The sequence below is a fragment of the Trachemys scripta genome, chromosome 4 (genome assembly GCF_013100865.1).
Source record: "Trachemys scripta elegans isolate TJP31775 chromosome 4, CAS_Tse_1.0, whole genome shotgun sequence".
Taxonomy (NCBI): Eukaryota; Metazoa; Chordata; order Testudines; family Emydidae; genus Trachemys; species Trachemys scripta.
Window position 1 is genome coordinate 134,292,180 of NC_048301.1, and position 71,136 is coordinate 134,363,315.

Genomic DNA, 71,136 nt, shown 5'->3' on the forward strand with positions numbered 1-71,136 from the left:
CCAATTTGCCAGGGCAATGAAAGACCTGGTGATAGCAAGGGTAGTGACTCTGGGCAACGTGCAGTCAATAGTGGATGGTTTTCCTGAAATGGGATTCCCAAACTGTGGCGGGGCCATAGACGGAACCCATATCCCTATCTTGTCACCGGAGCACCAAGCCACCGACTACGTAAACCGCAAGGGGTACTTTTCAATGCTGCTGCAAGCCCTGGTGGATCACAAGGGACGTTTCACCAACATCAACGTGGGATGGCCGGGAAAGGTACATGATGCTCGCGTCTTCAGGAACTCTGGTCTGTTTCGAAAGCTGGAGGAAGGGACTTTCTTCCCGGACCAGAAAGTAACCGTTGGGGATGTTGAAATGCCTATCGTGATCCTTGGGGACCCAGCCTACCCCTTAATGCCATGGCTCATGAAGCCGTACAGAGGCAGCCTGGACAGGAGTCAGGACCTGTTCAACTACAGGCTGAGCAAGTGCCGAATGGTGGTGGAATGTGCATTTGGCCGTTTAAAAGCGCGCTGGCGCAGCTTATTGACTCGCTCAGACCTCAGCGAAAAGAATATCCCCATTGTTATTGCTGCTTGCTGTGCGCTCCACAATATCTGTGAGAGTAAGGGGGAGACCTTTATGGCGGGGTGGGAGATTGAGGCAACTCGCCTGGCCGCTGATTACGCGCAGTCAGACACCAGGGCGGTTAGAGGAGCACAGCAGGGCGCGGTGCGCATCAGAGAAGCTTTGAAAAGGAGTTTTGTGACTGGCCAGGCTACTGTGTGAAACTTCTGTTTGTTTCTCCTTGATGAACCCTCCAAACCCCCCCAGCTTTTTGTTCACTCTACTTCCCTGTAAACCAACCACCCCACCCCACCCTCCCCTCCCCAATTTGAGCACCGCTTGCAGAGGCAATAAAGTCATTGTTTTTTCACATTCATGCATTCTTTATTAGTTCCTCACAGAAGTAGGGGGATAATTGCCAAGGTAGCCTGGGATGGGTGGGGGAGGAGGGATGAAAAAGGACACACTGCATTTTAAAACTTTAACTCTTATTGAAGGCCAGCCTTCTGATGCTTGGGCGATCATCTGGGGTGGAGTGACTGGGTGGACGGAGGCCCCCCCACCGTGTTCTTGGGCGTCTTGGTGAGGAGGCTATGGAACTTGGGGAGGAGGGCTGTTGGTTAAACAGGGGTTGTAGCGGCGGTCTCTGCTCCTGCTGCCTTTCCTGCAGCTCAACCATACGCTCGAGCATATCAGTTTGATGCTCCAGCAGACGGAGCATTGACTCTTGCCGTCTGTCTGCAAGCTGACGCCACCTATCGTCTTCAGCCCGCCACTTGCTCTTTTCATCCCGCCATTCAGCCCGCCACCTCTTCTCTCGTTCATATTGTGCTTTTCTCATCTCTGACATTGACTGCCTCCACGCATTCTGCTGTGCTCTATCAGCGTGGGAGGACATCTGCAGCTCCGTGAACATATCGTCCCTCGTCCTACGTTTTCTCTTTCTAATGTTCACTAGCCTCGGCGAAGGAGAAACATTTGCAGCTGGTGGAGGAGAAGGGAGAGGTGGTTAAAAAAGACACATTTTAGAGAACAATGGGTACACTCTTTCATTACAAGGTCGCATATTTCGGCTTGCAGGCAGCCATGGTAGGCCACAGTGTTTTGGCTTTTTTAACCTTCTTAACATGAGGGAAAGGTTTCAAACAGCAGCGCATTTCCCATATCAAGGATGAATTGGGTTGTCCATTTAAAATGGGTTTTCAATGTAAAAGGAGGGGCTGCGGTTTCCCGGTTAACATGCGGCACAAAACCAAGTAAACCACCCCCCCCACACACACACACACGATTCTCTGGGATGATCACTTCACCCCTCCCCTCCACCAAGTAGGTTAACAGCGGGGAACATTTCTGTTCAGAAGAGCAGGAACGGGCGCCTCTGAATGTCCCCTTAATAAAATCACCCCATTTCAACCAGGTGATCGTGAATGATATCACTCTCCTGAGGATAACAAAGAGAGATAAGGAATGGATATTGTCTGCATGCCAGCAAACACCGGGACCATACGCTGCCATGCTTTGTTATGCAATGATTCCAGACTACGTGCTACTGGCCTGGCGTGGTAAAGTGTCCTACCATGGCCGACGGGATAAGGCAGCCCTCCCCAGAAAGCTTTTGCAAAGGCTTTGGGAGTACATAAAGGAGAGCTTTCTGGAGATGTCCCTGGAGGATTTCCGCTCCATCCCCATACACGTTAACAGACTTTTCCAGTAGATGTACTGGCCGCGATTGCCAGGGCAAATTAATCATTAAACACGCTTGCTTTTAAACCATGTGTAATGTTTACAAATATTTACAAAGGTACACTCACCAGAGGTCTCCTGTGTGCCCTGAGGGTCTTGGGTGAGTTCGGGGGTTACTGGTTCCATGTCCAGGGTAACAAACAGATCCTGGCTGTTGGGGAAACCGGTTTCTCCGCTTCCTTGCTGCTGTGAGCTACCTACAGTACCTCCATCCTCATCTTCCTTGTTCCCCGAACCGTCTTCCCTGTGTGTTTCTCCAGTGAGAGAGTCATAGCACACGGTTGGGGTAGTGGTGGCTGTACCCCCTAGAATGGCATGCAGCTCCGCGTAGAAGCGGCAAGTTTGCGGCTCTGCCCCGGACCTTCCGTTTGCTTCTCTGGCTTTGTGGTAAGCTTGCCGTAGCTCCTTAATTTTCACGCGGCACTGCTGTGTGTCCCTGTTATGGCCTCGGTCCTTCATGGCCTTGGAGACCTTTTCTAATACTTTGCCATTTCTTTTACTGCTACGGAGTTCAGCTAGCACTGATTCATCTCCCCATATGGCGAGCAGATCCCGTACCTCCCGTTCGGTCCATGCTGGAGCTCTTTTGCGATCCTGGGACTCCATCACGGTTACCTGTGCTGATGAGCTCTGCGTGGTCACCTGTGCTCTCCACGCTGAGCAAACAGGAAATGAAATTCAAACATTCACGGGTCTTTTCCTGTCTACCTGGTCAGTGCATCTGAGTTGAGAGTGCTGTCCAGAGCGGTCACAATGAAGCACTGTGGGATAGCTCCCGGAGGCCAATAACGTCGAATTCCGTCCACACTACCCCAATTCTGACCTGCAAAGGCCGGTTTTATCGCTAATCCCCTCATCGGAGGTGGTGTAAAGAAACCGATTTAAAGGACCCTTTAAGTCGAAAGAAAGGGCTTCGTCGTGTGGACGTGTCCAGGCTTTAGCAGCGTTAAATTGAATTAAGCCTGCACCCGTCCAAACAAAGCCATTTCTTTCAAAATAAAGGGCTCTTAAAATCGATTTCTGTACTCCTCCCCGATGAGCGGAGTAGCGCCAAAATCGATATTGTCATTTCGAATTAGGGTTAGTGTGGCCGCAATTCGATGGTATTGGCCTCCGGGAGCTATCCCACAGTGCACCATTGTGAGCGCTCTGGACAGCAATCTGAACTCAGATGCACTGGTCAGGTAGACAGGAAAAGCCCTGCGAACATTTGAATTTCATTTCCTGTTTGCCCAGCACAGGAGAACAGAGGTGATCACAGAGAGCTCATTAGCACAGGTAACCATGCAGGCCGATAATCTTAAAAGAGCACCAGAATGGACCATACGGGAGGTACTGGATCTGATCGCTATATGGGGAGAGGATTCAGTGCTAGCAGAACTTCGTTCAAAAAGACGAAATGCCAAAACTTTTGAAAAAAATCTCCAAGGGCATGATGGAGAGAGGCCACAATAGGGACTCAGAGCAGTGCCGCATGAAAGTCAAGGAGATCAGACAAGCCTATTAAAAAACAAAGGAGGCAAACGGTCGCTCCGGGACAGAGCCACAGACATGCTGCTTCTACGCTGAGCTGCATGCAATTCTAGGGGGGGGGCTGCCACCACTACCCCACCCCTGACCATGGATTCCGAGGAGGGGGTACTCTCAGCCATGCCTGAGGATTTTGCGGACGGGGAAGATGAGGAGGACGAGCTTGCGGAGAGCACGCAGCACTCCGTTCTCCCCAACAGCCAGGATCTTTTTCTCAGCCTGACTGAAGTACCCTCCCAAGCCAGTACCCAAGACCATGACCCCATGGAAGGGACCTCAGGTGAGTTTACCTTTTAAAATATAAAACATGGTTTAAAAGCAAGCATTTTTTAATGACTAATTTGCCTTGAGGACTTGGGATGCATTCGCGGCCAGTACAGCGACTGGAAAAGTCTGTTAACGTGTCTGGGGATGGAGCGGAAATCCTCCAGGGACATCTCCATGAAGCTCTCCTGGAGGTACTCCAAAAACCTTTGCAGAAGGTTTCTGGGCAGTGCAGCCTTATTCCGTCCTCCATGGTAGGACACTTGACCACGCCATGCTAATAGCAAATAATCTGGTATCATTGCATGACAAAGCCTGGCAGCGTATGGTCCCGGTGTTTCCTGGCATTCAAGCAACATCCATTCATTATCTCACTGTGTAATCCTCAGGAGAGTGATATTGCTCATGGTAAGCTGGTTGAAATACGGGAATTTAATTAAGGGGACAGAGTAGCCCTTCCTACAGGCTGTTTGCCTGTGGCTGAAAATAAATCCTTTCCTGTAGTAAGCCAAGTGTGGGGGGTGGGAGGGAGGGGATTGGCGCTGAGCTTTTCATGTGTGGCAAGCAGGGATCTTCCCTGATACCAGCCACGTGGTAGGGGGAGGGATAAAGCGATCATCCCAGAGAATTGGATGGGGGCAGAGGGGGGGTTACTTTGTTTTCTTCTGCTGAAGGTTAACAGGAAAACCGCAGCACTCAACGAGCTTTGCTTGGTATGTGGGAAAGGAGGGCGCAGAAGCCGAAAGACAATGGCTTACCATGGCCGCATGCAAGCCGAATTCTGTTGTCTGGACCTGCGTCTGTGATCTCTAGCAGCAAAGCCACAGGCACTCAATATTAAGAGGCAAAATACGACCTTGCACAGAAATCACATGTGCTATGTAACGTGAATAGTGTTGTTCACCGTGAAAGAGTATAAGCATTGTTCTGTAAAATGTATCTTTTTAAAAAATTCTTTTTTCCCCTCCCTCCAGCAGCTGCAAATTTTTCAAGCCTCCCTCCTCCGTCCCAAAGGCTATCTCAGATAAGGCGTCGGAAAAAGAGGACGCGAGACAAGATGTTCGTGGAAATCATGGAATCCACCCGCAATGAAAGAGCTCATCTGAATGAGTGGAAGGACACGGTTTCAAAGTATAGGAAAGATGCCAGTGAACGTGAGGACAGGAGGGACCAATGTGAGGAGAGGAGAGACGCTTGAGATGAGAGGTGGTGGCAGGAAGATCAGAGGAGGCAGGATGCAACGCTGGGACTGCCTCGTGAGCAAACAGACATGCTCCAGCATCTGGTGGAGCTTCAGGAACGGCAGCAGGATCACAGAGTGCCGCTGCAGCCCCTGTATAACCACCCTCCCCCCTCACCATGTTCCATAGCCTCCTCACCCAGACGTGTAAGAACATGGGGGAGGCTCCGTGCACTCTCCCATTCCACCCCAGTGGACAACCCAAGCAAAAGGCTGTTATTATTTTAACCTTTTTTTAGTGGCCTTTTCCTTCCCTCCTCCCAAACCCCACCTGGGCTACCTTCTCAGTTCTCTCCCTTTTTTTATACTCAATTAATAAAGAATACGTGATTTTTAAACGATAGTGACTTTATTTCCTTTGAAAGCAAGCTGTGATTGAAGGGTAGGGTGGGTTGCCTACAGAGAATGAGTCAATAAAGGGGGCGGGTTTTCATCAAGGAGAAACAAACAGAACTTTCACATGGTAGCCTGGCCAGTCATGAAACTGGTTTTCAAAGCTTCTCTGATGCGCCGCGCTTCCTGGTGTGCTCTTCCAATAGCCCTGGTGTCTGGCTGCGCATAATCAGCAGCCAGGCGATTTGCCTCAGCTCGCACCACACCATAAAGGTCTCCCCCTTACTCTCACAAAGATTGTGGAGCACACAGCAAGCAGCAATAACAATGGGGATATTGGTTTGGCTGAGGTCTCAGCAAGTCAGTAAAGTGCGCCAGCGACCTTTTAAATGGCCAAATGCACATTCTACCACCATTCTGCACTTGCTCAGCCTGTAGTTGAACAGCTCCTGACTCCTGTCCAGGCTGCCTGTGTATGGCTTCATGAGCCATGGCATTAAAGAGTAGGCTTGGTCTCCAAGGATAACTATAGGCATTTCAACATCCCCAACGGTTATTTTCTGGTCCAGGAAGTAAGTCCCTTGCTGCAGCCGTTTAAACAGAGTAGTGTTCCTGAAGACACGAGCGTCATGAACCCTTCCCGGCCAGCCCACGTTGATGTTGGTGAAACGTCCCCTGTGATCCACCAGTGCTTGCAGCACCATTGAAAAGTAACCCTTGCGGTTTATGTACTGGGTACCTTGGTGCTCCGGTGCCAAGATAGGGATATGGGTTCCATCAATCACCCCACCACAGTAAGGAAATCCCATTGCAGCAAAGCCATCTACTATGACCTGTACATTTCCCAGAGTCACTACCTTTCATAGCAGCAGCTCAGCTATTGCTTTGGCTACTTGCATCACAGCAGTCCCCACAGTAGATTTGCCCACTCCAAATTGATTCCCGACTGACCGGTAGCTGTCTGGCGTTGCAAGCTTCCACAAGGCTATCGCCACTCGCTTCTCAACTGTGAGGGCTGCTCTCATCCTGGTATTCTGGCACTTCAGGGCAGGGGAAAGCAAGTCACAAAGTTCCATGAAAGTGCCCTTACGCATGCAAAAGTTTCTCAGCCACTGGGAATCGTCCCATGCCTGCAACACTATGCGGTCCCACCAGTCTGTGCTTGTTTCCTGGGCCCAGAATCGGCGTTCCACGGATAGAACCTGCCCCATCAACAACATGATCTCCAAAGCACCGGGACCCGTGGTTTGAGAGAAGTCTGTGTCCATGTCCATGTACTCATCACCACCTCCTCCTTGCCTCGTTTTTCTGGTCTTGGTTCAGCATAAACTGCACGATAATGCACGAGGTGTTTACAATGTTCATGACTGCTGTCTTGAGCTGAGCGGGCTCCATGCTTGCCATGGTATGGCATCTGCTGTGTTCACCCAGGAAAAAAGGCGTGAAACAGTTGTCTGCCGTTGTTTTCATGGAGGCAGGGGTGAGGCTTTACCCAGAACAACCTGCGACAATGTTTTTTGCCCCATCAGGCACTGGGATCTCAATCCAGAATTCCAATGGGCGGGGGAGACTGCAGGGACTATGGGATAACTACCCACAGTGCAAAGCTGTGGAAATCGATGCTAGCCCCGGTACATGGACGCACACCGTCAAATTAATGTGCTTAGTGTGGCCGCATACATTAGACTTTATACAATCTGTTTTCAAAATTCGAATTCTGTAAATTCGGATTAATCTCGTAGTGTAGACATACCCTAAGGTTAAAGGCCACCATAGATGATCAGCATCAAGAGAAGATTGCATCAGAGTCTCTTCACTGGCAAAATGTTCTGAAAAGGTTCATTGCCATTGTGAGAATGCTTGCTACCCAAAACTTAGCACTGTGTGGCATTTCAGATCAGCTGCATATGCCAAACAATGCAAACTTCCTTAAAATTGTGGAGCTGATGGCGGAGTTTAATGCTGTACTCCAGGAGCATCTAAGAAGAGTCACCACCCAAGAGTTGGACATACCCCACGACCTTGGGAAAACAATTCAAAATGAGATCATACAGTTACTGGCAACAAAAGTCAAACAGAAGATTGTGGCAAATCTGAAGTCAGCAAGACATTACTCTGTTATTCTGGACTGCACACCTGACATCAGCCATATGGAACAAATGACTTTAATGGTGCATTTTGTAACAACAACAGAAACTAGTGAAAATGTCCCTGCAATGGTGACCGTCAGAGAGAATTTTCTAGAATGTATTGTCAGGTTTCAGAGTAGCAGCCATGTTAGTCTGTATCCGCAAAAAGAACAGGAGTACTTGTGGCACCTGACTAACACGAGAGACTAACAAATTTATTTGAGCATAAGCTTTCGTGGCCTACAGCCCACTTCATCGGATGCATAGAATGGAACACACAGAAAGAAGATATTTATACATACAGAGACCATGAAAAGGAGGGAGTAGCCATACCAACTGTAAGAGGCCAATCAATTGAGATGAGCTATCAGCAGGAGAAAAAAAAAAAAAAAAAAAAAAAAAAATNTTATACATACAGAGACCATGAAAAGGTGGAATTAGGCATACCAACTGTAAGAGGCCAATCAATTGAGATGCGCTATCATCAGCAGGAGAAAAAAAACGACTTTGAAGTGATAATCGAGATGACCCATAGAAGGTGTGAGGATACTTAACATGGGGAAATAGATTCAATTAGTGTAATGATCCAACCGTTCCCAGTCTCTGTTCAAACCTAAGTTAATTGTATCTAATTTGCATATTAATTCAAGTTCAGCAGTCTCTCTTTGGAGTCTGTTTTTGAAATTTTTTTGTTGCAAAATTGCCACCTTCAAGTCTGTCACTGAGTGGTTAGAGAGGCTGAAGTGTTCTCCCACTGGTTTTTTAATGTTATAATTCCTGATGTCAGATTTGTGTCCATTTATTCTTTTGCGGAGAGACTGTCCGGTTTGGCCAATGTATATGGCAGAGGGGCATTGCTGGCACATGCTGCATATATCACGTTGATAGATGTGTAGGTGAATGAGCCCCTGATGGCATGGCTGATGTGATTAGGTCCTATGATGGTGTCACTTGAATCGATATGTGGACAGAGTTGGCATCGGCTTTGTTACAAGGATAGGTTCCTGGGTTAGTGTTTATGTTGTATGGCGTGCAGTTGCTGGTGAGTATTTGCTTCAGGTTGGGGGGCTGTCTGTAAGCGAGGACTGGGCTGTCTCCCAAGATCTGTGAGAGTGAGGGATCATCTTTCAGGATAGGTTGTAGATCTTTGATGATGTGCTGGAGAGGTTTTAGTTGGGGGCTGAAGGTGACGGCTAGTGGCATTCTGTTATTTTCTTTGTTGGGCCTGTCCTGTAGTAGGTGACTTCTGGGTACTCTTCTGGCTCTGTCAATCTGTTTTTTTCACTTCAGCAGGTGGGTATTGTAGTTTTAAGAATGCTTGATAGAGGTTTTGTAGGTGTTTGTCTCTGTCTGAGGGATTGGAGCAAATGTGGTTGTATCTTAGAGCTTGGCTGTAGACAATGGATCGTGTGGTGTGTCCTGAATGGAAGCTGGAGGGATGTAGGTAAGTATAGCGGTCAGTAGGTTTCCAGTATAGGGTGGTGTTTATGTGACCATTGCTTATTAGCACAGTAGTGTCTAGGAAATGGATCACTTGTGTGGATTCGTCTAGGCTGAGGTTGATGGTGGGATGGAAATTGTTGAAATCATGGTGGAATTCCTTGAGGGCTTCTGTTCCAGGGTCCAGATGATGAAGGTGTCATCAATGTAGCGCAAGTAGAGTAGGGGCGTTAGGGGACGAGAGCTAAGGAAGCGTTGTTCTAAGTCAGCCATAAAAATGTTGGCGTACTGTGGGGCCATGAGGGTACCCATAGCAGTGCCGCTGACTTGAAGGTATATAATGTCTTCAAATGTGAAATAGTTGTGAGTGAGGACAAAGTCACAAAGTTCAGCCATCAGGTTTGCTGTGATATTATCGGGGATACTATTCCTGATGGCTTGTAGTCCATCTTTTTGTGGAATGTTGGTGTAGAGGGCTTCTACATCCATAGTGGCCAGGATGGTGTTTTCTGGAAGATCACCAATGGATTGTAGTTTCCTCAGGAAGTGAGTGGTGTCTCGAAGATAGCTGGGAGTGCTGGTAGCGCAGAGCCTGAGGAGAGAGTCCACATAGCCAGACAATCCTGCTGTTAGGGTGCCAATGCTTGAGATGATGGGGCATCCAAGATTTCCAGGTTTATGGATCTTGGGTAGCAAATAGAATACACCTGGTTGGGGTTCTAGTCATGTGTCTGTACAGATCTGTTCCTGTGCTTTTTCAGGGAGTTTCTTGAGCAGATGGTGTAGTTTCTTTTGGTAATCATCAGTGGGATCAGAGGATAATGGCCTGTAGAATGTGGAGTTAGAATGTGCCAGCAATGCCCCTCTGCCATATACATTAGCCAAACCGGACAGTCTCTATGCAAAAGAATAAATGGATACAAATCTGACATCAGGAATTATAACATTCAAAAACCAGTGGGAGAACACTTCAACCTCTCTAACCATTCAGAGAGGGACTTGAAGGTGGCAATTTTGCAACAAAAAAACTTCAAAAACAGACTCCAAAGAGAGACTGCTGAATTGAATTAATATGCAAATTAGATACAATTAACTTAGGTTTGAACAGAGACTGGAAATGGTTGGATCATTACACTAATTGAATCTATTTCCCCATGTTAAGTATCCTCACACCTTCTATGGGTCATCTCGATTATCACTTCAAAAGTTTTTTTTTTTTTCTCTTACTTAATTGGCCTCTCAGAGTTGGTAAGACAACTCCCACCTGTTCATGCTCTCTGTATGTGTATATCTCCTCAATATATGTTTCACTCTATATGCATCCGAAGAAGTGGGTTGTAGCCCACGAAAGCTTATGCTCTAATAAATTTGTTAGTCTCTAAGGTGCCACAAGTACTCCTGTTCACTTAAAAACAAAGTTCCCACTGCCAAATAGCTGGAAGTCCCTTCACAATCACTGCTAAATGAAACAACATTGTGCAGAACCAAGAGCAGCCTTCTGTACCGTTAGGAAGGCCTGCAGGATAATCAGCAAATCAATCTATGATTCTCTGCTTATACGTAGTAGTTACCAAGTGTGATCACTGAATGGGTGGGCGGGTAGCTCCCTTTTCTGGACACCCAGCCGGCCAGTAGCTATAAAATCCCTCTGAGAAGCTGCTCTCTAATTGCTCTACCTGTAAAGAGTTAAAAGTCTCACTGCTATGCATAGCTGAAAGGAAGTGAGTGGACATCTGGCCAAAAGAGCCATAGGGAAGGCTAGAACTGTTTAAAATGGAGAAAAGACTCCTTTTGTCAGTGAGCGAATGGGGGGATGAGGGACTAGTGTGGTAACAGCAGCAGTGTGGCTGTGTGGCTCGGCCGGTGGCTGGGGCCAGTCGTCTGAGCATGAACCCAGCCAATCCCATGAGATGGACCCAGGTCACCAGCCCAACCCACCATGCGGCTGCTGCTGCTGCCCTGTTAGTGCGCGAGCTCCAACAGATCACGCTGGGGAGACCCCACAGCTGCAGGGTAGATGCCCCTGAGCACATGGCAGGACACAGCAGGCAGCTGGAAAGCGGAGCCCAGGGACAGCGTGGTGCAGAGAGAAGGGAGGTCAGCCAGAGACCTGCCTCATCTGCGACGCTCCCACTGGGCTGCTTTGGGCCCTGCATGGTGCCTGGATCCCCAAGTAACCACGACAGCAAAAGCCTCATCGCCTCGGCCCGAAGTCTGCACTGATCAGAAGCAGGCCTCACCCAGAGTGTATCCTGCCCACCCCCCCACCTCTCAGAGATCTACGGCTCATTACTTCAGCTAGGGATGGACCGACATGCCCTGAACAGCTCTAGCTGGTTCAACATGCCGCACAGGTCACCCCAATACCTGCTCTCTGCTCCAGCTCCCCTCTCACAGAGTCCAGGGCTAGGGCTCCAGCTGCTGTTCACACCTTTTCCACCAGGGAGATTGTCCCTGACCTCTCCTGACAGCTGCATTCCAGCAGCTCACCTGGACAGGGAGGCTTTTCAATACAGGAAGCAGAGCTCTCCCTGTTAAATTCGACCTAAACTCATAGTGTAGACCAGGCCTAAGAACAGGTGGGGCAAACACCTGTCAGGGATGGTTTAGGTTTACTGAGTCCTGCCTCAGCGCAGGGGACTGGACTGGATAACCTCTCGAGGTCCCTTCCAGCCATACGTTTCTCTGATTCTGTCATGGCCCTGCCCTGCCTCCCAGGGGTACAATGAGGATAAATACAATAAAGATGGTGCCTCACTTTGAGATCTCTGCCTGAAAAGCGATAGCGATGCATTATACCAATAAAAAAGCCCAGATAGGGCATAAGCACAGACAATTTTGGTGTCATTCTTATATGGAAACCCTAACTTGTACAGAAACCGAGACAAGAAAGGTAGTACAGAGCCAAGGTTGTCCAGCAAAGGACCGCCACCCCTCTCCCTTTCATCTGTTAAGGCAAACCCAGGCCCCCTCTGCTGATCTGGCACTGCTCCCTCTCCAGGGCTTTAACCAATAGCCTCATCACACTATTTACAATGCTCTTACTCTGCTTGTCATGCTGGGTCTATTCCTGGCACCCTGCTGGCTGCAGGTGTCTCTTTGACAGGAGGCTCCCAGCAAAGCCACCTGAATGGATTTATTGCTTTCACAGCTGGAATCCACCTTGGAGTGTGTTGCCTGATTTTAGGAGGTTAATATTACTAATTTGGATAGTATGGCTTATAGACTCGCCAGTTAATCTGATCAGAAGATAATAAAAGGTTCTTGTCCCAGAATCAGGCTACACAGAGTTTGCAAGGACCCTTGGGATGTATGACAGGACACTCACACAGACACATGTAACCTTAACGACTTTTATTGAGATAAATAGAATAGTAATCATATAGTAAAATAATCAGAGTTACAAAGGCAATAATATTGTTCTAGAGATACATGTGTTATTATATACTAGAGAGCTTTTGAGTAATATACTCACCCCCTTCCTTGATAACCTGGTTGTAAGACACAAAGGACCAGCCTCACCTCTGGCATGCCAAGGGAGTTCAGGTCCAGGTTCCTCAATTCTTGAGTGGGAAGTGCAGAGCTTAGGAGAAGCTGAAGAGCTATCGAAGCTAACTTAGTTTTACTTCACTGACTTAAAATTTACAATTAAGAACTAACAGACTAACAACCAAAGAAGCATGGAAACTTGAAGCTTAGAAACCCAGAAGCTTCCTTGGCATGGTGGGTCACCCAGAGATTGAGTACCTGAGCCCTCCTATGTCCAAACTTAGTTTCCTCACCCACAATCTGTTGGGGTACACTTACTCCATAGGCTGGTATGTTTGTATGTATTGATGACATATACATACATATTAATGACATTGGCTCATTGTCACATTTGTTATTTCAGTCCTACCTGGTTATTTCGGTTCTTTCCCTGCGGTTTACCTGTTAAGTTTAAAAGGGTATGAACTTAAGAAGCCCCCTATGGGAACCTGCTTCCACATATCCTTTATCTATCTATGTTAAAGGTTGCAGCCATATATGGACCTTATGCTTTAGCTCATCACCACCTATCTAGGTGAAAGATTCCCAGACATATGTATACTAACTTTACCTTAGCTCAACATACAGGATGTGGCCTGTAGGTCCCTTGTGTTACAGCCAAAATACTTCTATATTAACCTATAAATATATTATAATAAAAAATAATCAAACCCATAAGAAAATAAGAAATTCATAAGAAAAGATATATTGGCAAGCAAACAGGCTAGCCCTATAGGCTAAAAGTGGGACCCACCTCCACCCCTCTTCTTCCAGCCCCAAAACTCCCCTCTCCCTGCCTGATACCAGAATTCCCCTTCTTGTTCCTGTCTGCACACCTGCTCCACAATCAACATGTTTTATTTTAAATTTTAGCCACTTTTAAACATTTTGGATTGATTTCATTACAAAAGCAAAGGACACAGACAAAGTCATTTTGAACCAAAACGCCAAATCATTTTGATTTTTTCAGAATGTATTTTAGGTTTTTGTTGTTTTCCCCTCCCCTGACTGACACCATTTACCAAAACCAACACTAATTCCCAAAATGTTTTGGGGGTTGCCAAATCGGCATTTTTCACTGAAAAAAGTTTCAGGCACAAAATGTCACCCTGTTCTAAATCGCACTTGAGAATCAGCCTGAGCCCACTGGGGAAGAGGATGTTCTGATCAGAGACGGAGGGACTGATGCTGGTTTCTGGGTGAACTCCTGCTTCCTCTAAAGCTGTAGGTTGTGCTTCTCCAGTGCAACACAAGGGTGGAGGGCTTGGACCTAATTACCAGAGAAGGGAGTGTCCATCACTAGAGACTGAGAGGAGAGTTCAAGGCTTGGTCCATCCTGGACCTTTCTGCTGACATTACCCAATGAGGGGGACCATGGAGCTCACCCCCCTGGATAGGTTGACAATAGCATGACCCTCACGGTGGATGGATCTTGCTAATGTATGGCGCAGAGCAACCAGGGATCGGGAATGTAACATTTCAAATGGGAGGAAGGGGGGTTATTGTAAAGCAACAGACCAAAACAATATACTGCCAAGAGCAAAAACTGAGCCAGATTCCAGCCATCTGCTCTGGTCTCAGTGGACAACATATACATTGTTTCCCCATAAGGAACCAAATATGCAACAGCAACACTGCTGGGGACCTCTCTGCCTGACTATCCAACCCTATTCTCCAGCCAGGCTTTTTATAGCCACTGGAGAGATCCCATGAGCACTTGCTCTTAAAGTGACAGTCTTTTATACACAGATTGTCTTCTTAACTAAGTAGCACTTGATACCCACATGATTTCCAAATACCATTGGAGCCTTCTTTTTGAGTCAGCAGAGCAGAGTCCTGTTTGAGTCAAACCAGGATCGATACCTAGGAGCAATCAGTAGAGTGATGCTCTTGCTAGCCGGATCAGTGGAGAGTACAGAGAGAGAGAGAGAGAGAGAGAGAGAGAGAGAGAGAGAGAGGGAGGGAAGAAGGGAGGGAGGAAAATGAATGGATGGGTGCTGAGGGGGGATGGGAGCATACAACTTGATCTTTCCCATGCTGGGGAAGGGCAGACAGGGATGTGCCCAGATCTGTAAGGCACTCACTCATAGGTCCATAAAACCAGAGATAAGAGTCTAATTACATCTTATTAATTTGGTTCTGGAACTTCTATTTGGCACCAGGCACTAGATCTGAACAGAGGCATCTCAGGAAGGGCTGGTGACATTTTCTGTCTGAAACTTTTTTAGGTCAGAAATGGAGATGGAGTGACCCTGAAATGCTTCATGAATTCGTGCCGGTTTTGCTGAGCTGGTTTGGCAAAACAAACAAACAACCTCCCAACCCTAAAAATATTCTGAAAAACTCAAGGTGTTTCCTTGACATTTTTGAAATGTCAAGTTTTTTTTTTGCTTTGAAATGTCTTTTCTTTTAGAAATTTACTTTTTTTTTTAATTTTAAAATTCCCAAAATCAAAATCTAACATTTTGTTTGACCCCAGACAATTTTTTTTTAAACTTCTTGATTTGCCAAACATTTTATTTTAGGTTCGACCCAATTATTTCCTCCCTCCCCCCAGTGGTATGGAATTACCAGGGAACTGAAAAATCGGTTATTCACCAAGCTCTAATCCCAGTGGTAGATATTTCATGTGGAAACTGCTCATGGATAATACTTTTCCTAGGTCTGTGCAAAAAAGCATCGTAGGAAAGCTGAAATGTGAAAAGTGCGTTGGATTGGGGAGGGAGGCTGTATCTCAAGAACCCCAAGATCAGATGACCTCAAATTTGTGCCACAATCTCTATCCTGGCTCCTGAGTTGGCATGCCAATTTACAAGTCAATCTGACGTAGAAGGTGGATTTTAGAAAGGTTTGCAGAGATTGGATGATAAACAGAAACTCTGGTGCGGTCTTGGCAGTGGTGGCCTGTGATGAGTGGGTGGATAGGTACAGGGAGCTGGAACAGATGGAGAGTTTATTCTGTGGGGAAAGTTTCTGTAAATGTAAAACCAACAGGTAAATCCAGGATTGATTCCTCCCTTTTGGACAGTTCATCGCTTCTGGATCCCTCTTTGTTGCAGCTGAAAAGAAACTCAAAAGGGGCTGAGTGAGTTACAGCATTTTCTCCTCTTTTGTGTTTCAGAGAGATATAAAGCCACTGGGAAGGAGCATGTGTGCACGTGCAAAAGTGCCCTTACCCCAATCCCGAGGTCACTGTTATTGGACAGTCCCTGTCCAGGCTGCTCCAGGCTTAAGGGATATTCTGGCAGCTGTGGATTGCTGGATACAGACATGAGCCCCAGCTGATCATTCTTTCTTGGCCCACACCCCCTATGCTAGCAAATGAGGGGGCATAGCAGTGGCTATAGGATATATAATTATTTCTCTATATGGGTGTGATGGTGTCCATTCACCACAGCAGCATCTCCTGCTGGCTGTCATGGGGATTAGCTATGCCAGCTGGTGCACCCTCTCCTGGTGGTGCCACTCCCATTATCTTCTCCGCCTGCAGATCTCCCTCAGTCCAAGTACCATTGCATCCTCTTTATGACTTGGCTGTGTCACAATTTGTATTTCCCCCTTCTGGAGTTAGGTATCACTGTCCACCAGTCAAGCCACCGTGGCAAATGGGGGTGGGGGACTCAGGCCAGCCCACTACGCCGGGTCCCAGCACAGGGACCTTGTAGATAGAAGCCTCCTGCTGCATCTCTAACTTCATTCAAAGCTGCTTCAATTCTCTGAGCCACTTCCCTGCAGCCCCAGCACCTTCTTCACCCTCTTATCAGGGCTTTCAGTAAGTAAGGGCTGGTCCACACTAACCCCCCACTTCGAACTAAGATAGTTCGACTTCAGCTACCTGAATAACATAGCTGAAGTCGAACTATCTTAGTTCGAACTCACCGCGGGTCCACACGCGGCAGGCAGGTCCCCTGTCAACTCCGCGTACTCCTCTCGCGGAGCAGGAGTACCGGCGTTGACGGTGAGCACTTCTGGGATCGATCCGGGATCGATTTATCGCGTCTAGACAAGACGCGATAAATTGATCCCAGAAGATCGATTGCTTACTGCCGGACCCAGAGGTAAGTATAGACGTACCCTAAGTCCCAGCAGCCAGCCAGGAGCTCCCTCTTGCTCCCCCAGTCCCTGCCAGCAATGGCTCTGTCCAAGGTGCTACCTTTGCTGCAGCCTGCTAGGAACACCGTCCTCACTCCTTGGTCTCCCCATGGCAACTGCCCCTATTCTGCCCTGCAGCTGCTTTTTTTACTAGACCTCTGGGCCCTGATTGGCTGCTCTGTGCTGCTTCTCTTCCATTGGCTGCTTTCTGCACAGCCTCTCTAGGCTGCTTAGAGGACTCACCTCCACTGCTCTTTTCTGGGATGGGATGTGGCAGGCCACAAGGCCTCCACTATCCCCTTTCACTCCTGTGTGGGGGGTGAATACTCATCACAGTATGGAAAAATCTTTGCAGAGCTGGATCTGCAGGGTTTAGAGCTACTTGTGCTGGTAGAACTTAGGGGCCTTATAACTTATTTCTGCTCTGCTCAGAATGTTCCCCAGGGAGAGAGCAGTTTGGGGAGAGAAGCAGAGACCCTATCTGTTACAGCCTAACTGGACCCTGGATGTTGCTCCTGCTCTGATAGAAAGGGACCCCTGCTGAGTAAACCTGGGATTCATCTCATGGATACTGTTGGGTGGTGTTACAGGGTGGTGCTTATAGGAGATATGGTGTGTAGAGGTAGGACCAAAGCCTGAACACACAAACCCCAGCAGACTCTGGGGGAAACTCGATACAGAGCTTTCAGTTACTCCCTCTCTGCACTGGGGGTAGGAACCAATTGGGGGGAGGCCCCTGTATTCTGGAGCTGTGCCTAGGCCTACTTGGCTCTTGTTACAAGTTAGAGCTGCCTCAGGGCTGCTCAAACTTAGCCTTTGTTTTCCATTGGGCCCCTGGGGGGTTTGAGAAGCAGAGAATAGCCAGAATGCAGTGTACTCTGGTCATGCAACCGATTCTACCTTTTATGCCAGGGGCTGAGATCAGGACTGGTGCAGAGTATTTATGCCCATACTACACCAGCTGGGGATGCCCCCTGTGCAGCTGGTGTCCTGAGGGGACATTCCCACCCCTTTCATGCTACCAGAGGCTTAAGGGTTCTTAAACTCAGACTCATACTTTAAGGCCAGAAAGGACCATCATGATCATCTAGTCTGACCTCCTGCATGTAGCAGGCTACAGAACCTCATCCACTCACTCCTGCAATAGACCCCTAACCTCTGGCTGAGTTACTGAACTCCTCAAATCATGATTTAAAATCTTCAAGTTACAGAAAATCCACCATTTACACTAGTTTGAACCTACAAGGGACCCATGCCCCATGCTGCAGAGGAAGGTGACCCTTTCCCCCCATGGTCTCTGCCAATCTAACTCAGGGGAAAATCTTTGGTGCAACAGCTAACGAAACCTTTGCTCTGAATCTGAACTTCACGACTCAGCCTGGTCAGAGCCTCACCTCTAAAGAAGCCCAGAAGGTACAGTCATGCTGCACAGCTGGAGCTCACAGCCCTTTTTAGCTCTAAAGACAGGAAAAGATTGTAAGGTGGGTGGGAGGATGAGGATACGAACAGGAGTGACACTGAAGGGGTGTGTCTGAATGCAGGAAAATCCTCTTTCCTAAGCATAGCTCTGCCAAAATGAGTAATTAATCCCAGTTGCTCTGGGCATCCTTGAGCTATGATTTATATACTCAGAGAAATATTGGGCTGGAAGGAACCTCGAGAGGCCATCTAGTCCATCTCCCTGCACTGAGGCAGGACCAAGTATACTAGCCCATTCCTGACAGGCGTTTGGCTGCCCATTTTAATGATATGGTCACCTCTGATGGCTCTGATTCACTGTACAAGCTTTGCAGGGACTGAACCAAGAAACCTCATCTAACATGTCTCGTCAAGACTTTCCCCTATGCAGCAAAGTTAGCCACATGCAACACAACCTTCCTCAGCTGCACCCTTCTTCAGCACAGCAAGAAATCAGGTGTAAAAAACTACACCTATGTACTTTTCACAACAGCATAATACTGAACCCTTGGGCATATCATCATGAACAAGGATCAAACCTACAGCCTCTGAAACTTAAGTTCTACTAGCTGAGCTGGAAGTCCCAACTTTACTAACTAAAGCTGCCAATTGCTAGCTGTGGCCTAGCCCACACGAGAGAGGGGCAGAGAGTCACACTGAAAATGGGTTACAATAGCCATACTAGTTTTTCCCTACAAACGTAGAGGCACACGGGTAGCCCATGTAGTGGGGGTACAATACTTCCACATCTGAATGAGCGCATTTTATACAGGTGCAGATGACACGAGTAACATTTCTGCTTGATGTTTTCAGCAGCATCAGAGGCTGGTTCAAATATCTAGGTGCGTCTCTAAAAACACACACCACTAGCTCAAGCCCTCACCCAGAATTTCTGGGATCATTAAATACCTTTCCTGAATGCCTTTAACAGACAGTACTGCCCCAGTCACAAGCAACTGAGTCTCTACATGAAGCAAGGAGAACTTAATTCAGGGAAATGGAACCTGGCATCGACTTAGGAAAACACAACATTATAGCTACATGAATGTTCAATAAAAGACTCCCCCCGCCCCCCGCCCATGATAACTTTGGCTGTAGGCCATTAACTCAGTTCTCCACCCACAGGTGTGAATATCCAACAGGTAAATGTCCTGTACCACAGTCCTTCCCCATTTCCTACCAGCTGAACCCCACTCAAGGTTTGGAGTCAGCTGTTAGCGTAGTCCCGCAGTCCAGGCATGCACTCAGACAGTCCTGTCCCCAATCTCTTGGGGGAATGCTGTTTGATCCTCTCCTGAGACTCCACTCCCAACCCAGCTGTAATGACTTCAGCTTTATTTATTGGTTGGACAGAAAGAATCTCACCTCTCTTTCTGCAGCTTCCTTCATTAGGTTCAGCAATGAGCATTCTCTGTGTTGTCCTCCGAACACATACCTGCTGCTACATCCCCTCCAATAAAAAATAAATACATCCTCTCAACAACTAAGAATGTTCAGTTGGAGAAAAATTAGTAGCACATAGGATCCTTGAGCAAAATCCTCCATGGGATACATTCCTTGCCAAAAACCTTTCCTTTTTGCACTCAGTTCCATTATGCAACCAATTCTGAGTTTTTGTACAGGTGACTCCTGGACAGGGCCAGATTAATCTGTTGTGGGCCTGGCACCAAACATATTTGTGGGCTCCCATGGGACACTACAGCAGGAGCACTGGAACCTCCCCTCACACCGCATCTCCCCCTTCCCCCCCAAGGCCTTGCCCCGCCTCTTGCTGCTTTTGCTCCTCCCCCTTCCCCATCGCTCAATGCTCTCCATCACCATCCCCCCACAGGGGTTTAAGCAAAGTGAATGAAGTCACTCTATGCTTTGCTTTATATGTCCATATACTTCCTTTCTGACAAACAAAAACATCATGTAAATCAACTAGCCACTTCCAAGAAATCCAGGCATAAACATGCATGACATTTTCCTCCATATATGAGCCTAGTTTGGTCCTTCATAACCCCATACAATTTTTGGCCACTCAGTGCATGGCACTTTCTAAAGCCAGACCTTAATTACATTTATGACTAAATAATGTCTTAATGTGATAAACAACAGTAGTGTTTAATGTCTTTGGCATCCAAAAATCATGGACATGGTAACAAATTCTTTATAATAGTAAAATTATAAAACAAAGCTATATATTATATATATACACACCAGAGCAGGATTAGAATTAAAATCCTTGAGATTTCAATATCTGCACAGAGGATAAAATGCACAATTTCCAGTAACAACAATAGAAAAGTTGTGTCTAATACTCTTCTCACCATGCTGCCTTCATCTATAACTATTCCTTAATTTCTGGGGGAGAGCCCAGAGCTGGGCTGGTAGGGAGCTGTGGGTCAGGACTGAGAGGCACTGGCAGAGATGTGCAGGGAGCCCAGGGCTGGGCTAGCAGGGGGCTGCCCAGTTTGGTCCCCGGAGAGAGGCAGTGGTCCAAAGCAAACACAGTGAGGTGGGGAGGAGGCAGACAGTATCCCCCTCCCCTGGGGTGGCGTGGAGCCAGTACATACCTCTCTCCACCGAAGCCAGGTCCTTGGGAGCCAGTTCTCTCTCTTCAGCTGAGCTGCAGCTCCTCCAGACAGCAGCAGCTGCTCTTCAAGCCCTCCTGGCAGGGACACTGACTGTGGTTACTCCCGTAACCCAACTTTCAGTGTCCGGTCAGCAGTGCTTACCAGCACTGTCAGGTCTGCTTTTTGACTGGACTTTCCAGTAAAAACTGTACACCTGGCAGAGGACACCAGACCAGGGGACTATGGCCCCATCACTTTTAAAAGGGCAAGCGATGGGATTCGGAGGGGACGGAGAGGAGAGAGCAGAGAGGAGCGAGCGGCGGATGGAGCCTTGGTGGGGGCACCAATGGTGCATCTTCCCCAGCGCCATTGGTGCCATTGTAAACCTGGTACTGCTCCTGGAGTGTCTGACTGAATTCTGGGTAGAAATCTTATGCAAATGAGCCAGCCCATTGGCCATCCTTTTCCCTGTTCACCAACAGATGGGAGTAGAGAGCTTCATACTCTCTAGAACTTTAGGCCACTGGGCTTTTGCAAAGAAGCAGGGAATTGGACTCTAAATACATAGCAGGGAAACATGTTTAGTTGTGAGAATTTGCTGACATATATAGGCCACCCAAGATTGCAGGTTACTTGGCTTCACAGTGGCGTGATTATTTCCTGGGATTGCCTATAAGGAAGGCTGAGCTTCTGGTTGAAAAGAAAGGGCCAGTACTCACCTGGTAGAAATTGGCATTGCTTCTTTAACTTCAATAGAACTATGCTGATTTTTGCAAGCTGAGGATCTTTCCCATTATGGGGCTGATAATTCTTAAAGCAGAGACTTAAGAGAAAATGGTAGCCAGTAAGGATCAAATGAATCATTATGGCTACCACTGTTCAAAATTTTGTCAAAAAAGTTTTCCCCATCAGAAAAAGCTGGTGTGACTACATTGGCATTTGGGTTTTGTTGTTGTTTATTTGTTTGGTTATTTTTGGCAAAACCTTGTCTATTTTGATTAACTTTCCTAAGAAAATTATTTTCTACACAATTCTTTCATGTTGGAAAAGATTTATTTCCGGAAAACTTGAAATTTCAGTTTGGAAAGAAACTGTTTTGAAATATTTCAGAGTGGTAGCCGTGTTAATCTGTATCAGCAAAAACAACAAGGAGTCCTTGTGGCACCTTAGAGACCACACCCTGCTACAAACCCTAGAGCCAACTCTGTCCACATATCTATTCAAGGGACACCATCATAGGACCTAATCACATCAGCCACACCACCTGGGGCTTGCTCACCTGCATATCTACCAATGTAATATATGCCATCATGTGCCAGCAATGCCCCTCTGCCATGTACATTGGCCAAACCGGACAGTCTCCACGCAAAAGAATAAATGGACACAAATCTGACATCAGAAATCATAACATTCAAAAACCAGTAGGAAAACACTTCAATATCTCTGGTCACTCAATAACAGACCTCAAAGTGACAAAACATGCTCCCAGTATTTCTGTTAGTCTCAAAGGTGCCACAGGACCCTCTGTTGCTTTTTAAAGTGACAATTCTTCAACAAAAAACCTTCAAAAACAGACTCCAATGTGAAGCTGCAGAACTGGAATTAATTTGCAAACTGGACACCATCAGATTAGGCCTGAATAAAGACTGGGAGTGGTTGGGTCATTACAAAACCTAAACTTAATTTCCCCAATACTAAATTTCTCCCTACTGTTACTCACACCTTCTTGTCAACTGTCTGTAATGGGCCACTCTTACCACTTGAAAAGTTATTTTTCCTCCCTTGGTATCCTGCTGTTAATTGATTTATCTTGTTAGACTGACCTAACACTTGGTAAAGCAACCCCCATCCTTTCATGTATTTATACCTGCTCCTGTATTTTTCACTTCATGCATCTGATGAAGTGGGTTCTAGCCCAAGAAAGCTTATGCCCAAATAAATGTGTTAGTCTCCAAGGTGCCAAAAGGACTCCTCATTGTTTTTGTTTTGAAATGTATTTTGTTACATTTTTAAAATCATTAAGGGCAGCTGCTAGCTAGTTCTGACAGAAACATCTTATTTTCTAGCAAATCATGTCCTGTTTTTGCTTAAATGACACCTTGTAAGGTAAGGCAGGGTGTTTCAGGTAGGGAAACTGAGGCTCAGATGCTAAATGACTTTCCCCAGGTCATACTTTGTGGCAGAGCTGGGAATTAATTCCAAATTTTCCCAGTCATGCCTTCATCCTCAAGGGACTCTGGTACCTCCTCTTCTGCATTCCTATGCCAAGAAGATAAAATAAACTAGGAAAAGTGACTTACGATCCCCTTTGAGTTTTTAATGGAACAAAAAACATGATTTCTAAAAACATTGGGATCCAGACACCACTAAAGAAGGGGGAAAAAACCTCAATGTAGATCACCTGCTGAAACCATCCCTCCAACACAGGAGCCTACCAGGCTGCTGACAGTGTTCATTTATCAGATACAATGCATCTGACTGAGCAAGGCAAATGGTGTGGGGAGTTATTACTGCAAGTGTTTAACAGGTGGGTGAGAGGGAAGGATTCATAACGGAGGCAGCCTTTGAGGTAGGGAGTGATGGAGAAGAGGTAGCTGGGAGCACGTAGGGAGAAGGACTGGAGATTTCAAACTGTTCTTTTAGGGACCTTTCAGCTATCTTTAACTCAATTTTTATTGCAAACTCGTTTAACTGGCAATCCATTCCAACTGTATTCTGAAGTCAATGGAATTGCCCACATGCATTAAGAGAGGCATCTTAGAAGGGCTGGTTGAAAATTTAACTGTTTGTTGATGGAAAATTGGGTTTTTGATTAAACTAAATTGTTCATGAAAAGTGTTTTCTAGAAAAGCAAATTTCAATTTTTGATCAATTAAAAAAAAAACACACACACAAAAAACCCAAAACTGAAATATTTTGATTGAAATCTACCACTGTGGTACTTTCTGGGAGTTGTAGTTCAGTTTCCTTATATCCCCATTCTCCTCCATGGGCCAGGCTCCCCAGCTGGACTACATCACATCTTCCATGATGCACTGTGTCCACTCACCCACAAGGGAGACCTGGAGTAAATGATACATCATGATTCACACTGTTGTGATTGAGAATATAGAGTTTGGCTTATAACACTACCACCAAGTTCTGTTTACCCCTGGATCTCAAAACCCTTTACAAAGCAGATTAATATCAGGAGCCTCATTTTACAGCACTGGAAACTGAGGCACAGGGAGGCAACATGACTTGCCCAAGGTCACCCAGCAAATCCAGGATTAGAACTCAGGTCTCCTGCATACCAAGCCAGTAATCTATCCATTAAACCACACTGCCTCCTTGTTTAGGTGCACGAGTCAGGGCATGAGAAGCCCTTGCCTCCTGCACTGAGTGGCAGTGGCTCCTGAAGAGCACATTAAATGAAAGCAGCGCTCACAGTTTTTTGCTGCAATCCTAAATTAGCGAAGTTTATATACGCAGTGCAGCCCCCTCCCTTTAGGAGAAAGGGTTGCCAAGCAGCACTTGCGCTGCTAGAAACAACTTCCACATATGTATGAATTATGCTTTTCAAATCTGTATGATTCAGCTAAATCAAAGCCAGTTTGCACCAGAATCTGAACGGTTTCGCTGACAGATGTCAGCTCCCCCTCCCTCCCACTTCAGCGCTGAAGCACTCCAAAAAAAGTTCACAAAAGAGAATGGATAATGAATGATGTTTGTTTGGGTTTTGTTTTCTTTCTCCAGAGAAGCCAGTTTTGTTCAAATTTTGACTCTCTGGACATGGATCAGGGCTTGAAAACTTCACTCCAAAGCTTTTATCTTTCAGCCTGATCAGAGATATTGAAAACAAGATCAGGAGTACTTGTGGCACCTTAGAGACTAACAAATTTATTAGAGCATAAGCTTTTGTGGGTTACAGCCCACTTCTTCGGATGCATATAGAGTGGAACATATATTGAGGAGATCTCTGTATGTGTGTATATATATCTCCTCAATATATGTTCCACTCTATATGCATCCGAAGAAGTGGGCTGTAACCCACAAAAGCTTATGCTCTAATAAATTTGTTAGTCTCTAAGGTGCCACAAGTACTCCTGTTCTTTTTGCGGATACAGACTAACACGGCTGCTACTCTGAAACCTGAAAACAAGATGTTGTATTGGAAATGCTTAGGCAACCTTAGCTGTATTACTGCCACGGATGCTCCAACTATTGTTAAATGTCCATCTATGTCATAGTGTCTTAGACTTTAAGGTCAGAAAAGACCACCAGATCATCTAGTCTGACCTCCTGTAGATCATAGGCCAATAATACCACCCAGCACCCACACACCAACTCCAGCAACTAGGCCAAACTATTACAGCCCTCTGGACACTAAACTATTGTGTGCCACAGGCAGAGAACAGGAGCAACAGAAGTGTTGAATAAATATTTATATTCTGTATTTGAGACTAAACAGATGCTAGTCTCATCATACGGTTCCATTCCACTAGTAGGAGCTTGGCTGTCAGTGGGTGCAGAGCACCCATTAATTTTTCCCCATGGGTGCTCCAGCCCCGGAGCACCCACAGAGTCGGCGCCTAAGTTTAGTTCCCAAGCAAAACAGAACCTGCCAGAACAGGTACACAGCAGGAGAAGACTTACCTGAAGCCTTCTTTCCTCTTCCAACTCACCCTCTGAGATCCAGTGCGTCCCGTTACTCCCAGCTATATAGCCAATTGTCTCATTACTCCAGCAATTACTACCAGGTGTCAGCAATCTCCCCAACAGATGCCGGCTAATTGCTTCCAGTTAACTTCTTCATGCTGCAGCCACCTCAGCTACCAGGCTGCTACAGCCAACCCTCTCTCACCCCCTGCATTCCCCTCCCGCCACCCCGTGTAACAAGTTCTGATGTTCTCAGTGATGCCCAATGCCCGTAATAGTGCAGGACCTGGAGCCTGCCCATCAGGCAAAATTCTTACCTGGTTTTGGTTTGAATTCCCTTCCTCAGCCTCCCTCACAGGGCATCTCTCTCAAAGCTGTAAAGGCCACTTGGCTTCCCTTCCCTGCAGTGTGCAATCATCATTCAAAGGTTCGCTGCTTTTGAGCCTCTTCTGTGTTGATCCTCAACTAACTTAAGAGCATCACGTGTGATGCAAGAGCCTCCCTACAGATTTTTCTAGTGCACGCCCTTCTCCTGCAAAATGGCTCATGAACATGGACTCGTGTTTGGGGATGGGAGGGGGAACAGACTCACCAGTAGCTACACTGATTCCTTCCCAAAGAGCTTCTCCATGTTGCAGAGAGCACGGGCCGACCTGGCTGTTGAAATCTGGAGGAAGGTCCATGACTATCCCGTTGGCAAACATTGATAATTCCATATGGACAGTATAGGATCTTCAAGAGACGAGGCGGATGAAGATACATTTGTTTACAAGCAGAGGGGTTCTCAGTGACTGTGGGACTTTTTCCGGTCCCTCATTTGTGCATGCATTAGGGCAGAGTTCCTCTGGGGTTGCCCTGGGTGCTATGGTTGGTTTCACCCTCTGGATCCTTCGTTTTGATCCTGTGACCTGCATTCCCATTTCTGTTTTTCCATTCGTTGTCCCCCAATCAGTTAAATTCTGGGTTCCCTTCATCTGGAGGGGTGGGCCTTTTGTTTTTCTAATGGGCTCCACTCACTATCCCAGAATTCAAATAGGTTCGTGCTTTGCAAATGGGTTCTTTGTTTCCTTTCCCTTTGGAAAGGGGAGAAACAGAAGGGAGTGAAGAGAGAGAGGAAGAAGAAAGGAAGTAGAGAGAAAAATGGAAAGTTGGAGAAACTGGCAAAAGAAAACGAAGGAAGTATTTTTTCTCCACAGAAAAAATAGCCAAACTATTTTTGCTAAAACTTTACCAAAATATTTACCTTTGGGCCAAAATATCAGCCTGAAAGATAAAAGTTTTGGAAAGTTATGACTGAAAACAGGGGATTTGAAAAATGGGAACAGTTAGGCAACCTAAACTAGAGGTATCATTAGTGTTCCACCTATAACAGGAATCTCCATCCTTAGAGGTTTTTAAGGCCTGGCTTGACAAAGCCCTGGCTGGGATGATTTAGTTGGGATTGGTCCTGCTTTGAGCAGGGGTTGGATTAGATGACCTCCTGAGGTCTCTTCCAACCCTAATCTTCTATGATTCTAACAGTATATGATCCTCAAAGCACAGACTAATGTAACATCATAGGCTTTGAGGGTATGTCTATATGTGATGAAAGCCCATGCTTGAGCCTGGGCTCAAGCTTAACCCCCTTAGCTTCTACACTGCAATGGTCCTAACCCAGGGCTTGGACCAGGGGTGTGTGCAGAAATTTAACTTTGACACCTTTGGGGTAGGGGCACATTCTGAGTCCCCCACTCCCACCCCAGCAGGAGCTCATTCTTCCCTTGTATATACCCCTGGCTTCATAGAATATCAGTGTTGGAAGGGACCTCAGGAGGTCATCTAGTCCAACCCCCTGCTCAAAGCAGGACCAATTCCCAACTAAATCATCCCAGCCAGGGCTTTGTCATCCCTGACCTTAAAAACCTATAAGGAAGGAGATTCCACCATCTCCCTAGGTAACCCATTCCAGTGCTTCACCACCCTCCTAGTGAAAAAGTCCAGGACCCTGAAGGGCTGGAGGGCCTGAGCTTGAGGTAAGCCAGGACCCAGGGTCTGAGCTCTGTTGCTTTGCAGGGTAGCCACAGCCCTGCTTGAGTCAGGCCCCAGGAGTTGGCTGGAAGTATCCCACAATTCCATGGGACAACTTCCTTAGTCCTCTCTGTCTCTCACGTTGCAATCTACTCTATTGAAAATGGAAGCCACCCCCACATTTTCAAGGGCAAATCTCAGGTCAGCATTAACACATCCCGATCTGCAAGCTCACTAAGAGAGCCTCCTCAGTTTGCAATGGAGAGCGAACTGATCAAGCCTTTTGCAAAGTGAGCTGCTTCCTGATAACATGTTTTCCCACAGTGCACCACGGTCCTAGGGCTAGAGTAGCCACATGTCAGAGGTGGGGTAGAGGGTGCTAAGGACTCTGGGTATGATTACTTTGACTCAGGTCTGCACACTGCTGTGTGGACACCAGAGACCTAGGCTCAGATTAGAAACATCTTAATGTGGGGTTAAAATACAACGTAGACGCTCAAGCCCAGTGTTCCCTAATATAGGCCAGTTGACTCAAATCCCTGTCTCTGAGCTTACGTTACAGTGTAGACATATACCCACAGGGGGCAGAGCTAACGTTGCATGTATAGCCTCATGTGGTAATTCTTGTCTTTCAACTGGCTTAACTGGGCAACTTTCAGCTCAGGCTACCTAGTCTCCAGCTCCCAGTGCTGATGAACATAGGCACCAACTCCGTGGGTGCTTGGGAAAAAATGGTGGGTGCTGAGCACCCACCAGCAGCCTCCCTATCAGCTCCCCCAGTGTCTCCCCCACCAGTGGCCCCCGACAATTAATGCCTCCCCCTCCCTCCCAGCACATTCCACCTACTGTGATCAGCTGTTCTGCACCATACAGGAGGTGCGGGGGGAGGGGAGGGAGGGAGGGAAGAGGGGAGGAGTGAGTGTCTGGGGACTTGGGGAGGGGGTGGAATGGGGCAGGAAGAGGTGGGGACTTGGGTGGAGTGGGGGCAGGGCCTGAGGCAGAGCCAGGGATTGAGCACCCCCGGCACATTAGAAAGTCAGCGCCTATGATGACAAAGGACAGAATGCTTTCCTGTACTTTTAATCACACGTTGTGATGCTGATTCTAGCTTTCTTAAAGGCCATTCCCCTACCACAGAAAAAAAACACCCTGCTTTCCAAGTTTTTTTATTAGACAAATAACATGCTGAGCGTGATCATTCCCTGCTCATCATTAAAGGCCCAATCCTTCAAAGTGCCCAGCAGCAAACAGGACTGGGTACTGTGATTCCATGTGCCAGCTGGCATCATTAGACACAGAGCTAGTGTGTTTATATTGGAAACATGAAACCAGTTCTAAACCAATTCTCTCTGGAGTACATTTCTCCCCTTGCACCTGGACAGTCTACAACTACAGAAGCTGTACAAATTTTAAGCAATAAGCAAAGCTTCAGGCTTTGAGTCCCTGATACAAAAGCATGGCTTATAACCTTGATATGAAGGCTGGGGATTTCATATGAGCTGAAGGCAGTTGGTGCTTAACTCCCTTGGGTTCCTTTGAAAAAGAATTGACAATCAAAAGGAACAAGGAAGGGATGATTAAAGATCTGGCTCTCTCAGATCAAGATTGTGGCTCCCTTACACAAGTGGCGAGTTGTTCCACTGGAACCAATAAGATTCTTCAATAAGTCTTCATTAGTAGAGCTGGGTGAATTTTTTCTGGTGTATAGTTAATTGGCCAAAAAAAAGCAGTTGCAGGTTGACGGAAACTGATGGCGAATTCGAGTTGAATTTGGCATAGTTTTGGCTGAAAAAAATTGCGGCGCGGGGGGGAATGTTCAAAGTTGAAACATGTCAACATTTCATTTAGAACTTCAGCTAGATTTAACTAACAAAAAAAACCCCACCACCAACAACAACTAAGGGTAAAAGACCCCAAAACAAACATTTTGGATTGAACAAACATTTAATTTGACCCAAAACAAAGTTTTTGTTGGCGGCAGCTTTGGTTTCTTGCTGAAATAAAAAAAATTTTTTTTTTTTTAAAAAGTGTCATTTTGGGTTGATCTGAAAACAAAAAGCTTGTCAGACCAAATCAAAAAAAGGCAATTACTCTCCCAGTTCTACTCAGTAAAGTAAAGGCTCCACAAACTGCCCCTAAGGGAAGCCAGACTTAAGGTAGTTTGGGTTATTTAATAGTTACTTTCCACATTTTCTAATGTTGGGTTTCTTGTAAATTTAACCGTAGTATTGAATTGCCTGGCTTTTAGGTAACTAAGACACCTGTAGGGATTTTTACCCTTATTTAACTGATACCTACCCTCAGCCTTTACTGCCAAATTCAAGCTGATCTTCACCAGAACTCTCCAGGGTCCTTCCCATAAATTCCTATTTTTCTAGGAAATTTCATCTTTCTACTGCTACCCATTTTGGCAAGAGAATCATTCAAAAGAGTGTCATAAGAATTATTTTATAATTAGGGAATGTCACATATTTGTCACTCTTACAGTCTCAGATGTAGCAGAGCTACTTCCCCTTTTAAACTCCATGTGCACTTAAAAACAGAAACCAGGGCTTAGAAAATTTCAGCCTAACAGGGTGAAATTTGGGAGCAAAGGGAAAAAAACCAACAATTATCAATAGAGGTTGCTGCTGCTATAATAGGGCTCTTCTGTTCTCCATGCTCTGTCTGGGAAATACAATAGCTCATCACCATGTGACATTTCAACACAGTCACGATGGCTTCCAGGATTTCTAAAGTTGCCAGGAAATCCATCCCATTTGGGAGATGAGAGGTAAGCCCACCACCCCCATACACTCAGATCAAGTGAGATTGAAAGAACCAACTCACGATCCCTTTTCAACCCATTATTGAAGAAGCTGGCATAAAAGTCATTTAGGAGGCGTTTTCCAAGAGGATGGATAAAGCTAGTGAGTCATTATTGTCCATCTTCCCTTCTGCGTACTGTGAAAACACATGCGATCTCTGGACCAGACTCAAGAAGAGAGAGAAGGGCATCTTATCTGCAATGGGAGGGAGAGATTCAGGTGCCACACATATACCCTGTTTACCCATGAAAGCTGCTTGGAGTTTGTTGGATGCTGCTGATAGACTACTGCCATGGAGGACTGGTTCCATTGCTGGACTGTGGTTGTGGGGGTGACAGCAAAGGAAACTCTGCCTTATGATCCTGTGCTTTATCCTGGAAGAAAAGACAAAATCATTACCTGGTGGGTCTCCTTGCCACCATCTTCCTTCTCCATCCACTCCCTCAGCTCAGACAAAGAACCCCCACCAGATACAGGTACTGACTTAATATCTTAAGTCCTCACCGAGTCGGAGGAGACAGCAGCTTTAGAAACGATGTTCTGGATTACAGAGAAGATCAGCATCAAGGCCAAGATGCCCTATGCCACACCGCCAAAAAGAGAGAGATACAATTAGTGACACTATCCTCTATGGACTAATAGGGCCAAATCTGGTGTCAGCTACATCAGTGCAAATCCAGAGTTAATTCCACTGAAGTCAATGCAGTTTGGCTTCAGGGGAGTTACACCAATATAACCAAGAGCAGAATTTAGCCCACGGAGAGAAAGTAGCACAAGGGCTTGACCAAAAACAAAACCCTATCAGTTTGCATAAAACAAGACTTGAACCATCTCTAATGTTTCAGAGAATTTGATGAGCATTTACTAAAATTATTTTCTAACAATGTTCCTCATGCTACCATGCATCCAAGTTCCAGGTAGTGCCTGTTGTCTTTAAACATCTCCCATGCTAATACTAAGGTCAAGGAGATTCCAGTGAATGTGGATAACTCTCCAAACCCAAGCGTTGACCCTCAGATGCTGAGCCATCACCAGTTCTAAATAGCTCAGAAGACACAGAATTCATAGCACCTTGTGGAACATCAGCACTTACCGTCTTGTAAGAACCGATGCTCTGACAGTAGTCCCAAGGGATGGGGCTTTTTTCACAGCGAAGAGGGAGAAGGAAGCTGACTAAGCGGATTTTATCCAAAATCGGGATGGAAACTTTATACTTGTTTAGAATGCAAATATTAATCAAATCAATTCCCAACATTATTCCTCCAGCTAATGAGGCAAGGAAGCTGATGGCATTCAACATATTGCTGCCTGTCTCCTGAAAGAGACACGCAGAGGGCATAGGTTAGGACAGTCATATCAATACCCAGACACATGGCCACTGAATTTTGAGCCATGTACATACATAAGCACAGCTACCCATATTTGCAACATTCCAGCCTTCTTTTGCCCCGTTCCCTCTGACTTCATCCCTCCATGCACAGGCTAAGAGAACAACAAAATAAACATATGGCAGGGAAGCTCTTCCTTTTAATAGACAGAGTGATTAGCAACACTCTATAGTTAAGGTTGCCTGAGTGTGAAAGGGCTTTTTCAGTTACTTAGAACTTTGTCAAACTTTTCACTTTCTAGGCTGCAATTTTCCATATTTGTTTTAAGCCCATGAGTGAACTTTTGGGGAAAATGAACAAAAACAGTTCAGCAATTTTTTTTAAGTACTAAGAGAGTGAAAAAAAATTAGATCGGAAATAAATGATTAAATTGCTAAATGAAGGATGGAGAAGTCAGGAAATGGCAATGTTAAGTGTGCTAATCACACCTGGATTCTATCTCCTTAATGGACAATTTTACATAGTTTTACATAGGATTTTTTGGTTCACTGGCAATTGTCAAAAATAAAAAAAATTGTTTTGGCGTCAAATTGAAATAAAAAGTTTCAGCAAATCAAAAAAAAAAATTCATTTTGAGCCAAATGAAATGTTTCATTACAATTGCAAACATGTTAACATTTTCTGAAAATTTAAAAATAAAATTCGAGGATAATTTGATTTGAAAAGTCAGTTCAAACCATTTCAAAAATGTCAAAACATTTTTTTCTGAATTTTGCTGTTTGTTTTCTAAATAAACAATTCAGTGAAAACACCACGAACTGACAAAACGCTACAAACTGGTCAAGTGTGTGTGCCTGCAATCACAGAGTTTGTGGAACGGGGTGGCACCTACCTCTTGCGAGTGCCCCCCCACCTGATGGTTTCTTTGGCCAGTCTTCAGTGACTCAGCCCTCCAGCGAAGCCACACACACTGTCTGTAGGTGGAACATAACAAACCCCTTCCAGGGTATGCCCTCTTTACTTCCCCCGGCCCTGGTATGGGGCCATAGCCCCAAGGCTTCCTCTCTGGAGACACTGTCTTCCTGCAGCCCTCCCTGGGCTCAGTCTTTGTTCAGTCCCAGCAGCCAGCCAGGAGCTCCTTCTTAGCACCCCCAGTTCCTTGCCGCACTGAGCTGTCCATGGTCCTCTGCTTTTTCAGCCAACCAGGAACATGGTCCTCTCTTTTCCAGGTCCAGGTAACAACTGACTGTCTTCACTGCTCCTTCTTATATAGAACTGCTGTCCCCTGATTGGCCACTCCTGCAGTCACTCTAGGCCCTTGGAGGACTTCTCTTCTGCTCCTGTCTGGGATGGGGAGTGGCAGGACCACAAGGCCTCCAGCAGGGGCCCTTTGGGCCTTCTCCACTGAAGATTTACACCCCAGCTTGCTGTGCACTAACTCTCCATCTAGATAAGCCCTTAGAATTCCAGTATCAGACCCTAGTTGTAGGTGGCCATCTAGGTGCCATCCCCAACTCTCCAGAGATTCCTTCCTCTTCCCCAGAGAAAACATGGCATAGATCCACTTCCTGGTCCCTAATGGGACGATTAATGCCTCCACAGGCAGGTAAATATCCACATCCTCTGGGCTCTCCTTTTAAAGGGAAGACTAATTCTGCAGATTAATTTAGACAGGGTCCACAAGGGATCCTCAAACAAATGAAGTCTGGGGGCGGGGGAGGTAATTTGATTGGTCTCTATAAATACATCAGGTTGGTAAACACCACGGATGGAGGTGAGATATTTACGCTAAAGGACAATGTTGGCAAAAGAAGGAATGGGGATAAACAGGCCATGAATAAATTTAGGCTGGAAATGAGAAGAAAGTTTCAATTCATTCAGGGAGCAAGGGTCTGGAACAACCTCACGAAAGCAGAAGTGGGGGCTAACAACCCAACTAGTTTTAAGATGGAGCTTGGTATATTTATGTGTTGGATTCTATGATGGGGTTTCCTACCATGTCAGGTGCCTGGACTCGATTATCCAGGAGGTCCCTTCCAGTCCTATCTCCTATGTTCTTAAACAGCAGTTTTGAGGGAGTTATTTTAAATATCAGTCCAGAAGCTTTTTCCCCAGACCCAAGTATGGGTCCACGTGGCCTAGTAGTTAGAATTCCCAGTTTTCACCTAGATGGATGGATCTTGATAATTGGTGTGAGGTGAAGATCCAAACCAAAACGACACAGCCTGCTCTGCTTCAGGAGGAAACAGCCTTCATTTCAGTTCACTGACTCCTGTCCAAGTCCCAAATGGAAACAAACAGAACCTTTTTCTCCAAGGATCAGATGGATCACTGCCCTCAGACCAGAAAGCTGTCGTCTCATAACTGCTGCAGACTGGACCTCTAGGAGGCTAATGAGCCCTAGCAGACTGATCTCTGTCCATTAACCCTTGCCTTCCCGGCCCTGAGTCCTATGGCTCTCTCATTCTTAGTTCTCTGAGGGATGGTATGTCCTGTTACACCCTGCCATATTAACCAAGCCGTTCAGATGGTGTTCAGTGAATGAGGCAGGAGGTCCACTCATGGAAGATTGAAGGATAAAGAAAAATATTGAGCAGAGCTGGCTCATTCACTGAGCCCCATCCAACCCATGCTCTGAAATCAGACTCGGTCATGCAGAGAAAAACTACTGCAGTAATGCAGATACACAAGGGGGCACCGTTAAAGCTGCATGGGCAACCTTAACTTTGGCATTTTCTAGCTTTTGCATACATGATGCCACATGTAATGCATATTTTTATAGAATCATAGAAGATTAGGGTTGGAAGAGACCTCAGGACGTCATCTCGTCCAACCCCCTGCTCTAAACAGGACCAAACCCAACTAAATCATCCCAGCCAGGGCTTTGTCAAGCTGGGCCTTTAAAACCTCTAAGGAAGGAGATTTCACCACCTCCCTAGGTCACCCATTATAGGGAATCGTGTTTCAAGCAAATCCACACGTACTTCTGTAGCAACCCATCTCTCCTTGAGTGAGAGGGGAATTCGTTCAATTCTGAGTTTCATCATTACATGCTCCTCCCCATGGGACACCAGCCATATCCCAGAGGGTGTTCTTGACAGACAATGGCTCTGATTTCTTCCCTTATTATTAACCTGTAAGTATCTCCCAATAACAGGAAACTGCATAGCTCACCAGACCCTCTGTGATATTCGTTGCAGTTGCAGCTGCAGCTGAGAGGGACCCAGAAATGATGAACTGTAAAGAAAAGAGTAAATGATCATTAATTAAGGTGAGGGTCACTTTAAAGTTTTAGATAAAGAGCTCCTCCCCCGACCCATCCATAGGTCTGAACATTCCATCCACCCACCCCATCCATCTACATCCGCCAACCCCAAGCATACGTACCCATCCCTCTCACACCTATTCATAGCTGTCTCATCTGTCCATCTCATTGACTACATCCTTCCTGTGACAAACAGCCTCATGAAAGCAGGAGTGGGGGCTAACAACCCAACTAGTTTTAAGATGGAGCTTGGTATATTTATGTGTTGGATTCTATGATGGGGTTTCCTACCATGTCAGGTGCCTGAACTCAATTACCCAGGAGGTCTCTTCCAGTCCTATCTCCTATGTTCCTAAACAGCAGTTTTGGGGGAGTTATTTTAAATATCAGTCCAGAAGCTTTTTCCCCAGACCCAAGTATGGGTCCACGTGGCCTAGTAGTTAGAATTCCCAGTTTTCACCTAGATGGATGGATCTTGACACCTGGTGTGGGGTGAAGATCCAAACCAAAACGACACAGCCTGCTCTGCTTCAGGAGGAAACAGCCTTCATCTCAGTTCACTGACTCCTGTCCAAGTCCCAAATGGAAACAGAACCCTTTTCTCCAAGGATCAGATGGATCACTGCCCTCAGACCAGAAAGCTGTCGTCTCATAACTGCTGCAGACTGGACCTCTAGGAGGCTAATGAGCCCTAGCAGACTGATCTCTGTCCATTAACCCTTGCCTTCCCAGCCCTGAGTCCTATGGCTCTCTCATTCTTAGTTCTCTGAGGGATGGTATGTCCTGTCACAGCCTGCCATATTAACCAAGCAGTTCAGATAGTGTTCCAGCAAACATGATTCTGGGATGTATTAACAGGTGTGTTGTGAGCAAGACACGAGAAGTCATTCTTCTGCTCTACTCTGCGCTGGTTAGGCCTCAACTGGAGTATTGTGTCCAGTTCTGGGCACCGCATTTCAAGAAACATGTGGAGAAATTGGAGAGGGTCCAGAGAAGAGCAACAAGAATAATTAAAGGTCTTGAGAACATGACCTATGAAGGAAGGCTGAAAGAATTGGGTTTGTTTAGTTTGGAAAAGAGCAGACTGAGAGGGACATGATAGCAGTTTTCAGGTATCTAAAAGGGTGTCATAAGGAGGAGGGAGAAAACTGGTTCACCTTAGCCTCTAAGGATAGAACAAGAAGCAATGGGCTTAAACTGCAGCAAGGGAGGTTTAGGTTGGACATTAGGAAAAAGTTCCTAACTGTCAGGGTGGTTAAACACTGGAATAAATTGCTTAGGGAGCTTGTGGAATCTCCATCTCTGGAGATATTTAAGAGTAGGTTAGATAAATGTCTATCAAGGATAGTCTAGACAGTATTTGGTCCTGCCATGAGGGCAGGGGACTGGACTCTATGACTTCTCGAGGTCCCTTCCAGTCCTAGAATCTATGAATCTATAAATTAGCCCAATTACATGTCACTTCACCTACAGAAAGAGAGTTAAAATAAAACAACTTGGTCCTGTCCCTTGTATCTTGATTCAAGTGATCAGGGAGCAGCCAGTAGCCCCACTAGTGTGCCAGTGATCAGAAAGCAACCAGTGGCCCATGGCAAGACATATGACTGGGTCAAATCAAAACAAAAATAGGAACATCTTATGAAACATCTATGTCACTCTTCTCTCTCTCTCTCTCTCTGATAAAGGATAAAGGAGTTTGAGGCGCAAGTGGTGTTCTCGTCCATCCTCCCTGTGCAAGGAAAAGGCCTGAGTAGAGACCGTCGAATTGTGGGAGTCAATGAATGGCTATGCAGGTGGTGTCGGAGAGAAGGCTTTGGATTCTTCGATCATGGGATGGTGTTCCAAGAAGGAGGAGTGCTAGGCAGAGACGGGATCCACCTAATGAAGAGAGGGAAGAGCATCTTCGCCAGCAGGCTGGCTAACCTAGTGAGGAGGGCTTTAAACTAGGTTCACCGGGGGAAGACCACCAAAGCCCTGAGGTAAGTGGAGAAATGGGATCCCGGGAGGAAGCACAAGCAGGAGAGCGCAAGAGGGGAGGACTCCTGTCTCATACTGAGAAAGAGGGACGATCGATGAGTTATCTTAAGTGCCTATACACAAATGCAAGAAGCCTGGGAAACAAGCAGGAAGAACTGGAAGTCCTGGCACAGTCAGGGAACTATGATGCGATTGGAATAACAGAGACTTGGTGGGATAACTCACATGACTGGAGTACTATCATGGGTGGATATAAACTGTTCAGGAAGGACAGGCAGGGCAGAAAACGTGGGGGAGTTGCGTTGTATGTAAAAGAGGAGTATGACTGCTCAGAGCTCCGGTATGAAACTGCAGAAAAACCTGAGAGTCTCTGGATAAAGTTGAGAAGTGTGAGCAACAAGGGTGATGTCATGGTTGGAGTCTGCTATAGACCACCGGACCAGGGGGATGAGGTGGATGAGGCTTTCTTCTGGCAACTAGCAGAAGTTGCTAGATCGCAGGCCCTGGTTCTCATGGGAGACTTTAATCACCCTGATATCTGCTGGGAGAACAATACAGACAATCCAGGAAGTTTTTGGAAAGTGTAGGGGACAATTTCCTGGTGCAAGTGCTAGAGGAACCAACTAGGGGCAGAGCTTTCCTTGATCTGCTGCTCACAAACAGGGAAGAATTAGTAGGGGAAGCAAAAGTAGACGGGAACCTGGGAGGCAGTGACCATGAGATGGTCGAGTTCAGGATCCTGACACAAGGAAGAAAGGAGAGCAGAAGAATACGGACCCTGGACTTCAGAAAAGCAGACTTTGACTCCCTCAGGGAACAGATGGGCAGGATCCCCTGGGAGAATAACATGAAGGGCAAAGGGGTCCAGGAGAGCTGTCTGTATTTTAAAGAATCCTTATTGCGGTTGCAGGAACAAACCATCCCGATGTGTAGAAAGAATAGTAAATATGGCAGGCGACCAGCTTGGCTAAACAGTGAAATCCTTGCTGATCTTAAACGCAAAAAAGAAGCTTACAAGAAGTGGAAGATTGGACAAATGACCAGGCAGGAGTATAAAAATATTGCTCAGGCATGCAGAAGTGAAATCAGGAAGGCCAAATCACACTTGGAGTTGCAGCTAGCAAGAGATGTTAAGAGTAACAAGAAGGGTTTCTTCAGGTAAGTTAGCAACAAGAAAAAAGTCAAGGAAAGTGTGGGCCCCTTACTGAATGAGGGAGGAAAACTAGTGACCAAGGATGTGGAAAAAGCTAATGTACTCAATGATTTTTTTGCCTCTGTCTTCATGAACAAGGTCAGCTCCCAGACTGCTGCACTGGGCAGCACAATATGGGGAGAAGGTGACCAGCCCTCTGTGGAGAAAGAAGTGGTTCGGGACTATTTAGAAAAACTGGACATGCACAAGTCCATGGGGCCGGATGCGCTGCATCCGAGGGTGCTAAAGAAGTTGGCGGATGAGATTGCAGAGCCATTGGCCATTATTTTTGAAAACTCATGGCGATCAGGGGAGGTCCTGGATGACTGGAAAAAAGCTAATGTAGTGCCCATCTTTACAAAAGGGAAGAAGGAGGATCCGGGGAACTCAGGCCAGTCAGCCTCACCTCAGTCCCTGGAAAAATCATGGAGCAGGTCCTCAAGGAATCAATTATGAAACACTTAGAGGAGAGGAAAGTGATCAGGAACAGTCAGCATGGATTTACCAAGGGGAAGGCGTCCCTGACTAACTTAATTGCCTTCTATGATGAGAGAACTGGCTCCGTGGATGAGGGGAAAGCAGTGGATGTGTTATTCCTTGACTTTAGCAAAGCTTTTGATACGGTCTCCCACAGTATTCTTGCCAGCAAGTTAAAGAAGTATGGGCTGGATGAATGGACTGTAAGGTGGATAGAAAGCTGGCTAGATCGTCGGGTAGTGATCAATGGCTCCATGTCTAGTTGATGAGGTTCAACAAGGACAAGTGCAGAGTCCTGCACTTAGGACGGAAGAATCCCATGCACTGCTACAGATTAGGGACCGAATGGCTAGGTAGCAGTTCTGCAGAAAAGGAACTAGGGGTCACAGTGGATGAGAAGCTGGATATGAGTCAACAGTGTGCTCTTGTTGCCAAGAAGGCTAACAGCATTTTGGGCTGTATATGTAGGGGCATTGTCAGTAGATCGAGGAACGTGATCATTCCCCTCTATTCAACATTGGTGAGGCCTCATCTGGAGTACTGTGTCCAGTTTTGGGCCCCACACTACAAGAAGGATGTGGAAAAATTGGAAAGAGTCAGCGGAGGGCAACAAAAATGATTAGGGGTCTGGAGCGCATGACTTATGAGGAGAGGCTGAGGGAACTGGGATTGTTTAGTCTCCAGAAGAGAAGAAGGAGGTGGGATTTGATAGCAGCCTTCAACTACCTGAAGGGGGGTTCCAAAGAGGATGGAGCTCAGCTGTTCTCAGTGGTGGCAGATGACAGAACACGGAGCAACGGTCTCAAGTTGCAGTGGGGAAGGTCTAGGTTGGATATTAGGAAACACTATTTCACTAGGAGGGTGGTGAAGCACTGGATGTGTTACCTAGGGAGGTGGTGGAGTCTCCTTCCTTGGAGGTTTTTAAGGCCCGGCTTGACAAAGCCCTGGCTGGGATGATTTAGTTGGGAATTGGTCCTGCTTTGAGCAGGGGGTTGGACTAGATGACCTCCTGAGGTCCCTTCCAACCCTGATATTCTATGATTCTATGATAGAAGGATGTTGATTTATGATCTATTCAGCCGATAGGTAAATATGAGAATGCATCTGTCCAGCGTGTCTACAATTAAGGTTGGATTCAGTTTTTCACTTAAAGCATGGATTCAACTGCTTTGTTGTCGCTGTCCAATATAGTATTTCTGTAACACACACTGAGTCTTTATCACTTTCTAGTGGCTGGTTCATATAAAAAGTTTTAGACTTACACAGCTTCCAGCTATAGAACTTAGTTCTTTAGCATAATCAGTAGAGGCTTTCAGTGTTTCCCGGTTCAAATCCCACTGCTCGCCCTAGCAGGGCTGCTTACACATCATTCTCCAAATTGCAGGGGTGGAGTAAAGACTGAATTTGCTGAAGATTTTCAACTAAAATCCACTATTTAGTTTCTCAGGGGAAAATAATTAAAAATGGGACCTTTAAGCCTCCCCCTCCTCAGCATCTCACCTTCTTTTGGACCCTGTTTGCTAACAAGTGACTGTGGTTTTTTATCCCTGACACCTCCCATATTGCTAAAACTCACTGCAAATTAGTGACAGTGTACATTTGAAGAAGTTAGGTTGCAGTTAAGCAAAGTTATGAAGGATCACTGTTTTTGCCATTGTTGCTGCAATTTTCCCTTACTCAAAATGACTGCCATTTTCCATGATTTGCAATGGGATTGAAGCTACTCATGCCCTCAATAAACATGGTCACTGGTGTATGCCTCTACTAAAGATGGCTGCCACAGCCCATTGTTTCCATTGGAACTGAAGCCACAGATTGCCCTCAAGGAAGATGGCTGCCATTCCACTAAAGCCTTGCCGCATAAAAATGATGTTGCTTCTATGAACACTAAGGTTGCTAGGTGTCTCGTTTTCGACCAGAATGCCCGATCAAAAAGGGACCTTGGTGGTTCCAGTCAGCACCGCTGACCAAGCTATTAAAAGTCTGGTCAGCGGCGCAGCAGGGCTAAGGCAGGGTCCCTGCCTGCCATGGCTCCGTGCAGCTCCTGGAAGCAGCGGTATGTCCCCACACTGGCTCCTATGCGGAGGGGTAGTGAGGGGGCTCCTCCGCATGCTGTCCCCACCTCAAGGCTCTGCAGCTCCCACTAGACAGGAACTGCATCCAATGGGAGCTGCGGGGGTGGTGCCTGCGGACAGGACAGCGCGCAAAGCGCCGGGCCTCACCTCTATGCAGGAGCCAGACGGGGGACATATTGCCGCTTCCAGGAGCCGCCTGAGGTAAGCACCGCCTGGAGCCTGCGCCCTCGACCCCCTCCCACGCCCCTACCCCCTGCCCCAGCCTGGAGCCCCCTCCCTCACTCTGAATCCCTCAGCCCAGAGCTCCCTCCTGCACCCCAAACCCCTCATCCCCTGGATGAACTCACAACCCTGGATTTAGCAGGTCAATGCTCAAACCACTGAGCTTTCCCTCACCCCTATTGCTCTGCCCAAGTGGTGCGATGGGGGCGCACCGAATCTGTGTGGCAGTATTTATGGACATCACATTTAGAATCCATGAAGCCACCCCTCCACTGCTTTTCTCAATACCATGTTTATCCAGCCATCAATCCATAACTCCTCATCGTTCCTATCCCTAGAGCTAGCATCCATCTAGCCACCCCTGTGTTTCAGCAATAATAATTCCATGTATTCCACTTACAAGTCCTGCTCCCCAGAATGGGTACCAGGAAGCCATGCACAGTGGGACAGATTCTTTTGAGGAGAAGAACAAGATGCCCCCGAGGCCAAGGTGTATTAAGGCGATGATGATCTGTATGGCCTGAAGGCAGAGAACAAAGTCAGTACAGTCAGTAAGATTCTCCTAATGATAAGCACTTACCCACCTCCGAAGGTGTCCAAAGCATTACATGCTAATTAATGAAACACATTAATTACTTAAACCTCACAACTCCGTATGGAGTTGAAAGGGACTAACAGCTGCCATCATGGGCTCTTGGATCCAAACACAATCACAAACCTCATTACAGCTAATGGATGGGCCAAGCACATTCCTACAGGCTCAACAGAAGGTGGACTCAAGCCCGTTTATGTAGTAAAGGCAGCAGAAAACAATGGAGGCTACTGCCCAAGGCAATAGGTGCATGGCAGGTCAAAACTAAACCATGTGGGCTATGGGATTTTCCTGGTTGCAGACTCAAGGGCTAGGAGATTGGTTGCAGCTCTATGTGTTGGAGGCAGAGAAAAGCCAGGAGAAGCAGTTGTAAGTGTGACCCTGAGAGGAAAGTGAGACAGAGCTGTTTGGGCACACAGCTTACTAAAGAGGCAGACATTGGGGATTTTTGAGCCAGGAAGCTGCATGCTACTGTTTGGTTCTACTGCGTTCAGGAAAGAAGACTTTGTGGACATTCTTTGTAAATAAACAAAAGCACACCAAAGAATATACCCGGCTTAGCATCAATTTCTCACCCTCATGGAAACAACTCAACAATGCCCTGAATATTGGCTAACTGCTCATGCCAAAGGCTAACAGTATAGATATTAAAGTGTGAGTATTAGGTTATTAAAAGAGGGGGAAACTGAGGCACTACAGCAGTTAAGTGGCTTGCCCAGGACCTCACTGATTCAGAAATCGAGCATTATTTCCATGCTCCCAGGGGGATTAGAAGCATTGCAGAATGAGTTGTCCAAGAAGGTTTGGAAACCTCACCATAAAAAACCCACCACCATATGCAATGTTCTTAACTAGTTTGAATTGTCTCTTCCCCAGGCAAGGTGTGGGTGCATAGCATTAGCCTCAGATTGGTGAAGATCAACCCCAATTTCCCCCCTCCTCGAGGCCATATCATGCCCCCCCCTTTTGGCCCATGGGGTGGTGGTTCACATGAGGTTTGGCAGCCCCTTAGGGGAACAGCAGACATTCCTCCATAGTGAAATGGGTGCCCCATCTCCCATGCACACAGGTTTGAGAAGGTAGCAGATTTACCCCTAGCGCCTCATTCTTTCTTGGGAATTTCCTCTGAGTGTATGGGGGGATGAGCAGGGTCACATTGTTGGTTGCAGTCCCAGGAAAGGCCATGGCATATCAATGGCTGATGGAGAAAGACACAGCAGAGACACGGCTTATCTAGGGAGAGAGATCAAGAGAGGTTAATTTATGAGCAACCAGATCACTATTGGAATCATTGTTACATCATGTTGACTTGGCATGGGCTGTTCATCGCCAGGGACATGGATCCCATGTCCAATCCTCTTGCAACAGGGAGTGTTCTGTAGCACACAGGAAGGGCATGTCTTCATATCTTCCCCATGCCCCACCTTCCTGCGGGGGAACATAGGATTACCACTGTATAAGGCCCCCTTTATAGCTACCAATTTGGTTTAAGGGCTGTTTTTCAGCTTACACTAAATGGGAAATCCATGTAGGAGCAGATTCTGATCTCAACTGCGCCAGTATAAATCGAGAGTAACTTTCTAATGGCTGGTTGTTGGTGTAGCCAATGGCCCCCTCCCCCACTGGGTTTCAGCTGGTGTAATAGAGAGCAGAACCTGGCCCTGACAGTCAGTGGCTACCCAAGGAGCACGTTTGTACTGAATGACTGCAAGATGACTGGGTGAATCAGGAAGAGATCCCATCAAGCCAGTTGGCTTTATATGCCTGCAGCTGTATTTCTTCTTGCTCTGTCTTTTAGGTTAAGAGTTTTCAAAACTGATCTTCAGTTTTCCTAGAAGGGCCAGACATCCAGAACCAGAGCCTCAGCTGAAGTCACTGACATCAGAAGAGGATCTGACACCTAACACTCAATCAAGAGTGGATATAGAAAGGAGTATATGTGAAGTAGGTATGTGTCTAAGGATGTTTGTAATGCCTCATCCACTGGTGGATCCTTCCATTGCCTCAGTTTCCTCACTCTTCAGTCAAACCACCACAACTGGAGCATTTGAATTACGATCCTCTTCTTGGTCACAACATAAAACAACAGCTTAACTCAAAACCAAGCTCACAGTCCATTGCATCCCTTCTTGGCTTCTAATTCCCTCTTAGGAGTTTTGCTCCTGCCCCATACACAGATAGCTCCAGCCAGGCATTTCCTTCTGGGTGGCATAGATAATCTCTTCCCTGCTCCCCTATGGTCCCCTACAGGTCTCTCTCACTTCCCAGGCCCCGAGTCTCCCTTCCACTCCTTTGAGTCTCTTCCTCAGCCTGGCCTGTATGTCCCAATAGGCTTGCGTCTGAATCACATGCTACTACCATGTGACCCCAGGACTTTTCCCCTTCACCTGGGGAGATGGGCTAAGCCTGGCCCAAGTGCAGCTGAGCCCCGGCCCCCTTAAAGGGCCAGCTGCCCCTGTGACTAAGACTAAGGCCCAGATCCACAAAGGTATTTAGGCTCCTAACTTCCACCTTTGATGGAAGTTAAGAGTCTAAATACTTTTGTGGATCTCGGCCTAACTCCACACAGCCCTGCCCTTTGAGTTGCCATTCACATCCCTGCAAACTGAGTGTAAAACAGTGCCATTCTGCTGTGCAAACTCATTTTGCAGTGGTGTAAATGACAACACAAGGCACCAGGCAATGATGAATTAGACCCAAAGGCACTAAAGTTTGGGTGATGTCAACCAGAGTAGCTCCAGGGAAGTCAGTGGTCCCATGCCCATTTACACCAGCCTTAGGCTCACTTCTCATAGAATTATAGAAGATTAGGGTTGGAAGAGATCTCAGGAGGTCATCTAGTCCAACCCCCTGCTCAAAGCAGGACCAATTCCCAACTAAATCATCCCAGACAGGGCTTTGTCAAGCCGGGCCTTAAAAACCTCTAAGGATGGAGATTCCACCACCTCCCTAGGTAACCCATTCCAGTGCTTCACCACCCTCCTAGTGAAATAGTGTTTCCTAATATCCAACCTAGACCTTCCCCACTGCAACTTAAGACCATTGCTCCTTGTTCTGTCATCTGCCACCACTGAGAACAGCTGAGTTCCATCCTCTTTGGAACCCCCCTGCAGGGAGTTGAAGACTGCTATCAAATCCCCCCTCATTCTTCTCTTCTGCAAACTAAATAACCCCAGTTCCCTCAGCTTCTCCTCGTAAGTTATGTGCTCCAGCCTCCTAATCATTTTTGTTGCCCTCCGCTAGACTCTCTTCAATTTGTCCACTTTCCAATTTCTTTCTTTTCCAGTTTCTCTCATTTACATGGGAACAAACCAGAAATAACCCAGATGAAGTCAGTGTGTGCAAGAGAGGAGAATCAGGTCCTTGGTTTTTATCTGCTAGCACAAGATCCTCTCTCCTCTGTGTCTGTAGAGCTCATTGCTAGTCTGTGCAACTGGACCACATTCATTTCACAAATGCTATCTCGCTCCTTTCACAAGCCCCTTCTGATATCTCTGCTACATCTGGAGCTTGCTGCTTTTGACCACAGCATCACCACAGCGCACTGAGAGTAGAGATGTTTTCCTTCCTGAGCAGTATTCAACACAAGCAGAGCGGAAGTAGCCAATGGTATTTCTTTGTTCTTATCAGCCTTAATAGAATGTACTGTTCTCTCTGGTCAGGAGAGGCCATGAAGTATTTTAAAAAGCTGAGATTACAGAATAAAGGGGGAAGGGACCGAAACCACTCTTGTCCTGCCATCAGTTTCATGCATCTCCTCTGTTCCACTAAACAGAGCTAGCTAATGTGGGTGAGGGGCATAGGTAGCAGTCATCTGACTTGTGGTGTCCTCTGTTGACTGAGTTCCCATGGGGAAGCATACACCCTAGGGGTCCTTCTGCCTCCCAGAGCAACTTCAGTATCCGTGGTGCCTGAAAGAGCCAGGCAGGGCACAGGCAATAAGAACTCCTGCCACATAGCATGGGGAGGGGGAAATTCATCAGGATCCACAGAAGAAAAGAGTAGGGGAAGATGAGTTTATACAGCAAACAGAAAAATCAATCCTGCTACCGCTCCACACCTCCCATTCCCCCAGAGCTTCAGAGCCTGCCCCTTCTACAACCCCCCACATTCACTTCTGCCTCTCTCCCCACTCGTGCTTTGGAAAGGGGAGCAGCCACAGCTTGGAAAGGGAAGCATCTCCATTTTCAGGGCATGCATTGTTCGAGGACAGAGAGCTTTGCTCCCTGGGTAAGCGCACATGGTGCAAAGAGGCATAATGTGGTCAGCCGGGCCCAACTCTACAGAGTGTAACTTGCCAATGTAACAAGCATGTTCATGGCTCCATCCTGCTCCTGGTGAAATCAGCTGGACTTCCACCATTGACTGCAAACCCTCCATTGCTCAAAAAAGCATGAGAGTTTGTTCTTGGTACAATGGTAACTCCTCTCCAATCATCAAATGGCATAAGGCAATATCTACCTAAGGTCTTTAGCTTCCCAGCACCCCTGTGAGGCAGGGCAGTGCTGTTGTCCCCATTTTACAGACAGGGAACTGGAGCACAGAGATATTCAGTGACTTGCCCAGCATCACACAAGAAGTCTGTAGAAAAGCAGGAAATTGAACCTAGGTGTCCTCAGTCCCAGACGAATGTGCTAACCACTGAACAATCCCATCTCTCCTAGATCATACATGGAATTCCATGTAATAACCCTGTGCTTATGTAGGTATTTCTACAGCATTTATACCATCAGTGCAGTGAACTGTACTAAGAAGCATTGGATTGGGTTCTGATCTCATTTTAGCTGGAGTAAATCAGGAGTAACTTAAACAGAGTCACTCCAGATTTAAACCTATGCCATTAGGATCAGAATTGGACCCCAAATGTGCCATAAATCACATGCCCTTCAACCCCATTAATTCCAGGGGCATTGCATATGAGGTAAGCTAGGGTGAAATTTGACCCATTCATGGTAACATTAATTTCAGAACCACATTATCATTCACCCTGAGAGTCAAAAAGCCATTTCATCCATTCCTCAGAGCTTGGAGAAGAATCTCTTGACATTCCTGAGCTAACAAACTTTCATTAAAGCTTCTTGCAGGTAAGAGACTGTGAAATTATTGATGCACATTAGCTAGTACATGAAATTAACAGGATACCTGTCCGGTCAACCACCAGTGCCGCCTTTGTCGTGTTGCAATGAAGAGCTGGACAAGGTCCAAATGGAGATTCAAAAAGCCACTTCCTATTCCTTGTCTGAATGAAGACAAACAGGAGAGCAGAGGTGGGACCCAGCTTTATCTCAGGCAGCAGAAATAGAAAAGGAAGATGCCTCCAAAGGAAACATAGGATTTATCTGCCTTTCTTTCAGGCTTCTTGCCTCTCCTCTTAGCTTCTTGTAGCCAACTGAGTGCTTAACTTGTGCTGCACGGTCATGTGGTTTCAGAATACCATCAGAAACAAAACATTCATTTCCTGCAGAACAAAAGAAAAGGAACTAGATGTGGTGAAATGATGATTTTAGTGCCACGATGGGTGGTCGAGGGAAGCAGCCAAACAATCAAAGATCAGAGCATCTCTCTGCCCCAAGGGCTGTTCTTGGGGAACACTCCTAGTCCCATTACAGCTGATTAGGAGTTTTGCCTTTGACTTCAATGGGACAGGACTCTTTGGCCCAGATCTTCAAAGGTGTTCAGATGCCCAACACTCATTGATGTCACTGGGAGTTAGAGGCCATTTAGGATCTGGGCCTCAGTGTTTAAAATAAATCCGTGGAGCAGATTTTCTACTAGTCGGGGGGGAGCTCTATTGACTTCTCTCGAGTGTCATCCATTGGCATCAGCAGAGACATTTTTCTGTGTGTGTGTATATGTGTGTGTGTGTGAGAGAGAGAGAGAGAGACAAACACACACATGTACACTCAGTTGCTCTTTGCAGGCAGGTACCCTGAATTTGTCTGTTGCTGCTTCCCATTTGATTGGAGCTATCTCCATCCAGCCATTCCCAAGACACGGCCGGCAAAGGCTTCTTTAGTGCAGAGGCTGTTGATCAGGGTGTGGTGAGAATGCTGCTGTCCACACTCCCTGAAAAGGCTGGAGGGGTCAGATTGCTTCACACTCAACTGGCTTTCAGCCAACTGCTGGTGGCCCCTGAGAAAGTTGTCCAAGAGTCATGATTGGCTGGGTTGGTCCTTGCCCATCAGTCAGTTGCCAGGACAGCAGTGGGCTGGGTGAGGGTTACATGACCTAGGTAAGGAAGTCACCAGCATCCCGTGGTATGAGTGTAGTTGCTGGGTCCAGTGAAGCCTTTTTGCATTCCTTGTATCTGCCGCCACTGGCTTTCACAGTGGCTGTTCTGAGTAGTCATCATGGAGGGTTAACCTTCCTCAGCCATTGGACTTTCCCTGCCACCTGGTAGAAGAATCATAGAAGATTAGGGTTGGAAGAGACCTCAGGAGGTCATCTAGTCCAACCCCCTGCTCAAAGCAGGACCAACCCCAACTAACTGGTGTCTAGGTTGGCCTGCGGGAGCTGCTTGTCCAGTTTCTATGCAGATGCCTACAAACATTTCTAAGCAGTTTCACCAGCAAGAGGTTTCCCCGCTGGATGGTCCATCCCTCACAAGCCTAGTCCTCTGCATCCTGGGCCCAGGTAGCAGCACTTCCCGTCTGATGATGTCTGACCTGTGTGGGTGGATTGTAGAGCTGGGATTTTCTAGACATGATAGTAGTTGCCACTGCAAGCCATGGTCCCACCAGAGATAAATGCTACCAATGGAAACTGCAGACAGTCACACGCTGAGCTAACGGGAGCGGTAGCTCCACAGGGCCTAGCAGTTCTACAGAGCTCGTTATAGAAGCAGCGTCCATGTATCAGTCTAACGGTCGCCTGCCCTTGTAAAGAGGCTTTGCTTTAATATATGTTAGGTCCCACTCAGAAATCTGTGACCATATTACCTCCCTCAGCCCTGAGCCAACCCCACCATAGCACCCCAGCCAAGTGCTAGACATGGAGAGATGAATAAATACCAGGCAGGGTACGAATCAGAAGTACTGAGCCCCCCCACCACAGCTCCCACTGATAAAAGAGAGAGCAAGGGGTAGGCTAAGCACTTTGAAAATCTGGCCCAAAGGCTCAGATCCTCAAAGGTTTTAAGCCCCTAGCACGCATGGATTTGAATGGATCTTGGTCTAATTGTCTATGGGCCAGATCCCCCGCTGGTGTAAATCAGTGCTACTCCATTTGAGTCAATGGCTTCAGTAAGCTGTGCTTTATGGCTTTAGTTGGCTGTGGTACACTCCTTGCAGTGGTTTACCATAGACCCAGATAACTTAATCCCTTCCCCAGGGAGATCTGTCTCTATCTGGGCTATTTGACAAGTTGGCCTTGAACCCTGTAAAAGCCCATATGTCTTGTGAAGACACAGGTGCTGTACTAACATCCCCTGGGCCTTGCTGTGAGAAATCAGCCTGAGTGATAGTTTTCCTGCTCTTAATATGCTTCACAAATTGAAAAAAACTGAGCTTTGCAGCTGGCTGTGGTGGTTTCCGCCACGTCAAAACACAAATGCGCAGACATGACAACAAAGCGAATTCAAAGAATTGATGGTATATTGTGGCAGTTATGAAACAAACAATGTTCCAGCTGGGTCCTCGCTCCTCCCCTGGATCTACTGCACGTCAGCTCTCACTAAGGGGCAAATCCTCACGTGGTCTCAAGAGGTGTCATTTACTACAGGGCAAGGAGGGCATTTGCCCCCTCCAGACTGTGGTTTGCCTCACCCCCTGTGATGGGGTTCGACTCACCACCGCTGGTGCCTCCTGCCGGTTGCTCCGGGAATTAGTTCTCGACTGCTGCGGAGCACCCTCGAGACGTGATGTCGGGCTCATAATTAGCTCTGCTGCCCTGGGACCCTCATGGCTTCCTGCTCAGCGGCGTCCTCCTCCGGATAGTCTCCATTTACTTCAGGACACTGCCCTTCGGCACTGCCCACTAGTCCCATCTAACCCCCTTCCGGGGGAGTGTTGGGCCTGGTCTACACTACGACTTTAAATCGGATTTAGCCGCGTTAATTCGAATTAACCCTGCACCCGTCCACACAACGACGCCATTTAATTCGAAATAAAGGGCTCTTTAAATCGATTTCTGTACTCCAACCCGATGAGCGGAGTAGCGCCAAAATCGATTTTAGTATTTCGAATTAGGGTTAGTGTGGCTGCAATTCGATGGTATTGGCCTCCGGGAGCTATCCCACAGTGCACCATTGTGACCACTCTGGACAGCAATCTGAACTCAGATGCACTGGCCAGGTAGGCAGGAAAAGCCCCGGGAACATTTGAATTTCATTTCCTGTTTGCCCAGCGTGGAGAGCACAGGTCACCACAGATAGCTCATCAGCACAGGTAGCCATGCAGGCTGATAATCGAAAAAGAGCGCCAGCATGGAGCGTACGGGAGGTACTGGATCTGATTGCTGTATGGGGAGAGGATTCAGTGCTAGCAGAACTTCATTCGAAAAGACAAAATGCAAAAACTTTTGAAAAAATCTCCAAGGGCATGATGGAGAGAGACCACAATAGGGACTCAGATCAGTGCCGCGTGAAAGTGAAGGAGCTCAGACAAGCCTATCAAAAAACAAAGGAGGCAAACATCGTTCCGGGTCAGAGCCACGGACATGCCGCTTCTACGCCGAGCTGCATGCAATTCTAGGGGGGGCTGCCACCACTACCCCACCTGTGACCGTGGATTCTGGGTCGGGGATAGTCTCATCAGCTACACCTGAGGATTCTGCGGACGGGGAAGAGGAGGAGGAGGAGGAGGAGGAGCTTGCAGAGAGCACCCAGCACTCCGTTCTCCCCAACAGCCAGGATCTTTTTCTCAGCCTGACTGAAGTACCCTCCCAAGCCAGTATCCAAGACCGTGATCCCATGGAAGGGACCTCAGGTGAGTTTACCTTTTAAAATATAAAACTTGTTTTAAAAGCAAGCGTTTTTAATGATTATTTTGCCCTGAGGACTTGGGATGCATTCGCGGCCAGTACAGCTACTGGAAAAGTCTGTTAACGTGTCTGGGGATGGAGCGGAAATCCTCCAGGGACATCTCCATGAAGCTCTCCTGGAGGTACTCCAAAAGCCTTGCCACAAGGTTTCTGGGCAGTGCAGCCTTATTCCGTCCTCCATGGTAGGACACTTGACCACGCCATGCCTGCAGCAAGTAATCTGGTATCATTGCCTGACAAAGCCTGGCAGCGTATGGTCTCGGTGTTTGCTGGCATTCAAGCAACATCCGTTCTTTATCTTGCTGTGTAATCCTCAGGAGAGTGATATCGCTCATGGTAACCTGGTTGAAATATGGGAACTTAATTAAGGGGACAGAGGTGGCCGTTCCTACTGGTCTGTTTGCCTGTGGCTGAAAAGAAATCCTTCCCTGCAGTTAGCCAAGCGCAGGGGGGGTGGGTAATTGGCCCTGAGCTTTTCACGTTTGCCTAGCAGGGATCTTCCCTGATATCAGCCACGCAGTGGGGGGAGGGGTACAGCGATCATCCCAGAGAATTCATGGCGGGGGGGGGGGTTAGTTTGGTTTCTGGTTTGGTATGTGGGAAAGGAGGGCGCAGAAGCCGAAAGACAATGGCTTACCATGGCTGCATGCAAGCTGAATTCTATTGCCCGGACCTGCGTCTGTGATCTCTAACACCAAAGCCACAGGCATTCAATATTAAGATGGAAATTGCGACCTTGTACTGAAATCACATGTGCTATGTAATGTGAATAGTGTTTTTCACCAAGAAAGAGTATAAGCATTGTTCTGTAAAATGTATCATTTTAAAAACTTCTCTCCTTTTTTTCAACCCTCCCTCCAGCAGCTGCAAATTTTTCAAGCCTCCCTCCTCCGTCCCGCAGGCTATCTCAGATAAGGCGGTGTAGAAAGAGGACAAGAGACGACATGTTCACTGAAATAATGGAATGCACCCGAAATGAAAGAGCTCATTTGAATGAGTGGAAGGACACGGTATCTAAATTTAGGAAAGATGCCAGTGAACGTGAGGTCATGAGGGACGCTCGAGATGAGAGGTGGCAGGCTGCAACGCTGGGGGCTGCTGCGTGAGCAAACGGACATGCTCCGGCGTCTGGTGGAGCTTCAGGAACGGCAGCAGGATGACAGAGTGCCGCTGCAGCCACTGTATAACCTCCCTCCCCCCTCACCATGTTTCATATCCTCCTCACCCAGACGTTTAAGAACGCGGGGGGGGGGGAGGCTCCGTGCACCTTCCCACTCCACCCCAGTGGACAACCCAACCAAAAGGCTGTCATTACATTGAATTTGTTCAGTAGACTTTCACTTCCCTCCTATCCTCCTCCCAAACCTCACCCAAATTACCTTGTTGGTTCTCTCCCTATGTTTATAATCAGTTAATAAAGAATACATGATTTTTAAATTATATTGACTTTATTTCCTTTGAAAGAAAGCTGGGGGAACGGGGAGGGTGGGTTCCTTACAGAGAATGAATGAGTCAATAAAGGGGGCGGGTTTTAATGAAGGAGAAACAAACAGAAATTTCACACTGTAGCCTGGCCAGTCATGAAACTGGTTTTCAAAGCCTCTCTGATGCACAGCGCTTCCTGGTGTGCTCTTCCAATCGCCCTGGTGTCTGGCTGCGCGTAATCAGCAGACAGGCAATTTGCCTCAGCCTCCCACCCTGCCATAAAGGTCTCCCCCTTACTTTCACATAGATTGTGGAGCACACAGCAAGCAGAAATAACAATGGGGAGATTTCTTTGGCTGAGGTGAGAGCGAGTCAATAGCGATCTCCAGCGACCTTTTAAACGGCCAAATGCACATTCTACCACCATTCTGCACTTGCTCAGCCTGTAGTTAAACACCTCCTGACTCCTGTCAAGGCTGCCTGTGTATGGCTTCATGAGCCATGGCATTAAGGGATAGGCTGGGTCTCCAAGAATAACTATTGGCATTTCAACATCCCCAACGGTTATTTTCTGGTCCGGGAAGTAAGTCCCTTGCTGCAGCCCTTTGAACAGTAGTGTTCCTGAAGACGCGAGCATCATGAACCCTTCCCAGCCAGCCCGCGTTGATGTTGGTGAAACGTCCCTTGTGATCCACAAGTGCTTGCAGCACCATTGAAAAGTACCCCTTGCGGTTTATGTACTGGGTACCCTGGTGCTCCGGGGCCAAGATAGGGATGTGGGTTCCATCTATCGCCCCACCACAGTTAGGGAATCCCATTGCAGCAAAGCCATCCACTATTACCTGCACATCTCCCAGAGTCACTAGCTTTCCTAGCAGCACCTCAGTGATTGCTTTGGCTACTTGCATCACAGCAGCCCCCACAGTAGATTTGCCCACTCCAAATTGATTCCCGACTGACTGGTAGCTGTCTGGCGTTGCAAGCTTCCACAGGGCTATCGCCACTCGCTTCTCAACTGTGAAGGCTGCTCTCATCTTCGTATTCTGGCGCTTCAGGGCAGGGGAAAGCAAGTCACAAAGTTCCAAGAAAGTGCCCTTACGCATGCGAAAGTTTCGCAGCCACTGGGAATCGTCCCACACCTGCAACACTATGCGGTCCCACCAGTCTGTGCTTGTTTCCCGGGCCCAGAATCGGCGTTCCACGGCTACAACCTGCCCCATTAACAGCATGATCTCCAAAGCACCAGGTACCGCGGTTCGATAGAATTCCATGTCCATATCCTCATCACTCTCCTCGCCGCGCTGCCGTAGCCTGCTCCTCGCCGCCTGGTTTTCCAGGTTCTTGTTCAGCATAAACTGAACGATAAGGCGTGAGGTATTTACAATGTTCATGACTGCTGTCTTGAGCTGAGCGGGCTCCATGTTTGCCATGGTATGGCGTTTGCACTGTTCACCCAGGAAAAAGGCGCGAAACTGTTGTTTGCCGTTGCTTCCTGGAGAGGGGGGAGGATATACCCAGAACCACCCGCGACAATGTTTTTAGCCCCATCAGGCATTGGGATCTCAACCCAGAATTCCAATTGGCGGAGGAGACTGCGGGAACTATGGGATAGCTACCCACAGTGCAATGCTCCGGAAATGGACACTAGCCCTGGTACATGGACGCACACCGCCGAATTAATGTGCTTAGTGTGGTTGCATACAATCGAATTTATACAACCTGTTTTCCAAATTCATAGATTCATAGATTCTAGGACTGGAAGGGACCTCGAGAGGTCATCGAGTCCAGTCCCCTGCCCGCATGGCAGGACCAAATACCATCTAGACCATCCCTGATAGACATTTATCTAATCTACTCTTAAATATCTCCAGAGATGGAGATTCCACAACCTCCCTAGGCAATTTATTCCAGTGTTTAACCACCCTGACAGTTAGGAACTTTTTCCTAATGTCCAACCTAGACCTCCCTTGCTGCAGTTTAAACCCATTGCTTCTGGTTCTATCCTTAGAGGCTAAGGTGAACAAGTTTTATCCCTCCTCCTTATGACACCCTTTTAAATACCTGAAAACTGCTATCATGTCCCCTCTCAGTCTTCTCTTTTCCAAACTAAACAAACCCAATTCTTTCAGCCTTCCTTCATAGGTCATGTTCTCAAGACCTTTAATCATTCTTGTTGCTCTTCTCTGGACCCTTTCCAATTTCTCCACATCTTTTTTAACATGCGGTGCCCAGAACTGGACACAATACTCCAGTTGAGGCCTAACCAGAGCAGAGTAGAGCAGAAGAATGACTTCTCGTGTCTTGCTCACAACATACCTGTTAATGCATCCCAGAATCATGTTTGCTTTTTTTGCAACAGCATCACACTGTTGACTCATATTTAGCTTGTGGTCCACTATAACCCCTAGATCCCTTTCTGCCGTACTCCTTCCTAGACAGTCTCTTCCCATTCTGTATGTATGAAACTGATTTTTCCTTCCTAAGTGGAGCACTTTGCATTTCTCTTTGTTAAACTTCATCCTCTTTACCTCAGCCCATTTCTCCAATTTGTCCAGATCATTTTGAATTATGACCCTGTCCTCCAAAGCAGTTGCAATCCCTCCCAGTTTGGTATCATCCGCAAACTTAATAAGCGTACTTTCTATGCCAATATCTAAGTCGTTGATGAAGATATTGAACAGCGCCGGTCCCAAAACAGACCCCTGCGGTACCCCACTCATTATGCCTTTCCAGCAGGATTGGGAACCATTAATAACTCCTCTCTGAGTACGGTTATCCAGCCAGTTATGCACCCACCTTATAGTAGCCCCATCTAAATTGTATTTGCCTAGTTTATCGATAAGAATATCATGCGAGACTGTATCAAATGCCTTACTAAAGTCTAGGTATACCACATCCACAGCTTCACCCTTATCCACAAGGCTCGTTATCCTCTCAAAGAAAGCTATCAGATTGGTTTGACCTGATTTGTTCTTCACAAATCCATGCTGGCTGTTCCCTATCACCTTACCACCTTCCAAGTGTTTGCAGATGATTTCCTTAATTACTTGCTCCATTATCTTCCCTGGCACAGAAGTTAAACTAACTGGTCTGTAGTTTCCTGGGTTGTTTTTATTTCCCTTTTTATAGATGGGCACTATATTTGCCCTTTTCCAGTCTTCTGGAATCTCTCCTGTCTCCCATGATTTTCCAAAGATAATAGCTAGAGGCTCAGATACCTCCTCTATTAGCTCCTTGAGTATTCTAGGATGCATTTCATCAGGCCCTGGTGACTTGCAGGCATCTAACTTTTCTAAGTGATTTTTAACTTGTTCTTTTTTTATTTTATCTGCTAAGCCTACCCCCTTCCCATTAGCATTCACTATGTTAGGCATTCCTTCAGACTTCTCGGTGAAGACTGAAACAAAGAAGTCATTAAGCATCTCCGCCATTTCCAAGTTTCCTGTTACTGTTTCTCCCTCTTCACTAAGCAGTGGGCCTACCCTATCTTTGGTCTTCCTCTTGCTTCTAATGTATTGATAAAAAGTCTTCTTGTTTCCCTTTATTCCCGTAGCTAGTTTGAGCTCATTTTGTGCCTTTGCCTTTCTAATCTTGCCCCTGCATTCCTGTCTTGTTTGCCTATATTCATCCTTTGTAATCTGTCCCAGTTTCCATTTTTTATATGACTCCTTTTTATTTTTTAGATCATGCAAGATCTCATGGTTAAGCCAAGGTGGTCTTTTGCCACATTTTCTATCTTTCCTAACCAGCGGAATAGCTTGCTTTTGGGCTCTTAATAGTGTCCCTTTGAAAAACTGCCAACTCTCCTCAGTTGTTTTTCCCCTGAGTCTTGATTCCCATGGGACCTTACCTATCAGCTCTCTGAGCTTACCAAAATCTGCCTTCCTGAAATCCATTGTCTCTATTTTGCTGTTCTCCCTTCTACCCTTCCTTAGAATTGCAAACTCTATGATTTCATGATCACTTTCAGCCAGGCTGCCTTCTACTTTCAAATTCTCAACGAGTTCCTCCCTATTTGTTAAAATCAATTCTAGAACAGCTTCCCCCCTAGTAGCTTTTTCAACCTTCTGAAATTAAAAGTTGTCTCCAATGCAGTCCAAGAATTTGTTGGATAGTCTGTGCCCCGCTGTGTTATTTTCCCCAACATATATCCGGATAGTTGAAGTCCCCCATCACCACTAAATCTTGGGCTTTGGATGATTTTGTTAGTTGCTTAAAAAAAGCCTCATCCACCTCTTCCATCTGGTTAGGTGGCCTGTAGTAGACTCCTAGCATGACATCTCCCTTGTTTTTTACCCCTTTTAGCCTAACCCAGAGACTCTCAACACTTCTGTCTCCTATGTCCATCTCTACCTCAGTCCAAGTGTGTACATTTTTAATATATAAGGCAACACCTCCTCCCTTTTTCCCCTGTTATATAAATTCGGATTAATCCCGTAGTGTAGACATACCCTTGGTAACAGCAGTCCTTCTGTCTGCACTGCCTCGGTGGCCAACCACAACCCTGTAGTCTTATCTCAGGGGCCAGTTGTGGTCTGTCTTGGCCCCTCTTCCCAAAGGCCAGGTGCAGTACAAAGGGGGGGACCCAGACCCGCCCACTACTCTGGGCCCTGATCCAGGGACCCTCTAACGGCAGCCTCCCTCTGCCCTTCTTCCTTCCCCTCTCACCTGCTTAGTTTCCCTGGGCCACTTCCCCTTTGGCCCTATGCACCTTCCTGACCCTTTGCAGCAGATAAGGGGCTGGAGCACCTGTCTGCTCCCCCAAGCCTGCCCAGCACTGCTCTGTCTAAGGTGCTGCTCCTTTCATAGGAGCCAGTCCTTCTCCCTGGCCAGCCAGGGAGTGACTGACATCTCCCTAGCTGGGCAGCCTTTATATAGGACCTAGCCCAGTCCTGATTGGCTGCCTCTCCCCCTGCCCTGATTGGCTCTCCCCAGGCCTTCTCTGATTGGCTGCGGGTCAGCACAGCCTCTCTGGCCTGGTTCAACTCTTTTTCTCTGGGGGTGGGGCACCACCCCACTACACACACACCCCCGGACTTTTCTTAGGTCTATGTGCTCCAGTTTTGCCCTCTCCCCGCCCTGACTTTGCAGGATATAATATAATCACATGTAAGATGATTGAATTTCCCCAGCTATATAATCAATCATAAAGTTTTCTTCCCAAACATATAGAAGAAGTGCAGTTTTTCAAACATTGTTCTTTTCTGATCTAGCCCTACAGAACGCAGTTGGTTGCAATGTGATGTAATCATGCAGCTCTCAACCCTTCAGCATGCCAGTGGGCATTCATTACTCATCTATTGCCCCCTCTCCCCACGAGTTTTTCTTAAATGACATCCCAGTGGTGTCACTTGTCATAGCGCATTGATCTCAAGCCAACAGAGCTATAACAATTGACAGCAGCTGAGGATCTAAGTATTTTTCTTGGAACCTTCTTGACTCTTTATCACTTAATTATGTAGATAACATTAGCTGAAAGCCCGGGCTGTAATTTACTGGCTGAGAACTTAAAAAATTGGACAGTAACAGATTGCGAATCCCAGTGATGAAATCAAGCTGGGGATATTCTGACCAAGAACAGCTCTCGGCCATGCTTGTAGCCACTTCCATCACATCACACTGACTCAACAGGCTTCCGAGTGACACAATCCTGGAAGCTTATTAAATATATGGTTTGTAAATAAACACGGCAAGCCCGCTCTGCTGCAGTTTATGGGTTTGCAGTGTATAGGAATGGGATAACATCCCTTTAAATAGTTTGGAAGTCATCTAGTGAGCCTCAATGTCTTCTTTTGGAGAAACCACCAGAACTCAACAGACCATATATATATATACATAGCTAGGCCTTATGCATTAATAAACATAGTTATCTGGAACTCAGCTTTGCCTGTACGGATTCCTGCTATTCTTAGTGTTATGCAGAGAGCAAAGACACTGCTGCAGTCATGTTCTTCATTGCTCATAAGTATTTGGAGGCCACCATTTTATTCAGGAAAGCAGCTGCAAGTCCTGATAGCTTCAGAGATTTTAGCCCAAAATAGAATTCATTCCTGAGATAAGTTATTGCTCTCTGTTACTGGTTATTCTCCTGCTTCAAAGGTTTTAACCATCCAGTCAAGGAGTACCAGGTTTTGGCCAAAACCTTTTACCCATCCCTACTCACACTAGTAATTCCACCAACTCTACCTGGTTCTTTCTTATATGTGGGTGTCTGAGACTTCTCTGCCCTTTTTCCTGCTGTCCCTGTAGGGCACCACCTCTCCCCAGTGGGAGAAAGATGCAATGTCTCCTGCACACTTTCTGAGTTTCTTGGAGGTGCTTGATCCCTGCTCTGCCCCAGGCTCTGCCCCACACACAACCCCTTCCCCAAGCCCCCACCCTGCCTCTTCCTGCACGTGCCTCTCCCTCACGCCTTCCCCTCCCCCCCAGCACCTCCTGCATGCTGCTGAACAGCTGATCCTTGGTGGGCAGGAGGCGCTGGGGTGGGGGAGGAGCTGATCTGAGGGGCCCGCTGGTGACGGCTGAGCACCCACTATTTTTTTCCCATGGGTGCTCCAGCCCCAGAGCACCCACGGAGTCAATGTCTATGCTCATGTAGTTTAGAGGAATCCAAGAAAGGAATCTCATCCCCAGCCTCCTTCAGCCTAATCATACCCAAATTTGAGGCCTCATTGGCTAGTCCCCGCATCCCCCATGCTCCCGGGATTACAGAGCCAAACAGCATAAAACTTTTGAAATGCAATGAGGGCTATTCTCGGATTCTGTTGTGATACACGCAGTACAAACTCCTAGAGCAATTGGGTAGAAACAGTCATGATGCCACCTATTGTTCTGACTGACATTCGGATGCTCCTTTCAGGAGCCTCGATTCTGTCTGATTGAGGAAAGCACTCAGAATTCTACTTTAGAATTCTGGGGTCATCTTTCCTTATGGTAAACCATCCTTTGGCATTCAGGCATTGGGGTGTTACGTTGTGACTGGATGGAGGGCTGGCTGGTGGCTCAGGGCTGTGAGTGAGCTGCCCGTAAGGGCCTAGGAAGGAGCAGGCTTGTGAGTCCTTCTACATTCAGAACAGTTTGTGGAATTTAATTATTTTTAATTTTATCCTCCACCAAGCATGAAATGCCGCTGACTTTCAGATCCCAACATGTCAGGCAACCAGCCCGCTGGCTGCATGCAGCTACGAGACATGGAATGCTACAAGGGAACCACGGATACCCAAGCTACTGCATAATCAACTGGACTGGCAGGAACAGGGCAGAAATTACTTTAGAGTCCTCCATGATTCAACTGAGGAGCGGGGATCCCAGCAGGGCGGGCGACTGGAGCTGATGGGCTAACACTCCATGTTTTCACTCAGCAGTGAGAGATTTCAGGAGACTGTAGCTGCATGCCCTCACAGCATAGACCACCACCAGAGGCTCGGCTTCTGTTTTCCTCCAGGCCTTCAGCTGAGCCACCCAGCCTCCAACACCTTCCAGGCTGAGGTGAAGCTGCCCCTTAGCTAGGTCACATCAATTTTCCACCGCTTTCAGGGCAACCAAAGTCCAAACTGAACACAAAGAAACAAAATCTCTTCCCTTCCCACAGGGAGCCTACAATAGGCAGCAGTCTCCCCCTCTTCCTGGCCTCCACCAGCCTTCTCTCTCTCAGTGAGCACTCCAGATCTCCTCTCCTACCCAACCAGGCAGCAACAGAGCTGGGTTCTCCCTTTTTAGCTCTTTCCTCAAAGCCTGACACCTGCTCAGATATCAGAGGGCAGGGCTGACTGGGCTCCCATAAATCCTTTCCTAACTCCTGTGGGGTCTGTAAACCTCATCTCAGAGACGAACAAACCAACCAAACCATGAGCAAGGTGAAACTGGATTGTTTGTTTATTTTTTGAAGAAGGGGGTGTTCTACACGTTAAGAAACTATCCTGCGGGGAATGGCAGCACACCTCAATCAGCCGCAAAGCCATTCCTTTGGAGAAATAACGCATGTCATGATCCGTGCCTGCAGCTTCGCTGATAGACCCACCAATTAAAGCAGGAGGAGATGCCCCCGGTAGACTTCTTGTGGAAGATCAAATACCAGGGCTCTGTAATCGAGCAGAGAAAGGCATAACAAGAACTGATGGCTGTAAGCTGAAGCCAGACAAATTAAATTAGAAATTAGGCACAAATTTCTAATGGTGCACACGATTAACAGACTACCAAGGGAAGTGATGGATTCTCCATTTCTTGGTAGCTTCAGATCAAGAGTGATGCCTTTGTGGAAGAGGATTCAGCTGAATACAAGTTATCAGGCTCAGTGCAGGGGTAACTGAGTGACATGTGCTGACCTGTGTTACACAAGGTCAGAGTAGATGATTTAACGGTGCCTTCTGGCCTTAGAATCTATGGCTCCATGAATCAGAGAGTTCCAGGTTTCAGGGAGATGCCTTCACATAACAATTACACATAATGGATGAAGCTGGGTTCAGAGCTTGGTTGAGGGAATCCATAACCTGTGCCAGGCTCTGTGCCTCTCTCTAGCCCACTTCCTGTTAGCTAGTTGCAGGGCCCATCAGATGGTGCTATGCCATCCTCTCCCCATCCAGGATTTTGCAAGACATTAACAGATTTTGGGGGGCGCTTGCACCATGGCGCAATGGTGTGGTAGTCCAGCAGGGGGCATGTGAGCAGCAACAACACACAACGGCAGTTAGCAGGGGCTTTTCCACAAGGGGGGATGATGGAGGGAAGGCAGAGAGGGTGAAACAGAAACACCTCTCGCTGAGGGACACAGGGTAGCTGCTTGCTGAGGGGGGCTGTCGGTCTCTCCACCAGGGGACACTCACGCCGCAGGTCCCTCTGACACCACAGGCTCGGGCTCCACGGTGGCCTCATGGGAAGCGGGCGGATTCGTCAGGGTGGCGACCGGCTGGGAGCGAAACAAAAAGTCATGGAGTGAGCATGATGGCTCAGGGGAGTAGCCCTGGCCGATCACCCCCCAGGCATGGGCAGCTGCTCCCTGGCCTGTCTGTTCATTGCTTTACTATCTCCCTGCCCTTATCTAGGCACAGACGTAAACACTTCATAGACACCCCGTGGAGCATCTGCTCCCATCTGCCTCTCAGTCTTACCCCTTTGCTCCCCTTTCTTCTCTACTCAGCCACCCTCTGCCTGTCTCCCACGCTCTTGCCATCTCTGCTAATCCTCCAAGGGTCCATCCTTAGTTTCCTTCCATTCCTTTCCCCCCAGCTCTCTGTATTAACCCCACTCATCCCAACATCTCCCAGTAGCAGTGGGGTAGTTACCACATCATCAGCAGAGTTCTGACGACACACCGCTTTGCATCCGAAGGCTGCCAGGGCAATGGAAACGAAGAACCCCAGTGAGGTTAAGATCAGGATGATGGCCCGCATGCCCATGCAATAGTGCTGGGAAACAGAGCAGGAGATGGGGAATCACAGACAGGCCCCTGGACTCAGCACAGATCAGAGGAACTAACGATCGGACAGCCCTGTTTGTTCCCGTTGTCCATCCCTTGGTGGGAATGGGAAGGAGTGTTCCCTGCAGTCTATTCTTACGTCCTGTCCAGTTCCACTGAGTCAAGCTCCAGGAAGCCATCAACAGGAGGAGGAATTCCAGGAATTAATGAATCCCCCACCTACCCCAGGAGACAGTTCCCGGGGGGACAGAGAAATGAAGCCCAGGCCTGAGTTCCTCAGGAGATATATCTCCAACTCCCATCCCTGCTCCCCCCTACCCCGATCTCAGCCAGCTGGCTGCCCCAACATTGCTCTTCTATAGCTCTCCATGGAGAAGGCACCCACCGAGATCTGGTACAGCCGCCTGCAGTGCAACCTGTTGCTGGAAGGACACTGGATGTACCGGTTACGGGGATCATACACCAAGTCCACAAGGTAGAATAAGTTGATCACGCCCACCACCACTGTGCAGATGATGTAAATGACCAGGCAGGCTTTCACCTGGAAGATGAAGGGATAAGGTTGTCGCTGCTAGAAGCACCAGGATGCTAAAGAGTACGAATGGGAGACTGCCAATGCTCCTGAACAGATAACGGCTGTGGCCCTAAACTCCATCTTGCTCCCCTAGAGTCCTTCCAGTGTACAGAGGGGAGCTGCCCCATCAAGAGATCACCTCTTAGCAGAGCCCCTCTCTGGATCCATCTCACACTAACATATGGGCTCGGCCTCCTGTCCTGACTTGCCCTTCCCTCCCAACTAGCTCTGCCTTGCCTCTCCTTAGGACTGGACCAGGATCACCCCTTTTTTCCCCAGGGCTGCCCCATCCTGGTTCTGTCCCCTCGATCTGCCTATGGCTCCAGCTCCCCTTCATGCAGCTGGGCCTTGGGTACCACAGCTGCCCTTCAGAGCACCAGTACCAATGGGGTTCACCTCAGCCACTGATCCAGGCCCATCCCTCACCAATGGCTTCCTCCTCTTCTCCCCACCTCGCCCTCTGACGGAATTCACCAGTGCAAGGCAGAGATACCTCGGGCCTCACAGCCCCAACTGGCCCAGAGGGTACAGTCCCTCTTAGGAGGGTCACTTGTCTGGGGAGAGGAATGAGGAGGGATGTGACTGAGCCCTGATGCAGCCCTGGGCCAGGCTTTATCAAGAGATTACTCACCAGGGCCAGGCTGTGTGTTGTGTCTGCAGCCAGAGTGATGATTCCAGCCAAGAGCAACTGGAGAGGAAGAGAGAATGAGAGAAAGTAATCAGGGGCATCAGCAGAGCTGGGGTGGGGAGAGATAGCAGGAGGCTGCAGGTTAGGGTTAAGGGGTATTGGCAGAACTGGGGGGGGGACCTGAGGGTGGGATAGCAAGAAGGCTGTGGGTTGGGATTGGGGGACATCAGTCGGGCTAGGGGTAGGGAGGGAACCCAGTGGTGAGATAGTAGGGGGCTGGGGGTCGGGACTGAGAGGCACCGGCAGAGCTGGGCATGGAGGCTCAGGAAATGGGTCAGTCACTCACCAGCACTGCTGAGTAAAAGTGGACATGCAGCTCATCCCTATAGACGCAGGGGGAAATGGCCAAGAGGACACCAAAGGCCACCTGCAGCAGCCCCACCAACAGCAAGAGGGCCTGCAAACGGGAAACAAACCCGCCATCAGCATGCAGCTCTGGGCAGGGGCAGGACAGCCAGCAGGGGGCAGAGATAGGCGCCGTGTCCAGTCACCGGCTAACAGGCACCAGGGCCTGTCTGACAAGAGGATCCCAAAGACCCCAGGTGCTGTGCAGGGCCGGCAGAGGCGGTGAGGCCGGAGCAACAAGGGGATGAGCTGTGAGATGGGGCAACAGCTTTGTGTGTGTGTGTGTGTGCACGCATGCAAGAGAGAGAGAGAGAGAGACTCTCCAGCCTTCGGCCACCCTCCACGCATGCTGCTCACCCCTAAGACTCTGGGCTGCCCCTGGAGGAACCGCTGCATCAGGGGTCCTGCTTCCGACATGGCAGAACCCAGCGTCTTGATATAGAACAAACTTCTCACAGGCTCTGGAGTGGAAAAGACAGCCCTGTGGGTGCAAGAGGGACTGGGTCATGGGGTGCACTGGAATGCTAAACTGCATTATACCGTTCAGCTGCTAGGTGCCGCCGTGTGGAATATACCTTAGTTAAGCTCACAACAGCCATTCCTGGCAGTGAACTAAAGGATCTTATAGCAAACACATGTCTCTAGAAGAAAGGCTCTGCTGCCAGTCCATTATGTCGTACAAGAGCCTGACTTGCTAATAGCAACTCAGCAGCCTAACATGCACAAAATGTACACAGGGCATGTAATGCTAGCAGGGACTTTGGAATAACCAGTTACCCATAGTGTTATATGGGGGAAATCATTATGTAATGAGCCTCATCATCTTGTACTTAGAGCCAAGCCAGCAATGCTTATCTGTACATTTCTCAGCCACAAACTCAGGAAAGTGTTTACTCTTACAGTAACTCCCCACTTAACGTCCTCTCGCTTAATGTTGTTTCGATCTTACGTCCCTGCTCAATTACAGAACATGCTCCATTTAAAATTGTGCAGTGCTTCGCTATAATGTCGTTTGGCTGCCTGCTTTGTCCACAGCTGGCAGCCCACCTATCAGCTCCCCTACGCCCCCATCCCACAGCACCTCCTGCCCACCGGCAGACCCCACAGATCAGCGCCTTCCCCCTCCACCTCCCTCCTCCTGCCCACGGCAATCAGCTGGCTTGCGGCATTCAGGAGGGAGGGGGGAGGAGCGAGGACATGGCGCGCAGGCTCCCCCTCCCTCCCCTGCCTCCTGAACACCGCAAGCCAGCTGATTGCCACAGGCAGGAGGGAGGGGGGAGGAGGGAGGACTCGACACACAGGCTCCCCCTCCCTCTTCTGCCTCCCGAACGCCGCAAACCAGTTGATTGCCGCAGGCAGGAGGCAGGGGAGGGAGGGGGGAGCCTGCGCGCTGAGTTCTCGCTCCTCCCCTCTCCCTCCTGCCCCCTGAATGTCGCAAGCCAGTTGATTGCCGTGGGCAGGAGGTGCGCCGCGTCCTCCCTCCTGCCCATGGCAATCAGCTGGCTTGCGGTGTTCAGGAGGCAGGGGAGGGAGGGGGAGCCTGCGCGCCATGTCCTCGCTCCTTCCCCCTCCCTCCTGAACTCTGCAATCTAGCTGATTGCTGTGGGCAGGAGGCAGGGGAGGAAGGGGGAGGAGCAAGGACGCGGCGTGTGGAGTAAAGGGGGGGAGAAGAGGAGGATTAAGGGTGGGAGCTTGGGGGAAGGGGTGGAGTGGACAGGCCGAGGGTTGAGCCCCCTGCCTCTGGTGCTTGCAGAGTAGGGGAAGCTGCTGCTGCGCAACATGATTCTCCTAGCCTAAAGCAGCTTCAGCCTCCTTGCCTCCCTCATTGTCTTCAGCGCCAGTGCCTGTGTGGGGTAAGGCAGGGGCACCTCCCAACTATAGTACTGTACTGTATGGCAAAAAAAAAATTTCCCTGGAACCTAGCCCCCCCATTTACATTCATTCTTATGGGGAAATTGGATTCGCTTAACATCATTTCACTTAAAGTTGCATTTTTCAGGAACATAACTACAATGTTAAGTGAGGAGTTACTGTACTTAAAAAGTCTCTGGTATCTTTTCTGGTGGTATAATAGCAAGTTGGCAACAGCTATTACACGGTGTCAGAACAAAACTGAAAGTGAGACTAGACGAGAATGAATCTGGAAAACAATGGACCAATTAAAGCTTCCAGGAAAGTTTTCATTTGAAGGAAATGCAGCAGAAAACTGGGGAAAATGGAAGCAAAGACGGCACTGAGAGAGGCAGAGACAAAAAAGACAAGTGGCTGCAAACAGCATTAATTCTTCATGTGGCAGGTGAAGAAATGAGAGAAGTATTTAACACTTCTTTATTTGATGATACAGCAGCAGGGCCGGCTCTACTGTTTTTGCCGACCAAGCAGCATGCTGAATTGCCGCCAAGGATGGCGGGGGCAGTCCATGTGCTGTTAGGGCGGCACGTGCATTTCCGCGACGGCAGCAATTTGGTGGCAGCTTCAGTCTTCAGCCGGAAGACAGAAGCCTCCAAATTGCCGCCGCGGGCAGCTGAACATAGAAGCTGCTGCTGAATTGCTGCCGCCGCGGAAACGGGCGGGCCACCCTAACGGCACACGGACTGCCCCTGCCATCCGCGGCGGCAATTCGGCGTGCTGCTTCGGGCAGCAAAAACACACGGACTGCCACCCACTACAGATTGCCGCCCCAAGCATCTGCTTGGAATGCTGGTGCCTGGAGCCGGCCCTGTACAGCAGATAAAAAGATATACAGGTCTTAAAGAGTAAGTTTGAGGCCCACTGTCCACTGCCAAGAAATATCCAATATGAGACTGGAACAGTTTTCACTTGAAGTCAGACAGATGGGGAAAATATAGACCAGCATGCTACTGATGGAAAACTGGCAGCACAATCCTCCAAATGTGGAGAACTGTGTGACTTGCTCATTAGAGACCCCATTTTGTGTGATATTGTGTCTGATTCTGTGCAAGCGAGTTTAACCCTTGAATGTGCTGTGGATGTATGACATGCAGATGAAAAGGCTGCAATCACAAGTGTCTTGAGGCCATTTTCAGAAAACCTTTTCATAGTGTAAGCAGAGTCAGGATAAGCTCTACCCTGACATCTGGTGGTGAATTATGGTGAGGGTGGAAAAGAACTTCAGGGGCTGATCTTGTTTGCATAGGCACACCCACCCGCCTAGCCTGGGACAACAACAACTGAAAGTGGTTACTTTGGCTGGTGTGGGATCCCCAGTTTCTCTGTTATTGGGGAAGGAAGAATAAAGTGTTGTTACCCTGATTCTGTGAATCAAGGCCAGTGGAACTGTTGTATGACAGAGGGACTCACCAGTAACTAAGTAGCACTCGCTAGACAAGGGGCATGGGTTACAAAACCCAGTGAATTGAGAGAGGGTGGGGATGTGTATGTGATAGTATGGGTGCCTTTTGAGGGCCTGGACCACCAATTCCTTTGCCCTTCCTGCTGTTGAGTAGCAGAGCTAAATTTGCTTCCATTTGGAATCTAGCTAGAAGTTACTGAACTGAATTCACTTTGGGCCAATGGCGCACCAGCACTGGGGCTCCCCTACTATGAGCTGAAATCACTAAAAGAAATAAAATTGCTGAGCTGAGCTCACTGAGTGCTGTGTTAAGCAGTGGGGGAACCTGAAAATATATTGCTAAGCAACTGGCAGAGCCGAGCAGTTTGTGGGATGGTTTGAGCAGCCGATGGAACAGCGAGTGGCACTGAGCCATTTGCGGGGGCAGCTGGAGCGGTTCGTGGGATGACTGGTGGATTGGAGCAGCTGGCAGAGCTGAGCAGTTTGTGAGACGGTTGGAGTGGCCCACGGAACGGGGAGCAGAGCGGAGCAGTTTGCGGGGATGGCTGGAGGAGCGGCGTGGCGTGGCTGGTAGAGCGGAGCCATTCGTGGTAAAGGCTGCAGCAGAACTCCACGAAGAGGTGGGGCAGTTGGCCTCTGACCACGTAAGGTGCCCCTTAACATCCCGTGTGCCCCCCACCCATTTCCGCCCAGGCTTGGGGGGTAAAACTCTGCAGATAAACTTTTGAACTCTGGGGCGGCACTGACCAGGGACAGAGACTTTGGGGTTGTTGGACTTTGGGGTGATTGGACTTAAGAACCTGAGGGGAAAAGGACACTGCCAAAACTTACTTGGAGGTGGTTCTTTTGCTCATGGTTTGTGTTATGAATCCTGTTTGTGGTGTTTCCCCAACATAATGCCACATTGTTTTCCTCCTTTATTAAAAGGCTTTTGCTACACTCAGACTCCGTGCTTGCGAGAGGGGAAGTATTGCCTCCTAGAGGCGCCCGGGGGGTGGTATGTAATTGTCCCAGGTCATTGGGTGGGGGCTCGAGCCGGTTTTGCATTGCGTTATTGAAACGGAACCCCTAAATACTGAACCCGGCCCTTGTTGCTGCCAACTCAGAGGGGCAGAAGGGTTACAATAGTACTCCATCAAGGTTTCAAAGGTGGTTGCTAATACTCCAGAAATATCAACTGGAAGTTGGATACAGACCACGGAAAGAATTACTGTAGTAATTGTTGACACTTTATCCAGAGTCTACATGTTGCACGATGAAGGAGTAAGTTCAGAGGAAGCTGGTGTTGCACTACATCAGATTAGCTTTCATTTGCCTATTGCCAAACAGAAATTGAAGGAATTCCAAGCAGATACTGCAAATGATGTTGTTCTGCAAACTATTTGGCAAAGAGGGCCAGACAATAGATCTGTAGTACCAGAGGTTATTCGTGCTTATTGATCATATAGAGAGGAACTAAGTGTGCAAAATGGACTTGTCTTTAAAAGTGACAGAATCATAGTACCGAAAAGTCTCAGAAAAGAGATCTTGGCTATTATTCGTGAGAGTCAACTGGGAGCAGAGCTATGTAAAAGGAGAGTTCAAGATGCTGTCTATTTGCCAGGCAGGTGTAGTCAAATAGAGGACACAGTACATGCTTGCAATGCATGTCAAACCTTCAGAAACATAAAATCGAAAGGAACCATGCTACCGCAAGAGGTCCCAAACAGACCTTGGCAGAAACTTGATATGGACCTTGTGAGGCTGGCAGACTAGGTGCCAGCTCATGCCAAGATCCGTAGGCCTCAAATAAACATTGACCAATGCATAGCTGGAAACCAGTCTGGCTCACCTGCGTGCTAGTGGCATTAAAATAGATGTTAAGTCTGTAGTGTTTAGACTTTATGAAATTCTTGTAGGATGCTGCATGTGTTAATCTCACTGATAACATCTGTACTGCATGTGATACAGTAATAGTAAGTGTTTGAATTGTAAACCCCTGTAACTGTGTAACTCACTGAACAGGAAAGAAGCATTAACTATTGTCAAATGGTACAGACAGTGTTACATCCTGCCCACCAGAAGGCCCATTGAAACCAAATGAGTCAGTGAAACATCAAAGAACAAAGACTTTGTTAATTCCACACCCACACACCCACACCAAAAAAAAAGTTCCTATGAAGAGGAGACATGCCCATGAACTCATCCCATCAGCTTGAACTCTGGGAGGAAGGGAATAAAAATCCCTAACAAGAAGAAAATGGATCTCTTTGCTCCTTGGACTTTGGGAGGGCAAGATTTCTAAGCATGAGCAAGGAATCCCCAGCTGCTTTGCCTGGGTTAGCCCTAAAGGACATATAGAGATTGCATATTACAGCAGCTGCCTGCCATCACCTTCAGAAACCTAGGACTGTAACTCATTTGTGTGTATGTGTTTACCTGCTTTAACCTTGTAAATAACTCTAATTTCTTTCTCTTAGTTAATACATCTTTAGAGAGTTTATTATAGGATTGGCTCCAAGTGTCTTTGGTGTGAGATCCAAAGTGCTATTGACCTGGGGTAAGTGACCAGTCCTTTGAGTTTAGGAGTAACCTGAATATTGTTGTGATTTTTGGTGCAATGGACCATCTATCACAAAGGAAGGCTTCCCTAGGAGCCAAGGGGTTGCTCATGCTCTTGAGCCACTTCAGGACAGCTTGATAGATCTGTTTGCATTTCAAGGTGCAGATTATTTTATTCTGGCAGATTAGTTAAAATACTCAGAAGTCTGCTTGCTTCAGGACCACCAGTGCATCTGTCACTGATGCTGCATGTCTATATTTACAAGGTATGAAAAATTCATTAGTGACAATGAATCACAATTTTGCTCCAGAGGCTTCAAAACTTTTGTAAAGCAGTGGGACTTTGTTCATAAAACATCAAGTCCATTGTTCCCACAATCGAAGGAGAGAGCAGTTCAAATTTATAAAGAGTTCTTTAAAAAAAGCTAGTGTGGATAACACAGATCCGTATCTTAGCCTGTTGGACTAATACACCTAGGGAGTAAGGGAGATTGAAGATCATCTGCTCAACTCCTTGTGGGAAGACGTCTAAGGACTAGATTGCCAACTTCATCAAAGCTGTTGCAACCCCAGGTAATACAAGGAGACATACAAACTAACCTAAAAGTGAGACAAGCAAAGCAGAAATATTTTTTGACAAAGGCGCAAAACCTTTATCACCACTGGAAAAAGGAGAAATGGTTTGTATTTGGGAAAAAAAGAGCACAGAAACCTGCTAAGGTGATTGACCAATACACTGCTCCAAGATCTTATCTTGTTAACACAGAGAAAGGAGATGTCTACAGAAGAAACAAATGATTTGATGGGCACTGAAAGAATTGGGCAGGAGGGGAATGAAAATATGGAACAAACAGAAATGGTGTCAACATCCAGCTCAGACATGCAGGCAATACCAGACCAGTCTACTGAGTCTCAAGTGGTCAGTTTGAATATAGAAGAAAAAAAATGGGAGTCTGATACTCCTGTTACTACTTCTAAAGGCAGAGCAATAAGAAAACCTGCTAGATACACGTATGTCTCCACTGCAATAAAAAAACCCACGGTAACAAGTCTCAGAGCCCAGGTCATCTAACCTGAAGGGCTATAAAATTGCAATATAGATGTTGGGGCTCAGGCAAGAGCCAGGGCTCTGAGACCCACCCCTCACGGGGTTTCAGGGCCCAGGCTCCAGCTCATGCCTGAATGTTTACGCTACAATTGTATAGCCCTGTAGCCCAAGCCCCATGAGCCCAAGTCAACTGATCTGGGCCAGCCCTGGGTCTTTTATTGCAGTGTAGATGTACCCACAGAGACTAACGAATTCTATTCAAGTTAATTTGAATGTTTTTTTTTAAAAGGGCAGATGTAATGTTAGTCGGAACTTTGGAGTAGGAACTGAGTGTTGTATGGGGGGAATCATTATGTAGTGAGCCTTATGAACAGAAGCACAGGCTTGTGCTTGGAGCCAGGCAGACAAGCCAGCAATACCAATCTGTACAGTTCTCAGCTACAAGTTCAGAGAAGTGTTAACTGTTACTTAAAAGTCTCCAGTGTCTTTTCTTAAGTTATAGTAGCCACTTAGCAACAGCCATTACAGGGTATAAAATATGAGGAGCTAATGGGCTTGTTACTCTAACGGAGAAAGAGAAAAAGAACCAATGCCTGCAAGCTGAAGCCAGACAAACTCGAAGTAGACACAAGGCACACATTTTTAACAGTGCAGGTGATTAACCATTGGAACAAGCTGCCAAGGGAAAAGGTGGATTCTCCATCTCTTGATGGCTTCAAATCCAACCTGGAGGCTGTTCTGGAAGAAGCTTCAGCCAAACACAAGTTACTGAGCTCCACACAGGTGTAACTGAGTGACATTCTCTGGCCTATCCCATACAGGAGGTCAAACAAGATGATCTAACAATCCCTTCTGGCCTTTAAATCTCGGAATTGATGAAAATGAGATGGGGTCAACCCAGCCAGAAACCTGAGAGTAATTGGAGATCTTATACCATCTCCGTGCAACCCATTTCCTGACAGCATCACTCCCATGTCCTGCTAAAGGAGTTCCATGTCCTGACCCCATTAAGAGCCTGTCTCCCTCACCTCTTCTCTCCCACGCTTCCACCCTCTCTATCCCTCTGTATTTTCCCCTTTGAAGTCATCCATTCTCTCTCTTTCAGTCTCTCTGTCCCCAGCCTGTGCAGCCCTCCCTAGAGAAGCACCCCTGGGAGGATCAGCCTGGTCCCTGTGGGGGAAGCCCCAAGGGAGGGGGAACAGGCCTAGTCTCTAGCTAGGAGGCAAGTTGGAAGCAGAGGATAAGGACACAGATAAGGACACAGATTTTGGTTTCCCAGGGTGGGAGACTTCTCTGGACAGGGGGAATGAGGGGCAGGGGTCCTGTCCTGCCCCAGAGGGTCCTTCACCCCGCTCAGGCC

At 47.5% G+C, this 71,136-nt stretch overlaps 2 protein-coding genes across 3 annotated transcripts in view; both read right to left on the reverse strand.

Annotated features, from left to right (window-relative positions):
* Positions 1-28,670: 28,670 nt before the first annotated feature.
* MS4A1 (membrane spanning 4-domains A1) lies at positions 28,671-46,827 on the reverse strand. The gene is made up of 7 exons (XM_034767688.1): positions 46,591-46,827; positions 42,541-42,681; positions 41,257-41,376; positions 34,823-34,885; positions 31,414-31,635; positions 30,825-30,899; positions 28,671-30,694 (listed from the first exon to the last, which is right to left on the reverse strand). The coding sequence occupies exons 2-7, from the start codon at positions 42,631-42,633 to the stop codon at positions 30,605-30,607; spliced, it is 663 nt and encodes a 220-aa protein (XP_034623579.1). The 5' UTR covers positions 42,634-42,681; positions 46,591-46,827; the 3' UTR covers positions 28,671-30,604.
* A 12,893-nt stretch (positions 46,828-59,720) lies between these two features.
* Positions 59,721-71,136, reverse strand: part of LOC117876731 (membrane-spanning 4-domains subfamily A member 4D-like) — an 11,634-nt gene continuing 218 nt past the window's right edge. Inside the window, exons 2-8 of one of the 2 annotated variants that reach the window (XM_034769046.1) lie at positions 63,232-63,355; positions 62,816-62,926; positions 62,473-62,529; positions 61,653-61,808; positions 61,134-61,256; positions 60,675-60,757; positions 59,721-59,933 (exon numbers count right to left, since the gene is read on the reverse strand). In XM_034769046.1, the coding sequence (XP_034624937.1) occupies positions 59,876-59,933; positions 60,675-60,757; positions 61,134-61,256; positions 61,653-61,808; positions 62,473-62,529; positions 62,816-62,926; positions 63,232-63,355 (712 nt within the window). In that variant the 3' untranslated portion in view covers positions 59,721-59,875. Of the gene's footprint in view, positions 59,934-60,444; positions 60,758-61,133; positions 61,257-61,652; positions 61,809-62,472; positions 62,530-62,815; positions 62,927-63,231; positions 63,356-71,136 lie in introns of those variants that run through there. The other variant, XM_034769047.1, reaches the window with a different exon arrangement.

Coding starts and splice junctions, on each gene's coding strand:
- MS4A1 (XM_034767688.1), bottom strand. CDS start 42,633: ATGGCCTTTCCTGGGACTGCAACCAACAATGTGACCCTGCTCATCCCC. Junction 34,886..41,256: donor CATTCTGGGGAGCAGGACTT/GTAAGTGGAATA, acceptor TTTTCTTTACAG/TTCATCATTTCTGGGTCCCT. Junction 30,695..30,824: donor CTGCTGTCTCCTCCGACTCG/GTGAGGACTTAA, acceptor CTTTTCTTCCAG/GATAAAGCACAGGATCATAA.